The 69,046-nt window shown below is 50.5% G+C and overlaps 5 protein-coding genes across 11 annotated transcripts; 3 read left to right on the top strand and 2 right to left on the bottom strand.

Moving 5' to 3' along the window:
• Nucleotides 1–38,294: 38,294 nt before the first annotated feature.
• On the bottom strand, nt 38,295–40,001 carry LOC109940305 (uncharacterized). Its single transcript, XM_020539744.3, has 2 exons — nt 39,589–40,001; nt 38,295–39,510 (listed from the first exon to the last, which is right to left on the bottom strand). Exons 1-2 carry the CDS (start codon nt 39,834–39,836, stop codon nt 38,880–38,882), a joined length of 879 nt encoding a protein of 292 aa, XP_020395333.1. The 5' UTR covers nt 39,837–40,001; the 3' UTR covers nt 38,295–38,879.
• A 471-nt stretch (nt 40,002–40,472) lies between these two features.
• LOC100281242 (uncharacterized) lies at nt 40,473–43,489 on the top strand. 3 transcript variants are annotated; one of them, XM_020538931.2, is made up of 8 exons: nt 40,473–40,927; nt 41,188–41,283; nt 41,418–41,546; nt 41,641–41,775; nt 42,131–42,277; nt 42,428–42,502; nt 42,876–42,979; nt 43,046–43,431. In XM_020538931.2, exons 1-7 carry the CDS (start codon nt 40,748–40,750, stop codon nt 42,972–42,974), a joined length of 861 nt encoding a protein of 286 aa, XP_020394520.1. In that variant the 5' UTR covers nt 40,473–40,747; the 3' UTR covers nt 42,975–42,979; nt 43,046–43,431. The 3 variants fall into 3 exon arrangements, with proteins under 3 accessions (XP_020394520.1, XP_020394521.1, NP_001354810.1); NM_001367881.1 differs by having other exon boundaries at nt 40,683–40,927; nt 43,058–43,489; XM_020538932.2 differs by having other exon boundaries at nt 42,876–43,431.
• Nucleotides 43,490–43,526: 37 nt separating this feature from the next.
• On the top strand, nt 43,527–49,097 carry LOC103628953 (ubiquitin carboxyl-terminal hydrolase 2). Its single transcript, XM_020539561.1, has 3 exons — nt 43,527–45,950; nt 46,484–46,784; nt 47,761–49,097. Exons 1-3 carry the CDS (start codon nt 44,861–44,863, stop codon nt 48,002–48,004), a joined length of 1,635 nt encoding a protein of 544 aa, XP_020395150.1. The 5' UTR covers nt 43,527–44,860; the 3' UTR covers nt 48,005–49,097.
• Nucleotides 49,098–49,212: 115 nt separating this feature from the next.
• LOC100282392 (uncharacterized) lies at nt 49,213–51,691 on the bottom strand. The gene is made up of 8 exons (NM_001155303.2): nt 51,407–51,691; nt 50,978–51,113; nt 50,802–50,871; nt 50,627–50,720; nt 50,295–50,508; nt 50,020–50,161; nt 49,652–49,822; nt 49,213–49,576 (listed from the first exon to the last, which is right to left on the bottom strand). Exons 1-8 carry the CDS (start codon nt 51,633–51,635, stop codon nt 49,382–49,384), a joined length of 1,251 nt encoding a protein of 416 aa, NP_001148775.2. The 5' UTR covers nt 51,636–51,691; the 3' UTR covers nt 49,213–49,381.
• Nucleotides 51,692–52,710: 1,019 nt separating this feature from the next.
• LOC100280059 (uncharacterized) lies at nt 52,711–57,826 on the top strand. Of its 5 annotated transcripts, none has more exons than XM_020538915.1 (5): nt 52,711–52,799; nt 55,124–55,291; nt 55,661–55,707; nt 55,800–55,827; nt 56,390–57,826. In XM_020538915.1, the coding sequence occupies exons 2-5, from the start codon at nt 55,261–55,263 to the stop codon at nt 57,511–57,513; spliced, it is 1,230 nt and encodes a 409-aa protein (XP_020394504.1). In that variant the 5' UTR covers nt 52,711–52,799; nt 55,124–55,260; the 3' UTR covers nt 57,514–57,826. The 5 variants fall into 5 exon arrangements, with proteins under 5 accessions (XP_020394504.1, XP_008647744.1, XP_020394503.1 ...); XM_008649522.4 differs by lacking the exon at nt 52,711–52,799 and adding an exon at nt 52,814–53,185; XM_020538914.3 differs by lacking the exon at nt 52,711–52,799 and adding an exon at nt 52,822–53,185 and having other exon boundaries at nt 55,124–55,199.
• Nucleotides 57,827–69,046: the final 11,220 nt, after the last annotated feature.

The following is a 69,046-nucleotide window of genomic DNA, read 5'->3' as shown; positions in this document are numbered from 1 at the left end:
TATCCTTTGGAACTGGTGAGTTCTATGGTTCCCTTAGCACAGTGTATATACTGCATTTGCCTTTCTTAACCATGACATACCAAGGATCATATCTATAGTGCTCTCTTCTAACACTATAGGGGTAGCCCATCTGGGTTAGAAACACAGGGTAAGGAAGCAAGGATTGTAGACAAGGCGAGTAATTACGAGGAATGTTACTACGGGGGATTTATTAGCTAAGTAGATTAATGTGTTATCCACTAAAGCTAATACATTACCTTATGGTGGTACATGCTAAGATGCCCGTCTATACTATTTCAATCAATCAAAGAAGCAAATCAGGCATTGATCATCAGAACAATCAAATAACGTTTTTAAATATAGAAAATAGTTTTGATTTTGTCTTAGGCCTCCTATCTCTTAAAAAGATCATAATTGTAGGATTCCAAGGTGTGAAATCCATCTTGTCTTAGAGTAGAAAAGATAAGAGTAATCAGAGTAGAAAAGGTGAGACAGGATCAAGACAAGATCAAGATGAGATGATTATAGACTGAATCAGAGTAAGGTAAGTATAGAATGAATCAGAAGAAGGTAAGTAGGGAAGGGTTTTGTTCATTTCTATCTAGGTTTCGTCCTACAGTCAACATTTCCTCTGATACCACTTCTGTAACACCCGGTTTTAAAGGACAAAGCCGGGTGCATCTCATACATGCGCCAAGAAGACAACATATATAATAACAGAGTGTATAGAGATAAATGTCACAATCATCAGAGTATTTATTACATAGCGGAAGTCTTATTACAAAATAAAAGAGTAAATATAAAACGAACTAAGGATCGTCGGCGCCAATGTCGACTGAGAAACGCCACCTAGATCAGATCGAACTCCTCGCCTTGTGGCTCCTCTTGAACCACCTGTTCTTCTCCTGTGGGGGGTGTGAGACAGCAAGAGTGAGCTCACATACGTTCATCGCTCAACAAGTCGTGGAGAATAATGTGGCATGAACTCACCAAAGGTGGGAGTTCATGAAGTGTAAGGCTGATCAATGGAATAAAGGCTGAGGCTGAGCATTGCTTTTATAAGTTGGTCAAAATTTTATTAGCAATTACTAAGTGTAAGTAAATACCAAACCTTAATAATAATAAAGAAAAGTAATAGTAAAATAATCCCAAATGCGATGCAAATGTCAAATTGAATTTAAGTTCCATAATTAATCATGTGAGGGTCCGAGCCGCTCATGACCGTGAGCACGGCTAGTATACCAGTTTTACACTCTGCAGAGGTTGCGCATCTTTACCCACAAGTCATGTTACCCATCTGCCAAGAGATGGCCAATCCCATACACCTCTACCGAGGAGGCGAGGCAGGGTAACACTACGAGGCCTTTACAAAGTTCCACTAGCTTCAGAAATCCCGCTACAGTTTATAGGAAGCTCCAGTGCAGGGTTCTTGCCTGACCGCCATCGCAGCAAAATCAACCAAGGACCTCCCTACACTGACCACTCCCCTACTGCCCTTGCCCCTTTCGGGTAAGGAAGACCTCCACTAGCTTTCCTAGTTAATCAGCCAAGGGCGTCCCATTATACCCTTGTGGTAGCACTGTTTTCCCGGGTGGTCGCTCCATGTTCCCATTAACATAATGATCTTAACATGAACAATAATAATAAAAGAGAATAAAAGAGTAATTATGAATAAAGTATCTTCATACCCAAATCCACATAAAGCAATAGCAGGTACTACCCAAAAATATTTCAGTGGTAAACAAGGTATAAAGATAGCCAAAACTAGGGTAACCTATTGGGTCCCATCAAAATTAACCTATGCAGATCATTATAATTAATAAGAACATGGCTGGGAAAAAGTAAGTGATCAAGGGCACAACTTGCCTTCAATGAGCTCCTGCTCAGCTATCTCTACCAGTTGAACCTCAGGATCCCCCGGTGCTTGCTCGTCTACTCGCATCAACACAATACATACATAGCATAGCATAAATCAACATCACATCAACATGCAAATGGAATATACAGTAATAAACTAGACATTAAAATATGATCACCGGAACTGGAATCATTAAATTTGGAGTTATATATTTTAAGTTATGAAATTCCAAAGATTTTATGCATTTAATATAGGGTTAAGTGAGAAATAAATTTTAATGTGTATTTCATGTAAAAACAGTGGTACTATTTGATAGAGAATAATATTACGAAATTATAGGAAGTGGAATGGTCCAAATTGGAGTTCATATGAATTTCCTACAATTTAAACAAGTTTCTGCAATTAAATTTGTACTAAAAACCATTTTCTAAACTATTTTCCTGGTTTTATTAATTTTCTGGACTGGGCGTCAATTTCTGGTAAGCGTAGGGGTTTCGGTGTAATTATTTCCAAGACTCAGAGAATCCCACAATGGACGGCGGGTTGAATACTGGAAACCAGGGGGTTTATTTTGTAAATGTCGCGAGGTCGAAGGGGTATCGGCCACCATGATCCGTCCGATCCACATTAGACGGCCCCGATTAGATCACCTTAATATTCGAATCGGTATCCACTGCTGGCGGTCGGATCCGCGATAGACGGCCCAGATCAGAAGGCTATATCACCCGACTGTTATGCGCCCTGATCCACACGATCCTAATCTAACGACCAGGCACCCACCCACTACAGGATTTAATCACATCCGCACAATTTGGATCGGACGGCCCACGACTCATCACACTATCGTCCAATCGGAGCCGTTGATTACAAGATCAACGCCCGGCGCCTTCTCTTCCCCACGCCGCAACCAGGCGGCGGCGTTTGCACAGGGACACGGCAGAGACCATCGCCGGGAGACCACTAATCCCGCACCCCGATGCTTTATCTTCAATCAATCGAGCGCTACGCGTAGAGGAGGAGATGACGAACACAATGGATGGCTCCTTACCGGTTTTCGCGCAGCAGAGCTAGTTGCCCACAGTGGAGAACGGATCCGCGATGGAGGTCTGGCGCGCGGTGAGAAATTGCGACGCGACCGTCCAAGTTACGGGGGGGAAAGGCCATGACACCACTGGGACGCCCCTACGACCCTCCCAAGTCACCAATCGAGGACGGAGCATGACCCAGGACGTAGGTCGGCGACGGCGCTCCTCCGCTTTTCTTTCTCCCCACATTTCCCCTGCACGGCTCCTCTCACACTGGATGGCGTCCTTGAGTCCACAATCGGGCGGACGAGATCGTCTCCACTTCTCTCGCATTTCCTGGTGCTATGGTGATTGTGGTTGAGGCTCAGAGCGGACGAAATCATGGTCTAGAAATCCACCTCCCCATTTATGAACTCGGAGCCCAGGCGGTCAGCTCGTCCGCGCATGCCGCGGACGGTTCCCACCATCCGATTGATGCGGGCGCAAGGGAGAAGAAGGTACCCACCAGTCCTCCATTAGCGCCGGTTAATAGGGAATCCATTGCGTCGCCAGGGAGGATCCTATGCAGCTGGGAGGTGCGTGGCGAGGATCGCGGTCAGTTGGCGAGAAAGACGGTCTGCTCCCAGGCGCTGCGGCGAGTCTGTTGTGGGAAAGAGATAGCGTGGGGTCGAGCGGGTCCCACACGTCAAAGGAAGGGGGCGTGTTGTGCGGCTGACGACGCGGCCCGTGTGCCAGCGACGCGCGTGGTGGCATTGGGCTGGCTTTCCTAGTTGGGCCGAGAAGGGAAGTTTTGGCCCAGGCAGCCTTTTTTTATTCTTTTCTTTTTATCTTTTCTGTTTTCTGTTTTCTTTTCTTTTATTCTTCAATTCCCAATTTGAACTTCAAATATGAGTGTGAAACTAGTACCCAAATTAAAGGTAAACTTTAATCATACCTGAATGGTTGGGTTTCTATTTTTATAGACTTTGTTTTATATTTCATAATATCTCTACCTTTTTTTTCTACTTTCAAATCAATTTTCGATTTAGGGTTTACTTTAAATCCTCATCCCATTATCATTATATTTTATTCACTTTATTATTGCTTTTAATGCACAAACAAAAATTCAAAATGATGCCATGGTTTATTTGTGTCGTAGTGAAGTTTTACTCATTTTTAAACATGACCGGTCGCATGTGATGATAAATGGAGATGCACATATACTCAAAGGAGACAATTCCTCCTTTTATTGTCCCTTACAATTTGAGTATTACAGCGAGGTACTGTCCGAAACCAAGATCCGCTACCCTCAAGTTCAGAAGCTGCTGTATGCAGTGATCCTGACGCGGCGGAAGTTGCGACACTACTTCGAGTCTCATCCGGTAACTGTGGTGTCATCCTTCCCCTGGGGGAGATCATCCAGTGCCGAGAGGCCTCGGGCAGGATTGCAAAGTGGGCAGTGGAAATCATGGGCGAGACAATCTCGTTCGCCCCTCGGAAGGCCATCAAGTCCCAGGTCTTGGCAGACTTCGTAGCCGAATGGGTCGACACCCAGCTACCGACGGCTCCGATCCAACCGGAGCTCTGGACCATGTTTTTCGACGGGTCGCTGATGAAGACGGGAGCCGGCGCGGGCCTACTCTTCATCTCGCCCCTCGGGAAACACCTACGCTATGTGCTACGCCTCCACTTCCCAGCGTCCAACAATGTGGCTGAGTACGAGGCTCTGGTCAACGGGTTGCGGATCGCCATCGAGCTAGGGGTCAGGCGCCTCGACGCTCGCGGTGACTCGCAGCTCGTCATCGACCAAGTCATGAAGAACTCCCACTGCCGTGACCCGAAGATGGAGGCCTACTGCGATGAGGTTCGGCGCCTGGAGGACAAGTTCTACGGGCTCGAGCTTAACCACATCGCTCGACGCTACAACGAGACTGCGGACGAGCTGGAAAAATAGCCTCGGGGTGAACAACGGTTCCCCCGGACGTCTTCTCCCGGGATCTGCATCAACCCTCCGTCAAGATCGACGACGCGCCCGAGCCTGAGGCGCCCTCGGTCCAGCCCGAGGTGCCCTCGGCACAGCCCGAGGCACCCTCAGCTCGACCCGAGGCGGCCTCAGTTCAACCCGAGGTACCCTCGGCCTCCGAGGGTGAGGCACTGCGCATCGAGGAGGAGCGGAGCGGGGCCACGCCTGATCGAAATTGGCAGACCCCGTACCTGCAATATCTCCGCCAAGGAGAGCTACCCCTCGACCGAGCCGAGGCTCGGCGGGTAGCGCGACGCGCCAAGTCGTTCGTCTTGCTGGGCGATGAGAAGGAGTTCTACCACCGCAGCCCCTCGGGCATCCTCCAGCGATGCATCTCCATCGCCGAAGGTCAGGAACTCCTGCAAGAGATACACTCGGGGGCTTGCGGCCATCACGCAGCGCCTCGAGCCCTTGTCGGGAATGCTTTCCGGCAAGGCTTCTACTGGCCAACGGCGGTGGCTGACGCCACTAGAATTGTCCGCACCTGCGAAGGGTGTCAATTCTATGCGAAGCAAACCCACCTGCCCGCTCAGGCTCTGCAGACAATACCCATCACCTGGCCCTTTGCTGTGTGGGGGCTGGACCTCGTCGGCCCCTTGCAGAAGGCGCCCGGGGGCTACACGCACCTGCTGGTCGCCATCGACAAATTCTCCAAGTGGGTCGAGGTCCGACCTCTGAACTGCATCAGGTCCGAGCAGGCGGTGACGTTCTTCACCAACATCATCCATCGCTTCGGGGTCCCGAACTCCATCATCACCGACAACGGTACCCAGTTCACCGGCAGAAAATTCTTGGACTTCTGCGAGGATCACCACATCCGGGTGGACTGGGCCGCTGTAGCTCATCCCATGTCGAATGGGCAAGTAGAGCATGCCAACGGCATGATTCTACAAGGGCTCAAGCCTCGGATTTACAACAACCTCAACAAGTTCGGCAAGCGATGGATGAAGGAACTCCCCTCGGTGGTCTGGAGCCTGAGGACAACGCCGAGCCGAGCCACGGGTTTCACGCCGTTCTTCCTGGTCTACGGGGTCGAGGCCGTCTTGCCCACTGACCTGGAATACGGCTCCCCGAGGACGAGGGCCTACAGCGATCAAAGCAACCAAGCTAGCCAAGAAGACTCGCTGGACCAGCTGGAAGAGGCTCGGGACAAGGCCTTGCTACACTCGGCGCGGTACCAGCAGTCCCTGCGACGCTACCACGCCCGAGGGGTCCGGCCCCGAGACCTCCAGGTGGGCGACCTGGTGCTTCGGCTGCGGCAAGACGCCCGAGGGAGGCACAAGCTCACGCCCCCCTGGGAGGGGCCATTCGTCATCGCCAAAGTTCTAAAGCCCGGAACGTACAAGCTGGCCAACAATCAAGGCGAGGTCTACGGCAACGCTTGGAACATCCAACAGCTACGTCGCTTCTACCCTTAAGATGTTTTCAAGTTGTTCATATACCTCGCACCCGCGCAAAGTTTAGTCATCAAGGAAGGGTCGGCCTCGCCTCGGCAAAGCCCGACCCTCCCTCGGGGGCTAAAAGGGGGGGAACCCCCTCTGCGTTGAAATTTTCCTCGAAAAAAAGATCTCTTCTGCCAGAATATCTTTCGTGCTTTCTGACTACTTCGAAAAGTGGATCCTGAAAACGACGGAGTACACGTAAGCAGCCAAGGCTGACCGAGCCGAGGGACTCCTACGCCTCCAGGATACGAATACCTCACTCATCACCTTCTATGATAAGTAACTCGCGTTCGGATAAAGTGATTCCGCGGACCGAACAAGTCTTCACGTTCGGAAGCTCTTCTGCCGAAGCGATCCTTCGAGCCTTCTCGACTGAGTCGGTGACAGGGCCTCATGGACGGGTGAAAGTGCGCGTAAGCGGCAAGGCCGACCGAGCCGAGGGACTCCCACGCCTCCGGGATACGGATACCTCACTCGTCACCTTCCGCGAGAAGCAACTCTCGCTCGCACAAACATCCCTGTTATCGACAAAAAAGTCCAGATACTCGAAACAAGAGGAAAGGAGACGCAGCTTTACAACACAGCGAGGGTGTGTATTCTGGCCTCGGCGGCCGCAGAAGGCACACGCTACAAGACACTTTGATCCTGCAGGCTCGGGTCTTGATGCTGGAAGGGGGCAGTAACACCCTCGGCATCGACGACACCTTCGGCAAGGTCCGACCTAGCCTCGGATGGCGACGCGGTCCAAGGATCCCCACTCTGGAGGACGACGTCATCGTCACGCCCGGGCAATCGCTGCCAGGGACTTCTCCGGGAATCCGGCCCGAGCAGGCGGCTCGGCCGGTTACCCCTGGGGCCTCGGCCAACCATCTTCCAAGGGCGCCAGCACGACCCAAGGCCTCGGCTCATCGACTCCGGCGTCGGTCCCGCTAACGGACAACCCGGCTAGGCTCCGGCCAACCAGGCTTCATTTTTGAGCCAACTCCGCCTCTGTTCATGCTGATATCGCTACCCCTGGCCTCGGCTCGTCGAAGAGCGGCCAAGGGGTCCCTTTAACTAAGCTAGAGGAGCCTCAGACAACAAGGCCGACCGAGCCGAGGGACTACTACGCCTCCGGGATACGGATACCTCACTCGTCACCTTGACACGGGGCGACTCATGCTTGGTGAAGCGGTTCAGACAACCAACAGGCGAGTCTTAGTGCTCGAAAATGAGGAAAAAACATGGCTCCGTGCCAAAATTACATACATGTTCAGGCCTCGACAGCCGCGATGAACAAAAAACCCTGGCATTCGAAGTGCCATTACAAACGGAACTCCGGTTCCGTCCCCGCGGGTACGAACAACCTCCACACCGGGGAGCCTGCGGAGCGACAAGCTCCGGGCAAATCACCAGCAAACGCGGGTCGCCCCCAAGCGCACCGGCAGGTCCTCGCTGCCGTCCTCGCCGTGAATGCGAGGGAGAGGGCGGAATGTTGCATCCTAGCTGGGCAGCAACAGTTCGCCTTCCCCGGCATGGCTGGAGGACGTCTCCGCCGCAGGGCTGGAAGGCGATTGCCACCACCAGAAGCTGGAAGAAGAGGTGGCCCGCCGACTCGCACAGGAGGTAGAGCCCCGGCTCGCCTCGCTCCCCGCCCCAGCGAGGATGACGAACACCCTCGATGCTGAGGGCTGGATCGGGATCACAGCCCGGTTTGCCTCTCCCCATCCAGGAGCTGGAGGTCACCGTCTTGGGTGACCACCAGCGGAGGGAAGCAACCGGGCTGTGTGATAAAAATCCTTGAAGCCGAACGATGGCTGAAAGGTACCAACTCCCACGGAGTTGCGTTCCTCCAACGATGAGGCGAAAAGACGGCGGGTATCCCCCATCCGGGGGCTTGGAAGGTGGAAAGACGCGATGCATAAGGGAGCGAGAAGACATGGTCGCCTTCCGAAAGGGGTCGCCCTCCTTTTAAAGGCAACTCTCCCTACTTGCGCCCCCAACCGTCACGGGCTGAGTCTTCTCCAACACGCTCCAAGGCCCTCCCCTGCGGCACGGGGGCTGGGTCCCGCATGTCATGCAAACCGACTCAGAGCAGAAGAAGCCAAACCGCCGCGCGCGGTACACACGACCGCCCAGCGGTTACAAGTGACCCTCCACTTTCGCCCAGACCAACGGGCAAAAGAGGCGGGCGGCCATGCAGGCGGCATGCAACTGCGCCAAGTGGACGCGCTTCTCCGACTCCCGACACGCCAGCATGGAGGCCCAGGCCCACGCGTCACGCAACCGGTGCGCCGGATGCTGCATGCAAGCAACTGCACCGCCACCTGCGCCACCACCGCGCCTCCTCGATTGCGGAACCAATACCGCGACTCGAGGCGACCCAGCGCACGACCCAGCAGCGCCAGCCTGACGCGGCGGTCAATGCGGCCAAAAGTGGGCCGGCAGTAATGACGGTGGCAGGCGGGCGGGAGCAGCGGTCACGTCGTCAGCCAAGCTCACGTCCCATCCGGGGGCAGCAAGAGAACCCCCTCTCACGGCGTGAAGACAACGCGCCCGTGATCCGTTCCTCGAACGGCTCGCGCACGCGCAACGGCCGCCCCGCCAACCGCTCGCCCCGTCGCATTAACTCCAGGACAGGCGGCGCTTCTGGCGGGAGCAGTGGGCGACGCTTCGCCTTCGCCGTAATAACTGCGACAAAAAAGGTACGCCGCGTCGTTCGATTTCGTATCCTTTTCCTTTTTTTCCTCTTTCTCTATCTCTTGCAGCAGGGACCGGGAAAGGGGGATACCCCGAAAAGGATCCTTCCCCGTGAAGGAACCAGGCTCCGAGCCTCCTTACTGATCAGAGGTTCGAAGGCTGGCCCCTCGAAGGGTTCAACAGCCGCCTCAGATCGCGTGGGCCCTACACCCACTACTGGCCAGAGGTTCGAAGGCCGGCCCCCCGAAGGGTTCCATGGCCGCCTCAGGCTACTCGGGCTCCGCGCCCATTACTGATCAGGGGTTCGAAGGCTGGCCCCCGAAGGGTTCACAGCCGCCTCAGACGCCGAGCGAGGGATGACCAGGGGTACGTTCGATACATAACTAAGGCTCGGGCTGCGCTCCCGAGGTACCCTAGGACATTTCCGAGACCAGCGGGAGCGATCTTGTAACGGAATCCCATCAGAGGGAGGCATCGAGCCCTCGGACCCCGTCGCCAGGGGACCGGGTCCGGCAGATCACCCGCAGGTACTTTTGGGCGTGCCTCTGGGCCCCTAGCCGACCCCTAACGAACGGGGCACGGACGTCCACTCGGATTACCCGCTTGCAGCTCACCGGAGACACCATGTTCGGCGCCCATCGAGGGTAACATGGCGCTTTCCCCCCCCCCCTCCTCCTTGTGGAAAGGCGACGCAGGGGCGTATGTAAAAAGCCGAGTCTGTCCCTGATCGCCCTCTCGCCCTGTGCAGAGGCTCGGGGGCTGCTCTAGCAAACCCGGCTCCGGCCGAACCGTTGATAGCGTCAACATACCAGCCCGAGAGCTTGAGCCCCGACCGTACACCCGGGCTACGGCCAGTTCGCATGAGGGAACAACTAGACCAGCCGAAGCATTACGCGAGGCATTAAGACCTCGAAGGAGTGAAACCACTCCTCTGAGGCCTCGGGGGCTACACCCGGCGGGTGCGCTCGCGCGCACCCACCGGAACAAAATGCAACCGAGAAAGGCTGGTCCCCTTGCAAAAAAGTGCGACGAAAGCCTCCAAGCGAGTGCTAACACTCCCTTCGAGGCTCGGGGGCTACTGTCGGGGACCATAATTAGGGGTACCCTCAAGACTCCTAATTCTCAGCTAGTAACCCCCATCAGCATAAAGCTGCTAAGGCCTGATGGGTGCGATTAAGTCAGGGATCAGTCCATTCGAGCGACTCGATCACGCCTCGCCCGAGCCTAGCCTCGGACAAGGGCAGCCGACCCCGGAGGATTTCCGTCTCGCCCGAGGCCCCCCTCCAACGGCGGACATATTTCCGGCTCGCCCGAGGCCCTGCCTTCGCTGAGAAGCAACCATGACTAAATCGCCGCACCGACCGACCAAGTCACAGGAGCATTTAATGCAAAGGTAGCCTGACACCTTTATCCTGACGCGCGCCCTCCGGCAGAGCCGAAGTGACCGCCGTCACTTTGCCGCTCCACTGACCGGCCTGACAGAAGGACAGTGCCGCCTGCGCCACTCCGACTGCAGTGCCACTTGATAGAGTGAGACTGACAGGCAGTCAGGCCCTGCCAAAGGCACCATAGGAAGCTCCGCCCGACCCAGGGCTCGGACTCGGGCTAAGTCCCGGAAGACGGCGAACTCCGCTCCGCCCGACCCAGGGCTCGGACTCGGGCTAAGTCCCGGAAGACGACGAACTCCGCTCCGCCTGACCCAGGGCTCGGACTCGGGCTAAGTCCCGGAAGACGGCGAACTCCGCTCCGCCCGACCCAGGGCTCGGACTCGGGCTAAGTCCCGGAAGACGACGAACTCCGCTCTGCCCGACCCCAGGGCTCGGACTCGGGCTCAGCCCCAGAAGACGACGAACTCCGCTTCGCCCGACCCCAGGGCTCGGACTCCGCCCTGGCCTCTACCGAACGACCTCCGCCTCGCCCGACCCAAGGGCTCGGACTCGGCCTCGGCCATGGAAGACAGACTCGACCTCGACTTCGGAGGAGCCTCCACGTCGCCCAACCTAGGGCGCAGGCCAGCCACGTCAACAGGAAGCGCCATCATCACCCTACCCCGAGCTGACTCGGGCCGCAGAGAACAAGACCGGTGTCCCATCTGGCTAGCTCCGCCAGATAGGCAATGATGGCGCCCCGCATGCTCTGTGACAACGGCGGCTCTCAGCTCTCTTACGGAAGCAGGAGGACGTCAGCAAGGACTCAACCGCTCCGACAGCTGTCCTTCCGTCAGGCTCCGTCGCTCCTCCGACGGCCACGACATCACACCAGATGGGTGCCAAAATCTCTCCGGCTGCCACATTGGCATGTACTTAGGGCGCTAGCTCTCCCCCGCTAGACACGTAGCACTCTGCTACACCCCCATTGTACACCTGGATCCTCTCCTTACACCTATAAAAGGAAGGACCAGGGCCCTCGTAGAGAAGGTTGGTCGCGCGGGGACGAGGATGGGACAGGCGCTCTCTTGGGGCCGCTCGCTTCCCTCTCCCGCGTGGACACTTGTAACCCCCTACTGCAAGCGCACCCGACCTGGGCGCGGGACGAACACGAAGGCCGCGGGATTCCCACCTCTCTCACGCCGGTCTCCGGCCGCCTCGCTCCTTTCCCCCCTTCGCGCTCGCCCACGCGCTCGACCCATTTGGGCTGGGGCACGCGGCGACACTCACTCGTCGGCCCGAGGGACCCCCGGTCTCGAAACGCCGACAATTATTCAGTCCACATATTACCCAAAGACATACTCGGACGACATGCCCAACAGCAGAGAGTAGTATGCTGGTAGCCTAGTACTAGTACCACTACAACACTAGACTGCACTACCAGTGTTAGTAAACTAGCAGTCCACAGCCAAAAGCCCAAAAGTATATGGCAAGTCCAAAACTATCCACTATCCAGCAACCAAAATTCACAAGTGACAAGTCCAAAAGTATCCACTATCCAGCAACCAAAATTCACAAGTGACAAGTCCAAAAGTATCCACTATCCAGCAGCCAGCACTAGAACCTAACTCTACATGTCAAAGTAGCTCTGATCATCTGCCTTTAGCCCATCTATATCTCCTTCATCACTGTCTATGACATCATCGTCCTACAACGTATATGAAAGGGAATTAGGCTTACACCTAGTTCCTAAATAATTTTGGTGGTTGAATTGCCCAACACAAATAATTGGACTAACTAGTTTGTTCTAGTGTATAAGTTATACAGGTGCTAAAGGTTCACACTTAGCCAATAAAAAGACCAAGCGTTGGGTTCAACAAAAGAGCAAAGGGGCATCCGAAGGCACCTCTGGTCTGGCACACCGGACTGTCCGGTGTGCCACCGGACAGTGTCCGGTGCACCACCGGACATGTCCGGTGCACCAGAGGACTCAGGTTTCAAACTCGTCACCTTCGGGAATTTCCAGAGGCCACTCCGCTATAATTCACCGGACTGTCCGGTGTGCACCGGACTGTCCGGTGCTCCAAGGAAGGGCGGCCTCAGGAACTCGCCAGCCTCGGATTTTCACTCCAGCCGCTCCGCTATAATTCACCGGACTATCCGGTGTGCACCGGACTGTCCGGTGCATCTGCGGAGCAACGGCTACTTCAGGCGCCAACGGCTACCTGCAGCGCATTAATTGCGCGCCAGCGCGCGCAGAGGTCAGGCACGCCCATGCTGGCGCACCGGACACTCTACAGTACATGTCCGGTGCGCCACCGGACATCAAGGCGGGCCCAGAAGTCAGAACTCCAACGGTCGATTTCCAACGGCACTGGTGACGTGGCGGAGGCACCGGACTGTCCGGTGTGCACCGGACTGTCCAGTGTGCACCGGACTGTCCGGTGCGCCATCGAACAAACAGCCCAGCCAACGGTCAAGTTTGGTGGTTGGGGCTATAAATACCCCAACCACCCCACCATTCATGGCATCCAAGTTCTGTACTTCCCAACTACTACAAGAGCTCTAGCATTCAATTCTAGACACACCAAAGAGATCAAATCCTCTCCATATTCCACACAACGCCCTAGTGACTAGAGAGAGAGATTTGCTTGTGTTCTTTCGAGCTCTTGCGCTTGGATTGCTTCCTTCTTTCTTGATTCTTTCTTGTGATCAAACACTCCTTGTAATTGAGGCAAGAGGCACCAATTGTGTGGTGGCCCTTGCGGGAAGTTTGATTCCCAAGTGATTTGAGAAGAGAAGCTCACTCGGTCCGAGGGACCGATTGAGAGAGGGAAGGGTTGAAAGAGACCCGGCCTTTGTGGCCTCCTCAACAGGGAGTAGGTTTGCAAGAACCGAACCTCGGTAAAACAAATCCGCGTGTCACACTCTTCATTTGCTTGCGATTTGTTTTGCTCCCTTTCTCGCGGACTCGTTTATATTTCTAACGCTAACCCGGCTTGTAGTTGTGATTATTTTTGAGAATTTCAGTTTCGCCCTATTCACCCCCCCTCTAGGCGACTTTCAATTGGTATCAGAGCCCGGTGCTTCATTAGAGCCTAACCGCTCGAAGTGATGTCGGGAGATCACGCCAAGAAGGAGATGGAGACCGGCGAAAAGCCCACTACAAGCCACGGGAGCACTTCATCGGAAGAGTCCCGCACCAAGAGGAAGGAGAAGAAGAAGAGCTCCTCCAACAAAGGGAAGGAGAAGAAATCTTCTTCGCACCACAAAGAGAAGAAGGAGAGATCTTCCTCCCACAAGCCACATCGGAAAGGGGACAAGCACAAAAGGATGAGGAAAGTGGTCTACTACGAGACCGACACTTCATCAACATCGACCTCCGACTCCGATGCGCCCTCCGTAACTTCTAAACGCCAAGAGCGTAAGAAGTTTAGTAAGATCCCCCTACATTACCCTCGCATTTCTAAAAATGCACCTTTACTTTCCGTCCCATTAGGCAAACCACCAACTTTTGATGGTGAAGATTATGCTAGGTGGAGTGATTTAATGCGATTTCATCTAACCTCACTCCACAAAAGTATATGGGATGTTGTTGAGTTTGGTGCACAGGTACCATCCGTAGGGGATAAAGACTATGATGAGGATGAGGTGGCCCAAATCGAGCACTTCAACTCTCAAGCGACAACAATACTCCTCGCCTCTTTAAGTAGAGAGGAGTATAACAAAGTTCAAGGGTTGAAGAGCGCCAAGGAAGTTTGGGATGTGCTCAAAACCGCGCACGAAGGAGATGAGCTCACCAAAATCACCAAGCGGGAAACGATCGAGGGGGAGCTCGGTCGGTTCCGACTTCGCAAAGGGGAAGAGCCACAACACATGTACAACCGGCTCAAGACTTTGGTGAATCAAGTGCGCAACCTCGGGAGCACAAAGTGGGACGACCACGAAATGGTTAAGGTGATTCTAAGATCTCTCATTTTCCTTAACCCCACTCAAGTTCAATTAATTCGTGGTAATCCTAGATATACTAAAATGACCCCCGAGGAAGTTATCGGGAATTTTGTAAGTTTTGAGTGCATGATCGAAGGCTCAAGGAAGATCAACGAGCTTGATGATCCTTCCACATCCGAAGCTCAACCCGTCGCATTCAAGGCGACGAAAGAAAAGAAGGAGGAGACTACACCAAGTCGACAACCTATAGACGCCTCCAAGCTCGACAATGAGGAAATGGCGCTCGTCATCAAGAGCTTCCGCCAAATCCTCAAGCAAAGGAGAGGGAAAGACTACAAGTCCCGCTCCAAGAAGGTTTGCTACAAGTGTGGTAAGCCCGGTCACTTTATTGCTAAATGTCCATTATCAAGTGATAGTGACAGGGGCGACGACAAGAAGGGGAGAAGAAAGGAGAAGAAGAGGTACTACAAGAAGAAGGGCGGCGATGCCCATGTTTGTCGGGAGTGGGACTCCGACGAAAGCTCTAGCGACTCCTCCGACGACGAGGACGCCGCCAACATCGCCGTCACTAAGGGACTCCTCTTCCCCAACGTCGGCCACAAGTGCCTCATGGCAAAAGACGGCAAAAGGAAGAAGGTTAAATCCAACTCCTCCACTAAATATGAATCGTCTAGTGATGATAATGCTAGTGGTGAGGAAGATAATTTGCGTATCCTTTTTGCCAACCTTAACATGGAACAAAAAGAAAAATTAAATGAGCTAATTAGAGCCATCCATGAAAAGGATGATCTCTTGGACTCCCAAGAGGACTTCCTAATCAAGGAAAATAAGAAACATGTTAAGGTTAAAAATGCTTATGCTCTAGAGGTAGAAAAATGTGAAAAATTGTCTAGTGAGCTAAGCACTTGCCATGAGACCATTAACAACCTTAGAAATGAAAATGCTAGATTAATTGCTAAGGTTGATTCTCATGTTTGTATTGATTCAGTTCCCGATCTTAGAAATGATAATGATGATTTGCTTGCTAAGATTAAGGAATTGAATGATTCTCTTGCTAGTCTTAGAGTAGAAAATGATAATTTGATTGCTAAGGCTAAAGATTTTGATGTTTGCAAAGTTACAATTTCCGATCTTAGAGATAAGAATGATATACTACATGCTAAGATTGTTGAACTTAATTCTTGCAAACCCTCTACATCTACCATTGAGCATGTCACTATTTGTACTAGATGTAGAGATATTAATGTTGATGCTATTCATGATCACATGATTTTAATTAAGCAACAAAATGATCATATAGCTAAACTAGATGCTAAAATTGCCGAGCACAACTTAGAAAATGAGAAATTTAAATTTGCTCGTAGCATGCTTTATAATGGGAGACGCCCTAGCATTAAGGATGGCATTGGCTTCCAAAAGGGAAACAATGACAAACTTAATGCCCCTCCTAAGAACTTGTCTAACTTTGTTAAGGGCAAGGCTCCCATGCCTCAGGATAACGAGGGCTACATTTTGTACCCTACCGGCTATCCTGAGAGCAAAATTAGGAAAATTCATTCTAGGAAGTCTCACTCTGGCCCTAATCATGCTTTTATGTATAAGGGTGAGACATCTAGCTCTAGGCAACCAACCCGTGCCAAGTTGCCTAGAAAGAAAGCTCCCAATGCATCAAATGATCATGCCATTTCATTTAAAACTTTTGATGCTTCTTATGTGCTTACTAACAAATCCGGCAAGGTAGTTGCCAAGTTTGTTGGGGGCAAACACAAGGGTTCCAAGACTTGTGTTTGGGTACCCAAAGTTCTTGTGTCTAATGCCAAAGGACCCAAAACCGTTTGGGTACCTAAAGTCAAGAACTAAAATTGTTTTGTAGGTTTATGCATCCGGGGGCTCAAGTTGGATACTCGACAGCGGGTGCACAAACCACATGACAGGGGAGAAAAAGATGTTCTCCTCATATGAGAAAAACCAAGATCCCCAACGAGCTATCACATTCGGGGATGGAAATCAAGGTTTGGTCAAAGGATTGGGTAAAATTGCTATATCACCTGACCATACTATTTTCAATGTTTTTCTTGTTGATTCATTAGATTACAATTTGCTTTCCGTATCTCAATTATGTCAAATGGGCTACAACTGTCTATTCACTGATGTAGGTGTCACTGTCTTTAGAAGAAGTGATGATTCAATAGCATTTAAGGGAGTGTTAGAGGGTCAGCTATACTTAGTAGATTTTGATAGAGCTGAACTCGACACTTGCTTAATTGCTAAGACTAACATGGGTTGGCTCTGGCACCGCCGACTAGCCCATGTTGGAATGAAGAATCTTCATAAGCTTCTAAAGGGAGAACACATTTTAGGATTAACAAATGTTCATTTTGAGAAAGACAGGATTTGTAGCGCATGTCAAGCCGGGAAGCAAGTTGGAACCCAACATCCACACAAGAACATCATGACGATCGACAGGCCGCTTGAGCTACTCCACATGGATCTATTCGGCCCGATTGCTTACATAAGCATCGGCGGGAGTAAGTACTGTCTAGTTATTGTGGATGATTATTCTCGCTTCACTTGGGTATTCTTTTTACAGGAAAAATCTCAAACCCAAGAGACCTTAAAGGGATTCTTGAGACGGGCTCAAAATGAGTTCGGCTTAAGGATCAAGAAAATAAGAAGCGACAACGGGACGGAGTTCAAGAACTCTCAAATTGAAGGCTTTCTTGAGGAGGAGGGCATCAAGAATGAGTTCTCCTCTCCCTACACCCCTCAACAAAATGGTGTAGTGGAGAGGAAGAATCGAACTCTATTGGACATGGCAAGGACCATGCTTGATGAGTACAAGACTTCGGATCGGTTTTGGGCCGAGGCGGTCAACACCGCTTGCTACGCCATCAACCGGTTATATCTTCACCGAATCCTCAAGAAAACATCATATGAACTCCTAACCGGTAAAAAGCCCAATATTTCTTATTTTAGAGTCTTTGGTAGCAAATGTTTTATTCTTGTTAAAAGAGGTAGAAAATCTAAATTTGCTCCTAAGACTGTAGAAGGCTTTTTACTTGGTTATGACTCAAACACAAGGGCATATAGAGTCTTTAACAAGTCCACTGGACTAGTTGAAGTCTCTTGTGACGTTGTGTTTGATGAGACTAACGGCTCTCAAGTAGAGCAAGTTGATCTTGATGAGATAGGTGAAGAACAGGCTCCATGCATAGCGCTAAGGAACATGTCCATTGGGGATGTGTGTCCTAAGGAATCCGAAGAGCCTCCACATGCACAAGATCAACCATCCTCCTCCACGCAAGCATCTCCACCAACACAAGTTGAGGATGAGACTCAAGATGTTGAACAAGAAGACCAAGAAGATGAGCCACCTCAAAATGACGGCAACAATCAAGGGGGAGATGCAAATGATGAAGACAAGGAGGATGGAGAACCAAGGCCGCCACACCCAAGAGTCCACCAAGCAATACAACGAGATCACCCCGTCGACACCATTCTCGGCGACATTCATAAGGGGGTAACCACTCGATCTCGTGTTGCACATTTTTGTGAGCATTACTCTTTTGTTTCCTCTATTGAGCCACACAGGGTAGAGGAAGCACTACAAGATGCGGATTGGGTGATGGCAATGCAAGAGGAGCTCAACAATTTCACAAGGAACGAGGTATGGCGCTTGGTTCCACGTCCTAACCAAAATGTTGTAGGAACCAAATGGGTCTTCCGCAACAAGCAAGACGAGCATGGTGTGGTGACAAGGAACAAAGCACGACTTGTGGCCAAGGGATACTCCCAAGTCGAAGGTTTGGATTTCGGTGAAACCTATGCACCCGTAGCTAGGCTTGAGTCAATTCGCATATTATTAGCCTATGCTACTTACCATGGCTTTAAGCTTTATCAAATGGACGTGAAAAGTGCCTTCCTCAATGGACCAATCAAGGAAGAGGTCTATGTTGAGCAACCTCCCGGCTTTGAAGACAGTGAGTTTCCTAACCATGTCTATAAGCTCTCTAAGGCGCTTTATGGGCTCAAGCAAGCCCCAAGAGCATGGTATGAATGCCTTAGAGATTTTCTTATTGCCAATGGGTTCAAAGTCGGAAAAGCCGATCCTACACTCTTTACTAAAACTCTTGAAAATGACTTGTTTGTATGCCAAATTTATGTTGATGATATTATATTTGGGTCTACTAACGAGTCTACGTGTGAAGAGTTTAGTAGGATTATGACACAGAAATTCGAGATGTCTATGATGGGGGAGTTGAAGTATTTCTTAGGATTCCAAGTAAAGCAACTCCAAGAGGGCACCTTCATTAGCCAAACGAAGTATACTCAAGACATTCTAAGCAAGTTTGGAATGAAGGATGCCAAGCCCATCAAGACTCCCATGGGAACAAATGGGCATCTCGACCTCGACACGGGAGGTAAGTCTGTGGATCAAAAGGTATACCGGTCGATGATTGGTTCATTGCTTTATTTATGTGCATCTCGACCGGACATTATGCTTTCCGTTTGCATGTGTGCAAGATTCCAGTCCGACCCTAAGGAATCCCACCTTACGGCCGTAAAACGAATCTTGAGATATTTGGCTTATACTCCTAAGTTTGGGCTTTGGTACCCTCGGGGATCCACATTTGATTTAATTGGTTATTCGGATGCCGATTGGGCGGGGTGTAAGATTAACCGGAAGAGCACATCAGGGACTTGCCAGTTCTTGGGGAGATCCTTGGTGTCTTGGGCTTCAAAGAAGCAAAATTCGGTCGCTCTTTCAACCGCTGAAGCCGAGTACATTGCCGCAGGTCATTGTTGCGCGCAATTACTTTGGATGAGGCAAACCCTGCGGGACTATGGTTACAAATTAACCAAAGTTCCTTTGCTATGTGATAATGAGAGTGCAATCAAAATGGCCGACAATCCCGTCGAGCATAGCCGCACTAAGCACATAGCCATTCGGTATCATTTTCTTAGGGATCACCAACAAAAGGGGGATATCGAGATTTCTTACATCAACACTAAAGATCAATTAGCCGATATCTTTACCAAGCCTCTTGATGAACAAACTTTTACCAAACTTAGGCATGAGCTCAATATTCTTGATTCACGCAACTTCTTTTGCTAGATTGCACACATAGCTCATTTATATACTTTTGATCATATCTCTTTTATATGCTATGACTAATGTGTTTTCAAGTCTATCTCAAACCAAGTCATAGGTATATTGAAAGGGAATTGGAGTCTTCGGCAAAGACAAAGGCTTCCACTCCGTATCTCATCCTTCACCGTCGCTCCAAGCCACTCTTCACCTTTGGGGGAGAAAGCAAAAGACTTCGTCTTTGGTATAATCTTAACTCATTTATTTATGACCAAAGGGGAAGATAGCACTTCGAGGGCTCTAATAATTCCGTTTTTGGCGATTCATGCCAAAGGGGGAGAGAGTCTGAGCCCAAAGCAAAAGGACCGCACCACCACCAATTTCAAAAACTTAGTGTTTTCCAAAAGTATTTATCAATTGGTATCCTATTGTGTTCAAAAGGGAGAAGGTAGTATTTCAAAAATGATATATCAAAACCCTCTTGAACACTAAGAGGAGGATCTCCTTTAGGGGGAGTTTTGTTTAGTCAAAGAAAAAAACATTTGAAACAGGGGGAGAAAATTTCAAATCTCGAAAATGCTTTGCAAAATCCTATTCATTTACCTTTGACCATTTGCAAAAGAACTTTGAAAAAGATTTACAAAAGAGTTTGCAAAAACAAAACATGTGGTGCAAGCGTGGTCCAAAATGTTAAATAAGAAAGAAACAATCCATGCATATCTTGTAAGTAGTTATATTGGCTCAATTCCAAGCAACCTTTACACTTACATTAAGCAAACTAGTTCAATTATGCACTTCTATATTTGCTTTGGTTTGTGTTGGCATCAATCACCAAAAAGGGGGAGATTGAAAGGGAATTAGGCTTACACCTAGTTCCTAAATAATTTTGGTGGTTGAATTGCCCAACACAAATAATTGGACTAACTAGTTTGTTCTAGTGTATAAGTTATACAGGTGCTAAAGGTTCACACTTAGCCAATAAAAAGACCAAGCGTTGGGTTCAACAAAAGAGCAAAGGGGCATCCGAAGGCACCTCTGGTCTGGCACACCGGACTGTCCGGTGTGCCACCGGACAGTGTCCGGTGCACCACCGGACATGTCCGGTGCACCAGAGGACTCAGGTTTCAAACTCGTCACCTTCGGGAATTTCCAGAGGCCACTCCGCTATAATTCACCGGACTGTCCAGTGTGCACCGGACTGTCCGGTGCTCCAAGGAAGGGCGGCCTCAGGAACTCGCCAGCCTCGGATTTTCACTCCAACCGCTCCGCTATAATTCACCGGACTGTCCGGTGTGCACCGGACTGTCCGGTGCATCTGTGGAGCAACGGCTACTTCAGGCGCCAACGGCTACCTGCAGCGCATTAATTGCGCGCCAGCGCGCGCAGAGGTCAGGCACGCCCATGCTGGCGCACCGGACACTCTACAGTACATGTCCGGTGCGCCACCGGACATCAAGGCGGGCCCAGAAGTCAGAACTCCAACGGTCGATTTCCAACGGCACTGGTGACGTGGCGGAGGCACCGGACTGTCCGGTGCGCCATCGAACAGACAGCCCAGCCAACGGTCAAGTTTGGTGGTTGGGGCTATAAATACCCCAACCACCCCACCATTCATGGCATCCAAGTTCTCTACTTCCCAACTACTACAAGAGCTCTAGCATTCAATTCTAGACACACCAAAGAGATCAAATCCTCTCCATATTCCACACAACGCCCTAGTGACTAGAGAGAGAGATTTGCTTGTGTTCTTTCGAGCTCTTGCGCTTGGATTGCTTCCTTCTTTCTTGATTCTTTCTTGTGATCAAACACTCCTTGTAATTGAGGCAAGAGGCACCAATTGTGTGGTGGCCCTTGCGGGAAGTTTGATTCCCAAGTGATTTGAGAAGAGAAGCTCACTCGGTCCGAGGGACCGATTGAGAGAGGGAAGGGTTGAAAGAGACCCGGCCTTTGTGGCCTCCTCAACGGGGAGTAGGTTTGCAAGAACCGAACCTCGGTAAAACAAATCCGCGTGTCACACTCTTCATTTGCTTGCGATTTGTTTTGCTCCCTTTCTCGCGGACTCGTTTATATTTCTAACGCTAACCCGGCTTGTAGTTGTGATTATTTTTGAGAATTTCAGTTTCGCCCTATTCACCCCCCCTCTAGGCGACTTTCAGTATAGAAGGCAACATATATTCATATATGGCAGCAACATAAATTTGTATATAATAGAAATCAAATAAAGAAGCAAAATACGACATATATGTGAGAGGAAGCAGTAACAATACCTCAATCTTCAGGTTTGAAACAATAGCCTCAATAACTTCAAGATCACCAACAATTGAACCAACCTTCTTATCTGAAATTCAAAGGTCAAACACATTATACATATATGATATATTGAATAACTAAAAGAGATGCTTTATAACCTCTTCTTCCTGCAGCAATCCAATCTTTCATGCATATCAAAGCTTCAACCATAAGTTCAGTAAATGTCTCAGACAACTTTGTGCCAGTATGGTGACCCTTCACATGCACGAAGTTCACAATCCTTTTCTGCATTATATACTGAACACACACAACTACTAGTGCAGCAGAGCAGTGCTTTACCTGATGTTGGATTTGCTGTAGTAAGTGTGGTGCTATGCACCACCACCGGCAATGGTGGATCCAGGATGAAGCGCTTGGCCTTGGATGCCGATGATGACGAGCCCACAGCAGAGCCATCGGCAGCAGCACCCCCAGTCGGTGGCATGTTCTAGTCCTGTTTTCAGACGCGAAGAGGTCAGAGCAAGATGAGTGGAGAATGTAGAGTGCAGCCGCCGATCGATACCTGTCTCGCCGGCGAGCGATGGAGTAGGGCTCGACCACCGCTGGCCTGCTGCTGGTGCGTCCGTGCGTGGAGCAGGCCGCCGCTGTCCCCTTCCGCTACTTTGCTCAGCCACCAGCCGGTAGCCCGTAGCCCGCAGACGCAGCAGCAGACCAGCAGCACGCAGAGCGGGGAGCGGGGAGCGGGCGAGCGGCAGAGGACAAAGAGCGGCTGAGCGGGCGGTGGGCGGCAGCACTGCAGCAGGCACAACGTCGACAGCGGCACAGCGGCTTGCGGCTGAGCGGCAGCACGCACGCACCACGCCACGCAGCACACACAGGCACATCCCGCACATAAGCTAGGGTTACATTTGGCCATTTGGGGCTTTGGGCCAAGTACGCATTTGGGCCAAGCTGAAGCACGCATTTGGGCCAAGTGTAAACGGGAACACATACAGGATTATTCCGGATACAATACGGGAACCGTTAATCCGGTCGGGAAACAACTCTTCCTGATTCCGTTCCTGTTACCGTCCGTATTTCCCGTATTTTTTCTTGTTTCCTGTTTTTCCCGAAAATCCGATATACGATCGGTTAACGCGGTATACGACGCCGGTCGGTACGGGATTTTTCCGTCCCGGTTTCATCCCTAACCACTACAACACTAGACTGCACTACCAGTGTTAGTAAACTAGCAGTCCACAGCCAAAAGCCCAAAAGTATATGGCAAGTCCAAAACTATCCACTATCCAGCAACCAAAATTCACAAGTGACAAGTCCAAAAGTATCCACTATCCAGCAACCAAAATTCACAAGTGACAAGTCCAAAAGTATCCACTATCCAGCAGCCAGCACCAGAACCTAACTCTACATGTCAAAGTAGCTCTGATCATCTGCATTTAGCCCATCTATATCTCCTTCATCACTATCTATGACATCATCGTCCTACAACGTATAGAAGGCAACATATATTCATATATGGCAGCAACATAAATTTGTATATAATAGAAATCAAATAAAGAAGCAAAATACGACATATATGTGAGAGGAAGCAGTAACAATACCTCAATCTTCAGGTTTGAAACAATAGCCTCAATAACTTCAAGATCACCAACAATTGAACCAACCTTCTTATCTGAAATTCAAAGGTCAAACACATTATACATATATGATATATTGAATAACTAAAAGAGATGCGTTATAACCTCTTCTTCCTGCAGCAATCCAATCTTTCATGCATATCAAAGCTTCAACCATAAGTTCAGTAAATGTCTCAGACAACTTTGTGCCAGTATGGTGACCCTTCACATGCACGAAGTTCACAATCCTTTTCTGCATTATATACTGAACACACACAACTACTAGTGCAACAGAGCAGTGCTTTACCTGATGTTGGATTTGCTGTAGTAAGTGTGGTGCTATGCACCACCACCGGCAATGGTGGATCCAGGATGAAGCGCTTGGCCTTGGATGCCGATGATGACGAGCCCACAGTAGAGCCATCGGCAGCAGCACCCCCAGTCGGTGGCATGTTCTAGTCCTGTTTTCAGACGCGGAGAGGTCAGAGCAAGATGAGTGGAGAATGTAGAGTGCAGCCGCCGATCGGTACCTGTCTCGCCGGCGAGCGATGGAGTAGGGCTCGACCGCCGCTGGCCTGCTGCTGGTGCGTCCGTGCGTGGAGCAGGCCGCCGCTGTCCCCTTCCGCTACTTTGCTCAGCCACCAGCCGGTAGCCCGCAGACGCAGCAGCAGACCAGCAGCACGCAGAGCGGGGAGCGGGGAGCGGGCGAGCGGCAGAGGACAAAGAGCGGCTGAGCGGGCGGTGGGCGGCAGCACTGCAGCAGGCACAGCGCCGACAGCGGCACAGCGGCTTGCGGCTGAGCGGCAGCACGCACGCACCACGCCACGCAGCACACACAGGCACATCCCGCACATAAGCTAGGGTTACATTTGGCCATTTGGGGCTTTGGGCCAAGTACGCATTTGGGCCAAGCTGAAGCACGCATTTGGGCCAAGTGTAAACGGGAACACATACAGGATTATTCCGGATACAATACGGGAACCGTTAATCCGGTCGGGAAACAACTCTTCCTGATTCCGTTCCTGTTACCGTCCGTATTTCCCGTATTTTTTCCTGTTTTCTGTTTTTCCCAAAAAATCCGATATACGATCGGTTAACGCGGTATACGACGCCGGTCGGTACGGGATTTTTCCGTCCCGGTTTCATCCCTACTGATAATCCCTGATGATATGGTTGGTTGGTACCTCATGTATTATTGTTGGTGTGCAGTGCAGAGGCTCTTGTCTTGTCGCCGGTGTTCATCCTGATTGGCACAGTTATGGCACGAGAATCCCTGTCGTTTTTTTTAAAATAAAAAGCAAAACCAAAGAAACTGTTATGCGACGGCATTTCCAAAGCTGCCGTTTCATGCCTGCTCTGGATGAAAGGATGCAGTTCGGCAGTTGTGAATCAGGTCTTGCATGCATCCTACCAAGAACACAAGAACACAAGAATGCAGATGCCCCTTTTCTTTTCTTGGTCAGCAGGCAGTCAGGATAAGCACGTGCTGGACGGACAGGGAGCGGAGGGAACATGTGCTTCTTGCGTCTTGACCGAAGAACGGGAGGCACGGCGAAACCAAGCCATACGAGCTGGGAATTGCGATCCACCTCCAAATGTTATTATTATTATCTCTATGTAAGATAGATTGCAGTCTTCTTCTGCAAAGGCTGACCCACACTGCCCAGACCAAGACCACGAATGGTAAGACTGTCTCCAACAACACCCTGTAAAGGGTTCTGTCCGCTAAATTTAGAGGATTGTTAGGTCCCTACGGCTCCAGCAAGGGACTCTAAAGTGTCCTCTAAATTTTAGAGGATGTGGCAGGCACTCTAAATGTGGAGGCCTCCGAGAGTGCGCTATCCGCGCAACTCCTCCACCAGCCGCCGCGAGAAAACTTCCGCCTCCTCCTACCCCGCGCTGGCGACTGCATCTCCTGGGGCCGAGCCCTCGATCCGGCGTGCTTCGCCGCTGTCGGCGTTCCGAGACCGGGGGGTCCCTTGGGCCGACGAGTGAGTGTCGCCGCGTGCCCCAGCACAGATGGGTCGAGCGCGAGGGCGAGCGCGAAGGGGGAGGAGCGAGGCGGCCGGAGACCGGCGTGAGAGAGGTGGGAATCCTGCGGCCTTCGTGTTCGTCCCGCGCCCAGGTCGGGTGCGCTTGCAGTAGGGGGTTACAAGCGTCCACGCGGGAGAGGGAAGCGAGCGGCCCCAAGAGAGCGCCTGTCTCGTCCTCGTCCCCGCGCGGCCAACCCTCTCTAAGAGGGCCCTGGTTCTTCCTTTTATAGGCGTAAGGAGAGGATCCAGGCGTACAATGGGGGTGTAGCAGAGTGCTACGTGTCTAGCGGGAGAGAGCTAGCGCCCTAAGTACATGCCGTCGTGGCAGCCGGAGAGATTTTGGCACCCAGCTGGTGTGATGTCGTGGCCGTCGGAGGAGCGATGGAGCCTGGCGGAGGGACAGCTGTCGGAGCGGTTGGGCCCTTGCTGACGTCCTCTTGCTTTCGTAAGGGGGCTGAGAGCCGCCGTCGTCACAGAGCATGCGGGACGCCATCATTGCCTATCTGGCGGAGCTAGCCAGATGGGACGCCGGTCTTGTTTCCTGCGGCCCGAGTCAGCTCGGGGTAGGGCGATGATGGTGCCTCCCGTTGACGTGACTGGTCTGCGCCCTAGGTTGGGCGAGGTGGAAGCTCCTCCGAAGTCGAGGTCGAGTCTGTCTTCCGTGGCCGAGGCCGAGTCCGAGCCCCTGGTCGGGCGAGGCGGAGGTCGTCGGCTGAGGCCAGGGCGGAGTCCGAGCCCTGGGGTCGGGCGAAGCGGAGTTCGTCGTCCTCTGGGGCTGAGCCCGAGTCCGAGCCCTGGGTCGGGCGGAGCGGAGTTCGCCGTCTTCCGGGACTTAGCCCGAGTCCGAGCCCTGGGTCGGGCGGAGCGGAGTTCGCCGTCTTCCGGGGCTGAGCCCGAGTCCGAGCCCTGGGTCGGGCGGAGCGGAGTTCGCCGTCTTCCGGGACTTAGCGCGAGTCCGAGCCCTGGGTCGGGCGGAGCGGAGTTCGCCGTCTTCCGGGACTTGGCCCGAGTCCGAGCCCTGGGTCGGGCGGAGCGGAGTTTCCTGTGGTGCCTTCTGCAGGACCTGACTGCCTGTCAGTCTCACTCTGTCAAGTGGTACTGCAGTCGGCGCGGCGCAGGCGGCGCTGTCCTTCTGTCAGGCCGGTCAGTGGAGCGGCGAAGTGACGGCGGTCACTTCGGCTCTGCCGGGGGGCGCATGTCAGGATAAGGGTGTCAGGCCACCTTTGCATTAAATGCTCCTGCGATTTGGTCGGTCGGTGCGGCGATTTAGTCAGGGTTGCTTCTTAGCGAAGGCAGGGCCTCGGGCAAGCCGGAAATATGTTCGCCGTCGGAGGGGTCCTCGGGCGAGACGGAAATCCTCCGGGGTCGGCTGCCCTTGTCCGAGGCTAGGCTCGGACGAGGCGTGATCGAGTCGCTCGAACGGACTGATCCCTGACTTAATCGCACCCATCAGGCCTTAGCAGCTTTATGCTGATGGGGGTTACCAGCTGAGAATTAGGAGTCTTGAGGGTACCCCTAATTATGGTCCCCGACAGTAGCCCCCGAGCCTCGAAGGGAGTGTTAGCACTCGCTTGGAGGCTTTCGTCGCACTTTTTTGCAAGGGGACCAGCCTTTCCCGGTTGCATTTTGTTCCGGTGGGTGCGCGCGAGCGCACCCGCCGGGTGTAGCCCCCGAGGCCTCGGAGGAGTGGTTTCACTCCTTCGAGGTCTTAATGCCTCGCGTAATGCTTCGGCTGGTCTGGTCGTTCCGTCATGCGAGCTGGCCGTAGCCCGGGTGTACGGTCGGGTCCCAAGTTCTCGGGCTGGTATGTTGACGCTGTCAACGGTTCGGCCGGAGCCGGGTTTGCGAGAGCAGCCCCCGAGCGTCTGCTCAGGGCGAGAGGGCGATCAGGGACAGACTCGGCTTTTTTACATACGCCCCTGCGTCGCCTTTTCGCAAGGAGGAGGGGGGGAAAGCGCCATGTTGCCCTCGATGGGCGCCGAACATGGTGTCTCCGGTGAGCTGCAAGCGGGTAATCCGAGTGGACGTCCGTGCCCCGTTCGTTAGGGGTCGGCTAGGGGCCCAGAGGCACGCCCAAAAGTACCTGCGGGTGATCTGCCGGACCCGGTCCCCTGGCGACGGGGTCCGAGGGCTCGATGCCTCCCTTCGATGGGATTCCGTTACAAGATCGCTCCCGCTGGTCTCGAAAATGTCTTAGGGTACCTCGGGAGTGCAGCCCGAGCCTTGGTTATGTATCGAACGTATCCCTGGTCATCCCTCGCTCGGCGTCTGAGGTGGCTGTGAACCCTTCGGGGGCCAGCCTTCGAACCCCTGATCAGTAATGGGCGCGGAGCCCGAGTAGCCTGAGGCGGCCGTGGAACCCTTCGGGGGGCCGGCCTTCGAACCTCTGACCAGTAGTGGGTGTAGGGCCCACGCGATCTGAGGCGGCTGTCGAACCCTTCGGGGGGCCAGCCTTCGAACCTCTGATCAGTAGGGAGGCTCGGAGCCTGGTTCCTTCACGGGGAAGGATCCTTTTCGGGGTATCCCCCTTTCCCGGTCCCTGTTGCAAGAGAGAGAGAAAGAGGAAAAAGGGAAAAGGATGCGAAATCGAACGACGCGGCGTACCTTTTTTGGCGCGGTTATTACAGCGAAGGCGAAGCGTCGCCCGTTTCTCCTGCCAGAAACGCCACCTGTCCCGCCGCGGAGTTAATGCGACGGGGCGAGTGGTTGGCGGGGCAGCCGTTGCGCGTGCGCGAGCCGTTCGAGGAACGGGTCACGGGCGCGTTGTCTTCACGCCGTGAGAGGGGGTTCTCTTGTTGCCCCTGGATGGGACGTGAGCTTGGCTGACGACGTGACCGCTGCTCCCGCCCGCCTGCCATCGTCATTACTGCCGGCCCATTTTTGACCGCATTGACCGCCGTCGGCCAGTAGAATCCTTGTCGGAAAGCATTCCCGACAAGGGCTCGAGGTGCTGCGTGATGGCCGCAAGCCCCCCGAGTGTATCTCCCGCAGGAGTTCCTGACCTTCGGCGACGGAGATGCATCGCTGGAGGATGCCTGAGGGGCTGCGGCGGTAGAGCTCCTTCTCATCGCCCAGCAAGACGAACGACTTAGCGCGCCGTGCCACCCGGCGAGCCTCGGCTCGGTCGAGGGGTAGCTCTCCTTGTTGGAGATATTGCAGGTACGGGGTCTGCCAGTTTCGATCAGGCGTGGCCCCGCTTCGCTCCTCCTCGATGCGCAGTGCCTCACCCTCGGAGGCCGAGGGTACTTCGGGCTGAACTGAAGGCGCCTTGGGCCGAGCTGAGGGTGCCTCGGGCTGTGCCGAGGGTACCTCGGGCTGGACCGAGGGTACCTCGGACTGGGTCGAGGGCGCCTCAGGCGCGGGCGGGTCGTCGATCTTGACGGAGGGTTGATGCAAATCCCGGGAGAAGACATCCGGGGGAACCGTTGTTCGCCCCGAGGCTATTTTAGCTAGCTCGTCCGCAGTCTCGTTGTAGCGCCGAGCGATGTGGTTAAGCTCGAGCCCGTAGAACTTGTCTTCCAGGCGCCGAACCTCATCGCAGTAGGCCTCCATCTTCGGGTCGCAGCAGTGGGAGTTCTTCATGACTTGGTCGATGACGAGCTGCGAGTCACCGCGGGCGTCGAGGCGCCGGACCCCTAGCTCGATCGCGATCCGCAACCCGTTGACCAGAGCCTCATACTCAGCCACATTGTTGGACGTCGGGAAATGGAGGCGTAGCTCATAGCGTAGGTGTTTCCCGAGGGGCGAGATGAAGAGTAGGCCTGCGCCGGCTCCCGTCTTCATCAGCGACCCGTCGAAAAACATGGTCCAGAGCTCTAGTTGGATGGAGCCGTCGGTAGCTGGGTATCGACCCACTCGGCTACGAAGTCCGCCAAGACCTGGGACTTGATGGCCTTCCAAGGGGCAAACGAGATTGTCTCGCCCATGATTTCCACCGCCCACTTTGCAATCCTGCCCGAGGCCTCTCGGCACTGGATGATCTCCCCTAGGGGGAAGGATGACACCACAGTTACCGAATGAGACTCGAAGTAGTGTCGCAACTTCCGCCGCGTCAGGATCACCGCATACAGCAGCTTCTGAACCTGTGGGTAGCGGATCTTAGTTTCGGACAGTACCTAGCTGACGAAGTAAACTGGCCTCTGAACGGGCAATGCATGCCCCTCTTCTTGCCTCTCGACCACAATCGCGGCGCTGACCACCTGAGTGGTCGCGGCGATGTAGACCAAGAGGGCTTCTCCGGCAGCTGGAGGCACCAAGATAGGCGCCTTTGTGAGGAGCGCCTTCAAGTTCCCGAGAGCTTCCTCGGCCTCAGGGGTCCAAGTGAAGCACTCGGCCTTCCTTAAGAGGCGGTACAGAGGCAGGCCTCTTTCACCGAGGCGTGAGATGAAGCGGCTCAGAGCCGCGAGGCATCCCATGACCCTCTGTACACCTTTCAAGTCCTTGATGGGCCCCATGCTGGTGATGGCTGCGATCTTCTCCGGGTTGGCTTCGATGCCCCGCTCGGAGACGATGAATCCCAAGAGCATGCCTCGGGGCACCCCGAAGACACACTTCTCGGGATTGAGCTTGGCGCCTTTCGCCTTGAGACACCGGAATGTCACTTCAAGGTCGGAAAGGAGGTCGGAAGCTTTCCTCGTCTTGACTACGATGTCATCGACGTAGGCCTCGACCGTGCGGCCAACGTGTTCGCCGAACACATGGTTCATGCACCGCTGGTACGTCGCGCCCGCATTCCTCAAGCCGAACGGCATGGTGACATAGCAGTACATGCCGAAGGGCGTGATGAAAGAGGTCGCGAGCTGGTCGGACTCTTTCATCCTGATTTGATGATACCCTGAGTAGGCATCGAGGAAAGACAGAGTCTCGCACCCAGCAGTGGAATCCACGATCTGATCGATGCGAGGCAGAGGGTAGGGAACCTTCGGACATGCTTTGTTGAGACCAGTGTAGTCTACACACATCCGCCATTTCCCCCCTTTCTTTCTCACAAGCACAGGGTTGGCAAGCCAGTCGGGATGTAATACCTCTTTGATGAACCCTGCTGCCATTAGCTTGTGGATCTCCTTGCCTATCGCTCTACGCTTCTCCTCGTCGAATCGGCGCAGAGGCTGCTTGACGGGTCGGGCTCCGGCTCAAATGTCCAGCGAGTGCTCGACGACATCCCTCGATATGCCGGGCATGTCCGAGGGACTCCACGCGAAGACGTCGGCGTTTGCGCGGAGAAAGTCGACGAGCACTGCTTCCTATTTGGGGTCGAGCCCGGAGCCGATCCGGATCTGCTTGGATGTGTCGCCACTGGGGTCGAGGGGGACGACCTTAACCGTCTCCACTGGCTCGAAGTTGTCGGCGTGACGCTTCACGTCTAGCACCTCCTTAGAGAGGCTTTCCAGGTCGGCGATGAGGGCCTCGGATTCGGCGAGGGCCTCGGCGTACTCCACGCACTCCACGTCGCATTCGAACGCGTGCTTGTACATGGGTCCGACGGTGATGACCCCGTTGGGGCCCAGCATCTTGAGCTTCAGGTAGGTGTAGTTGGGGACGGCCATGAACTTCGCGTAGCATGGCCTTCCCAGTACCGCGTGGTAGGTTCCTCGGAACCCGACCACCTCAAATGTCAGAGTCTCCCTTCGGAAGTTGGAGGGCGTTCCGAAGCAGACGGGAAGGTCGAGTCGTCCGAGGGGCTGGACGCGCTTCCCGGGAATAATTCTATGGAAGGGCGCAGCGCCTGCTCGGACGGAGGACAGATCAACACGCAGGAGCCCGAGGGTCTCGGCGTAGATGATGTTGAGGCTGCTGCCTCCGTCCATAAGGACCTTGGTGAGCCTGACGTCGCCGATGATAGGGTCGACGACGAGCGGGTATTTCCCCGGGCTCGGCACGTGGTCGGGGTGGTCGGCTTGGTCGAAGGTGATGGGCTTGTCGGACCAGTCTAGGTAGACTAGCGCCGCCACCTTCACCGAGCAGACCTCTCGGCGCTCTTGCTTGCGATGTCGAGCCGAGGGATTCGCCGCATGCCCACCGTAGATCATGAAGCAGTCGCGGACCTCGGGGGAACTCTCCTGCTTGGTGATCTTCCTTCTTGTCGTCGTCGCGGGCCCTGCCACCCTCCGCGGGTGGCCCGGCCCTATGGAAGTGGCGCCGAAGCATGACACACTCCTCAAGGGTGTGCTTGACGGGCCCCTGATGATAGGGGCACGACTCCTTGAGCATCTTGTCGAAGAGGTTGGCACCTCCGGGGGGCTTCCGAGGGTTCTTGTACTCGGCGGCAGCGACAAGGTCCGCGTCGGCGGCGTCGCGTTTCGCTTGCGACTTCTTCCTGCCTTTCTTCTTGGCGCCGCGCTGAGTAGACGCCTCGGGAGCATCTTCCGATGGGCGGCCCTGGGGCTGCTTGTCCTTTCGGAAGATAGCCTCGACCGCCTCCTGGCCAGAGGCGAACTTGGTGGCGATGTCCATCAGCTCGCTCGTCCTGGTGGGGGTCTTGCGACCCAACTTGCTCACCAGGTCACGACAGGTGGTGCCGGCGAGGAACGCGCCGATGACATCCGAGTCGGTGATGTTGGGCAGCTCGGTGCGCTGCTTCGAGAATCGCCGGATGTAGTCCCGGATGGACTCTCCCGGCTGCTGCCCGCAGCTTCGGAGGTCCCAGGAATTTTCGGGGCGCACGTACGTGCCCTGGAAATTGCCGGTGAAAGCTTGGACTAGGTCGTCCCAGTTGGAGATCTGCCCCGGAGGCAGGTGCTCCAACCAGGCGTGAGCGGTGTCGGAGAGGAACAGGGGGAGGTTGCGGATGATGGGGTTGTCGTCGTCCGTTCCACCCAGTTGGCAGGCCAGACGGTAGTCCGCGAGCCACAGTTCCGGTCTCGTCTCCCCCGAGTACTTTGCGATAGTAGTCGGGGGTCGGAACCGGGTCGGGAACGGTGCCCGTCGGATGGCCCGGCTGAAGGCCTGCGGACCAGGTGGCTCGGGCGAGGGACTCCGATCCTCCCCGCTGTCGTAGCGTCCCCCACACCTGGGGTGGTAGCCTCGGCGCACCCTCTCGTCGAGGTGGGCCCGACGGTCACGATGATGGTGCTCGTTGCCGAGGCGGCCCGGGGCCGCAGGCGCGGTGTTGCGCGTGCGCCCGGTGTAGACCGAGGCTTCCCGCATGAATCGGGAAGTCGCGGCATGAGGTTCCGAGGGGTATCCCTGCCTTCGGGAGGCAGAGCTCTCGGCCCATTGGACTACGGCGCCTTCCAGGAGATTCTTGAGCTCCCCCTGGATTCGCCGACCCTCAGTGGTGGATGGCTCCGGCATCGTGCGGAGGAGCATCGCTGCTGTAGCCAGGTTCTGGCCGACTCCACTAGATGCGGGTGGCGGCCTGACCCTGGCGTCGTCGGCGACGCGGTGCTGGAAACCCTGGGGCAGATGACGTATTTCTCCGGCCGGGGGTTGGTTCGCCCATGCCTGCCCGACGTCCCGGCGGATCGGCTCAAGCGCTCCTGCTCCCTCGTCGAGCCTGGCCTGCACCCCGCGGATTTGCTCGAGCTGTGGGTCGTGACCCCCCACCGGAACGGGGACCACAGCTAGCTCCCGTGGGATGTCAACGCGGGGCACCGGCCTAGGGAGATCACCGTCCTCCGGCATGCCGAGAAGATTGCCTTCGGAGGGACCCCCTAGATCGACGTGGAAACATTCGCGACTTGGGCCGCAGTCCTCGTCGTCGAGGCTGCGGCTACCGTCGGAACAGCCGGAGAGGCAGTAGTCACATGCGGTCATAAAGTCCCGCATGGCACTAGGGTTGCCAAGTCCAGAGAAATCCCAACAGATGCTGGGCTCGTCGTCTTCCTCGGACCCAGAGGGCCCGTAGGTCGAGACGTCCGTCAGCCGGTCCCAAGGAGACCGCATGCGAAACCCCAGAGGGTTTGGACTCGCCCCTACGAGAGCGTCCGCCAAAGCGAGGTCGCTAGGCGGGTTGAGGCTGAATCCAAATGACGTAGGATGGGAATCGGTCGGTACCTTTTGGTCGACGAGCGGCGATGAAGTCACGTCGGGGACTGACTGCACTGTCGTCTCAGGTACGAGGGTGACGTCCAGCAAGCTCTCCGCGAGCGCGCTGGTGTCGTCCGCTTGCTCGGGATTGGCGTGTCGCGGGGAGACGGCGCTCGTCTTCGTCTCAAACGCGAGGTCGATGTCCGGTGCGCCCCCCGTTGGGGTGCCGACGCCGTCGACTCGCTCGACAGCCAACGAGACGCTGCCTCCTGCTTGGCCTTGGTTGCCCCGCCTCCTCCTCCGTCGACGGGGGAGAGGACGGGGTGAGCTTGAATGTTGTTCTTCCACCACGCGGGGAAGACGTCGTTGATTCCGCCGACGGCGGGCGGGTTGTCGGCCGCCATTGTCATCGTCGCGCGGCGGTGGAAGGAGTATCATGTCGTAGCTGCCGTCGAAGGACATGAACTCAAGACTCCCGAAACGGAGCACCGTCCCGGGTTGGAGAGATCGCTGGAGACTGCCCATCTGGAGCTTGACGGGAAGCTGTTCGTCAACACGCAGCAGGCCCCTACCTGGCACGCCAACTGTCGGCGTTCCGAGACCGGGGGGTCCCTTTGGTCGACGAGTGAGTGTCGCCGCGTGCCCCAGCCCAGATGGGTCGAGCGCGAGGGCGAGCGCGAAGGGGGGAGGAGCGAGGCGGCCGAAGACCGGCGTGAGAGAGGTGGGAATCCCGCGACCTTCGTGTTCGTCCCGCGCCCAGGTCGGGTGCGCTTGTAGTAGGGGGTTACAAGCGTCCACGCGGGAGAGGGAAGCGAGCGGCCCCAAGAGAGCGCCTGTCTCGTCCTCGTCCCCGCGCGGCCAACCCTCTCTAAGAGGGCCCTGGTCCTTCCTTTTATAGGCGTAAGGAGAGGATCCAGGTGTACAATGGGGGTGTAGCAGAGTGCTACGTGTCTAGCGGGAGAGAGCTAGCGCCCTAAGTACATGCCGTCGTGGCAGCCGGAGAGATTTTGGCACCCAGCTGGTGTGATGTCGTGGCCGTCGGAGGAGCGATGGAGCCTGGCGGAGGGACAACTGTCGGAGCGGTTGGGCCCTTGCTGACGTCCTCTTGCTTTCGTAAGGGGGCTGAGAGCCACCGTCGTCACAGAGCATGCGGGACGCCATCATTGCCTATCTGGCGGAGCTAGCCAGATGGGACGCCGGTCTTGTTTCCTGCGGCCCGAGTCAGCTCGGGGTAGGGCGATGATGGCGCCTCCCGTTGACGTGGCTGGTCTGCGCCCTAGGTTGGGCGAGGTGGAAGCTCCTCCGAAGCCGAGGTCGAGTCTGTCTTCCGTGGCCGAGGCCGAGTCCGAGCCCCTGGTCGGGCGAGGCGGAGGTCGTCGGCTGAGGCCAGGGCGGAGTCCGAGCCCTAGGGTTGGGCGAAGCGGAGTTCGTCGTCCTCTGGGGCTGAGCCCGAGTCCGAGCCCTGGGTCGGGCGGAGCGGAGTTCGCCGTCTTCCGGGACTTAGCCCGAGTCCGAGCCCTGGGTCGGGCGGAGCGGAGTTCGCCGTCTTCCGGGGCTGAGCCCGAGTCCGAGTCCTGGGTCGGGCGGAGCGGAGTTCACCGTCTTCCGGGACTTAGCCCGAGTCCGAGCCCTGGGTCGGGCGGAGCGGAGTTCGCCGTCTTCCGGGACTTGGCCCGAGTCCGAGCCCTGGGTCGGGCGGAGCGGAGTTTCCTGTGGTGCCTTCTGCAGGACCTGACTGCCTGTCAGTCTCACTCTGTCAAGTGGTACTGCAGTCGGCGCGGCGCAGGCGGCGTTGTCCTTCTGTTAGGCCGGTCAGTGGAGCGGCGAAGTGACGGCGGTCACTTCGGCTCTGCCGGGGGGCACATGTCAGGATAAGGGTGTCAGGCCACCTTTGCATTAAATGCTCCTGCGATTTGGTCGGTCGGTGCGGCGATTTAGTCAGGGTTGCTTCTTAGCGAAGGCAGGGCCTCGGGCAAGCCGGAAATATGTTCGCCGTCGGAGGGGGGCCTCGGGCGAGACGGAAATCCTCCGGGGTCGGCTGCCCTTGTCCGAGGCTAGGCTCGGGCGAGGCGTGATCGAGTCGCTCGAACGGACTGATCCCTGACTTAATCGCACCCATCAGGCCTTAGCAGCTTTATGCTGATGGGGGTTACCAGCTGAGAATTAGGAGTCTTGAGGGTACCCCTAATTATGGTCCCCGATAGCCACCAGCATCGAGGCAGCTGGGCGAGACGGGTCTGGCGTCGTAGAGCTCGCACCACTTCGAAGAGGACGCGCGACCCACCACAACCGAAGATCCAAGCCAGTTTCCCCCAGCTCGTCGCCGGAGAGTCGCCATCGGCAAACGGCTTCGTCGTCCGCCGACTTCGTCGAAGGCTGCCGGCAAAAGGAAGAGAAGCTCGTCGCCGCCGTCGTCTTCCTCTTCGATTCGGTCCACCGAGGCAAATCCGCGAAGATCGAGGTACGATCTACACAAATCCATTGCGCATAGTACTGATTCATTACGTATTGTATTGTTTGTATTTGGGGGCATGGAAGTTAGGGTTTGTGGGATGTTTTCTCCCAGATCTGGAGCATTCAAAATAATGCGCTTCAAATTCAAGCATGAATGTCTTATTGTTGTGTCCGGATTCTTGAATTTAGACCGGTTTTGGGGCTACCCATTTCGGGTTTGGGGGGTTGTTCCTCCCAGATCATGAGGTTGTGTCCGGATTCAAATTAATCAACATGAAATCTTCAATGGAGTCTTGTTTTGTCCCTCGTTGTTTTGTCGGGTCTCAACCTCATGATGCCTTTTTTATGCGAGCATGGTAAACTAATCTGCAAATTTATAACAGGTTCACATTTAAGAGAATAGTTTCCAGAAAATAACATAGATGGAATGTACATTGATTAAGGGTTCATTTGAACTGTGTAGTCATAGTTTGGAATCCCTTATATGCAGTAGTTTGTATAAGATACCTAATTTGTAGTCGGTGTTAACTAATAGAACACTGTGTTTGATGTAGCCATGGAATCGGAGAACGAAAAGCTCCGTAAAGAACTGGCTACTCTGCTCAGAGTTGTTCAAAAGCGTAGTTGTGACATCGTTGATGTCGTCAAATCAGCCTTCCAACCTTTCAACTCACCTTTGGTGGACGAATTGAACCGAGCACTAGTTGAGATTGACGACCTCGCCAAGGATCTCGAAGACGTAGCAGTGCAAACTCAGTGGGAGGTAGAAAATATGGCTAACTGTCAAGTAAACGAACATCCACGACAAGAGGAAGCAGTAGAGGAGCTTCTGATAGAAGATGGTTCAGAAGACGACCTACTGATAGACGAAGAGTCACCAATTAACTATGAAGACCTTGTGGGCTACGACGATGGTCGTGACTACTCAACCGACGACACATATCCCTACTAGTGTCTAGGTTTAACTTAAGTAGAAGTATTGTATCATGTTCAGGTCTATGAAAGACCTTGTGGGTTGGTATGATCATGCTTTTGGGGGATTTAAATGTTCTGGTCTATGTAAACTGAAACCATTTCAGCTACTACACTTATTATTCTGTTATGTTGGACTATGTTTGTGTTACTGTATATCATGTTACATGTTCAGTACATGCTCATTTATATCATGTTTGATCTACCTCTGTTGCATAGAATGGGGAGTGATTGGAACCAGGTGATGTCTCAATATGGAAGCTTCCTTAGCCAGATTGACGAGCAGCCTTTCGCAACACAACATTTTGAATTTCCAGTTGATGGGCAACCCGAGGGCTCAAGAACACCAGCTGTTCCTAAAAAGCCAACTCAAAGAACAAAGCTAGCAAACTTCACTGCTGATGAGGACACTAGGGTATGCCATGCTTGGCTTGCCGTTAGTTGCGATCCCATCATTAACACAGGGCAGAAACAGCAAGGATTTTGGAGTAGAATTATTGAAGCATACAACTCAAGACGAGGAGCATTGCCCGAAAGGTCCACAAAATCTTTGATGAGTAGATGGGATACTATCAAAACACAGTGTTCCACTTTTGCTGGTTACATGATGGCAGTCCTCCGACAGAATCCTAGTGGACTCAGTGACGCAGATAAGGTACATCTTTAATGTAACATTTTGACATAACTATTGTAGGTATGTAAGTATGTTCCTGCTGTAACCAGTTGTTTTATGTCGCAGACATCACTGGCAGCTTCTAGGTTTGCAGCAATTGAGAAGAAGCCTTTCCACTTTTTACATTGTTGGGACATTTTTAAGGACCAACCAAAATGGATGGACAACCACATGGGCCAACAAAATCAGCAAGGCAACGCTAATCCCACCCATTCTAACACTGTCGCTGTCGATGCAGACGAATCTGTACCATCTAGCTTCACATCGAAGAGGCCACTGGGTCGAGATTCTTCTAAGGAAAAGGCAAAGAGGACTAAATCTGTGGACACATCTTCATCAGATTCTGAGTTCATGACACGCATGGGAGATCTTTCTTTGGAGCGCCTGTCAGTGTACAAAACAACTGTTACAACTGAGGAAAAGAAGTTGGATTCAATGAACAAAAATGAGAGGCAGAAATTGCTCCTAGAAAAGAAGTTGAACCTAGAGAAATTAAGGCTTGAAAGGCAGAAACTAAAAGAGGACAAGAAAGAGGAGATAATGTTCTCAAGCATGGATTTGAGCAAATGTAACCCTCTACTCCGCAAGTACTATGAAGCCAAGCAACAAGAGATACTGGCAAGGGTTACTGGGTCAACTTCATCTGGCCTGTGATGGTTGCTTACTTAATATGTTTGTTTATCATTTATGAATGAGGCATAGTCGGACTTGTTTGTGTGAGCTTGCTGTCGTCAGACCCTAATCTGGTTTGTACCAGATTTTTTATTACTTGTTTGAACTATTTCTTTTTCAAGTATTTGTTTTGAACTATTTGTCATGGTTTGTACCTGAATGTTTTACTATATGTTTTTGAACTATTTGGTTTCATTAACTGTGAGCTTGCTGTACTTTTTGTTTAGCATTTGTACACACATGTGGTTGCATGACAGTAGTACTTCTTGTTATTGAATTCAAAGAGCAGCATGAGACACTACGACAGACAATACACACACTTCGACACTACAACAGGGTAAACTAAGAAACATGTCTAGAAAATAACAGTTGCACACTAGATAAGAACAGACATGACATAACTTGTTTCATTGCTTCCTATGCAACTCCAGATCCATGTCGCGCCCAGTGATGGTGTATCAGATCAACCTGAAGCTGAGTATATTTGTTGCGGTCTTTGAGTTGGTTGTACCTTTGATTGACGAAGTCATTGCGCTCTTCCATTGAACCTTGACTTGTGTCTGCCAGCACTCCGATGTTTTCAAAGGTTGTGTTCAAAGACAATGGACCTTCGTCTTCTACTATCATGTTGTGCAATATTATGCATGTTTTCATGATGTCCCCAATGTGTTCAGGACTCCAACCGTAAGCAGGGACACGGACCACACCCCATCTCTTCTGGAGTACACCGAAAGCTCGTTCAATATCTTTTCGAGCAGACTCTTGAATTGTTGCAAAGTGTTGGGTTCTAACGTCGTAGGGATTACGGATTGTCTTCACAAATGCGGGTCAGTCAAGGTAAATCCTGTCGACTAGGTAATATCCCATATTGTACGTGTGACCATTCACAGTGAATGAAACTGGAGGTGTGTCACCGCTCAGATGCCTTTCGAAAAGGTTTGAACGGTGCAGAACGTTTATGTCGTTGCAACTACCTGGCAGACCAAAATATGCATGCCATGTCCACAGGTCATACGACGCAACAGCTTCCAAGATCATGGTAGGATGTTTACCACGCCCTATAAACATGCCCTTCCATGAACTTGGGCAGCTACGCCACTCCCAATGCATGCAATCAACACTACCAAGCATACCAGGAAACTCACGTGACTCGCCAACTTGGAGAAGGCGTGCGATATCTTCTACATTTGGTGCACGGAGATAATACGGAGCAAACACGGTTTGGACGGCCGTGCAAAAGTGTTTCAATGACTCATGAGCAGTGGATTCACCAATGCGTACATATTCGTCAACGGCATCAGCCGGAATACCGTAAGCAAGGATTCTAACAGCAGCAACAACTTTCTGTAGAGCAGAAAGACCAATCTCACCCGCACAGTTTGGACGCTGAATAAAGTATGGATCCACTTGTTGCACAACATCAACAAGGCGCTCAAACACATGGCGACGCATGCGGAACCTACCATAGAATTCATGTGTCATAATAGGGGTCATGAAGTTATGTACATGGTAGAATGAATGTGGTAATTTAAAATACCTCCTACGAAATTGAGCATCCGTGTACACCGGGTGTGCTCCAAAGTAGTCTGCTCGGATTCTTGCATCGCCGCTCATGTGATCACGATGAATCCTAACACGCCCTGGAATCGAACCACCATGACGACGCTCATTGCGTGCACGTCGCCTCCTATTGACCATGTGCCTCGCCAACTGCAACTCTTCTTCTTCCTCTTCCATTTCTTCCATCAACCGCACAAGAAAATTGTTTTCTAAGTATGGATTCATGGTTGTGGAGTTTGTAAAGGCAAGGTTGAGTGAAGTATGCAAGGCTCACTCGGTATTTATAGAGGAAGTACGCTTCGGAGACAAGCCATGCGGTTGCCGTGCAAGGGAAGCTAGTCTATGGCTTCTCGAAGAAGAGTTCTGGCTTACGGTGCAAGCTTGTCCATTTGAAAATATATTTTGGCACCGATATTATACTATGTGGCGCGTTATCGACAACAATTACACAACAACAAAACAAGCAATGTAATTAATATTGACAATTCGAATTTATTAATTTAAAAATTAATAAATACAATTTTTTACGTATCATTTCTGTAGCGTGAAATGGGAAGAAAACAAAGAAAAATAAAAAAGAAATGGAAAAAGTGAATCTGTTAACACTGTAGCTTTAGGGAACGGAATTTAGAGGACGCTGCTGGAGACGAAGAATATATAAAGGACAGAATCTTTTAGAGTGTTCTGTAAAAGACAGAGAATATTCCTTTAGGAGACGGAATTTAGAGGACGCTGCTGGAGACAGTCTAAGACACAAATGGGCTGGGCTCGGCCCATGTTTCAGGCCCATACATGGTGGTGTTCGATTGAGGAAATCTCCTGAATTTAACGATAGAATTCAAATTCTTCATAGAGCATATCAAAGTCGAGCTTTTGGAGTAGAGCATTTCTTGCAGCTAAGCTGTATTCTTCTTCTTGTGGTCGATAGAAATCTTATCGACGTTGGTTGGTGTCCACCGGAAAACGTTGGGGTGTTATCGGCAATAGCAAGTTTGAGGCCTCAGAAAAAAACGGGGGAGACAGACTAGGACTGATTTTATTTATATGTGTTCGAAAAGTAGCAACTTTTCTGTCCAAAACTGTCTCTTCCACGTCCTTCCGGGTCCTATCGCTCCTCTCCGTCGCCGGTGGAGCTCATGGCATCCTCCATGGCCGCCGCCGCCACCGCCCTCCCGCTGCCGTCCGGGACGACGCAGAGGCCGTCTGCCCAGGGCCGCCTCCTCTTCACCGCCGCACCCGCCCGCTCCCGCTGCCGCTCCCTCCGCCTCCGCCCCGCCGGCCGCCGGTCGGCCCGCTCCTCGCCTCGGGCCACCAAGGTAGCCCCCCTACCCCTCGCCTCCGCGTAATCCGATTCGGCTGGATTAGCAGCTGGCTTAGCGTAAGGGGATGGGGGTGCGTTTATTTTTGCTCCCTTGCTGAGCTTCGCAGGATTCTTCGGACATGTATAGGGGAGGTCAGGACCGTAGCATAGATCTCGTGAATCCTATCTTCCCTCTCTGGGGGTTTACTTGATAATCACACCAGCTTTTTCATGACATAATCGTTACCTTTTTTCTGATTCTACATTTCATTTCAGGCTGTGGTGGCAGCGTTGGCTGATCCTCTCAAGGTCATGATATCAGGAGCTCCGGCGTCCGGCAAGGGCACACAGTGCGAGCTCATCAAGACCAAAGTAAGCTATTCGTGCATGGATTGCACTGTCTGTCTGTCTGTCTGTTAGTATATCATGTCCTACATGCAATCCTCCTTCGCAGCAACTGCAGCGCTTAGCAGCAGCTTAGTAATCGTTTTTCTGATAATTTGCAGTATCAACTGGCGCACATCTCCGCTGGAGATTTGTTGCGGGCGGAAATCGCTGCTGGCTCTGAGAATGGGAAGCGGGCCAAGGAATTCATGGAGAAGGGCCAGCTCGTGCCTGATGAGATTGTCGTTAATGTGAGTCATGTTTTCTGTTGGGTTTTCCGTCAATACATGCATTCCAATTCGCTGTTGGTGGTCATAAAGATGAATGGTCCTGGATTTCTGCCAGATGGTGAAGGAACGCCTTCGGCAACCAGACGCTCAAGAAAATGGTTGGCTTTTGGACGGGTACCCAAGAAGCTATTCACAGGCCATGGCCTTGGAAACTCTTGAAATCCGGCCTGATACTTTCATTCTGTTAGATGTAAGTGTACAACTACATTCGTCCTTTAGGCTCTATGTCGCCATTAATCTCACTAGTAGTACAAATTAGATTTCTTCAACACTGCTATTGGCTATACTTAGCCCAATGAGTACCTTGTGCAAGGAAAAACAAAACAAAAGAACATTAGCGTCTGATTTAGCAACATTGTTGGATCAGGCGTTGACTTAGCTATTTCGATTTTCTGGAGTAAGTTACATAACAAAAGGAAGAAAAATGTACTCATTGACTATATCTTTCATGCATCCTCTGTTGAAATGAAATTAACTGTAGCAGTCCAGTGATTAGATTTTATGAATGCAGAATCTGTACCTTAACCCATTCTTTGCTGTTATAGGTTCCAGATGAACTCCTTGTTGAAAGGGTGGTTGGAAGGCGGCTTGATCCTGTAACAGGGAAAATATATCATTTGAAGTATTCTCCGCCAGAGAATGAAGAAATCGCTTCAAGGCTTACACAAAGATTTGACGATACAGAAGAAAAGGTGTGTACTTTTACTGGTTATTGGTAAGAGTAATGTCAAATGCAATTGCCAGGTCTATCATTGAACAGGAAATAATTGCTTATCTTGGTATTACATTGTTACGCAAATGAGATTCCACTTCTGACACATCTTGCTTTTGTTGTTTTACAGGTTAAGTTGAGGCTGGAGACTTATTACCAAAATATCGAGTCCTTGCTATCAACATATGAGAACATTATTGTCAAAGTAGGTGCCATCTCTTTTAACTGAAAACCATCTGCTCCATCAGTTCTCTCAAGGCTGACGTGCATTTCTGCTAGATGTTTTCAATAAATTTAGCACATTTCATGAAATCACCCTAGCATGGATTAATATGACATCACCACTGCGCCACATGGATATTACCTATTTCTTAGTCGCTTATTGTTCTCTCTCTTTGTTTTTTTTGGATATACTAGTGTTAGTTATTATTCAGTAGTGTCTAATTATATAGGCATGATGACATACAACTTGTTGAATAGTATCTGCCTGTGATGCTAGAAATCACCTACCTGCCTTGGATGCATGTTCGTGTACTAACTTCCAAACCTTTCTTTTGTTACTGGTTTCTGTAATTTAGGTGCAAGGAGATGCCACAGTGGATGCTGTCTTTGCTAAGATCGACGAGCTGCTGGGTTCTATCCTGGAGAAGAAAAATGAAATGGTTTCCAGCACATGAGCAAGGTAAAAATGATTGGGTGCAGTGCAGATCCGACAAGTTCATGTAATGCAAGTCACCTCTCATGATAGGAACTTCTCCAGGGGAATATATCTGAAGCACAGGACGACACGTACAAGTAATGTAAGCCAGTCTCACGTAATGGAAATTTCTCCATGTGGATGTGGTCAAAGCATAGGAATTTTTTTCCTCCAATTATTAACTGTACGCGAATGGAAGCGACAGATCATTCGTAGGTTGTGAGGGCTTCAGAGATCATCTGCTGCTGTACATGTTTTGTTGCTGTCTTGTGAACATACATGTCTTGTTGTTTCTCAACTGGAGGAATGCTGTTAACCTGCTGTATCATTTCCTTGAATGGCTTATGTGAGAGGGAGGAGGACCTGAGCAGCAGCTCTTGCAATCTTTGTCTAAATTCCTTCGGATGGTGAAGCCCATTTCGTCTGTTCTCCGAAAAGTATATTGATTGCATTTTCCGAAGAATTGATCCTCTGTACTGGATTGTTTTTCTCCTTAAACATTCTCATCAAGAGTATTAGTTATGCAAGATCTAAGAGTCGGTAAGATCTCACATACATATAAAACATACTAGATACAAACCATAATCCTATTATGGTTCCTTTTTTTTCTAGGCTAGAGTTTGTATGTTTTACAACACTCTCTTGAACGATTATCACGATATGCACATGTCTCATTAAAAACTCCATCCAAAAATTCTGTGACAAAAAACGGTGCTCAAAGAAAAGTGCACACCACATTCGCTAATTGTATTGTAAATGTTGTCTCACTAAATATCTTGTGTGAGAATCTTTCGAGTAAAAAGTAAAGTCACAGAGGGAAAAAGAGTGCAAACTTTAACCTTTTATTCTTCATGAACAGATATTGATTTTATAATGTATATATGAACTGCAATATTTTTATGATCTATGCAAGCATGGACAGATCTTACATATCTGCGTTAGAGTCACTATCGAGTGTGTGGATTTTGAACTAGGAGAGGATATACAAGGTTTACCAGCTCTTCAGGTGAACCTTGTCGCTAGCTAGGACAATGTACGAGTAGGGGCATCCCCCACATGGCGAAGAAAATATTGAGTTACCACTTACCAAATATGCCTTATTCTAAGTGGAAAACTCTCAACTTCTCACTCCCGATTCTTATGATTGAATGAAGTTTGTCGGGCCGGGAGCAGCCTATTACTCGGCCTTTTTTTCTTATGGGCCCTATTTCGGTTGGTCCAAAGTCCAGTTCTGCGTGGACTCGAACAGGGCCAGCCAGCTCATCGACCACCGTCCCAACGCTACCAAGGCCTAGCCGCGACCGCGAACGCCATTCCCGCCGCTCCCCCGTGCCCCGCCCGAACCGAGGTAGATGTCCTCCCGCATTCCACATGGCCTTTTTTTCTTACCGTCCGATTCCGCTGCTCTTGCTCTTGTTCTGACTGCTCCTCGCCAGAACATGCGGCTTCTTGGTCGGTTGGTTTCCCCTGCTGCTGCTTCGTCTTCCTTCCTCACCACTGCGTTGGAATTCGAATACTTCTCTGTTGTCGACGTACGTCGTAGTCGGTGCAGCTGCAGCTGCTGCGCGCGGTGTTCTTCTTGGTCCCTGCTAGAGCGTGCGTGCGTGCGGTTCTTGTCTTGGTGGGTTTCCCGGCCTGCCGCGTCCCGGCTTCTTTGACGTTTCCTTGTACGGCGGGCGGGCCTCGCCAAAACGACTTCTCGGGCTGGGCAGTGCTTTTCATTTTTATTTGCACTTATTGATTCTCTATGGGCGCGCGGTGCGTGATCCTCTCCAGGATGCGTGGTTTTCTTGTCTGGCATTTCTTGGTCCTACCCCTACCCATGACATCTTCTTCTGATGGCTTTTTCTCTTCTTCCTGCATTTCATGGCTTATTGGCTTTTGACGCGATTCCTTTCTTCCATCTTTCATCCGATTCCAGTCTACGCGATGGGGAAGGAGGAGAAGGGAGCGAGGGCGGCGAAGAAGGGCACGAGCTCAGGCAAAGCCCCGCTCCTGCAGCCCAGGTATTCTGTGCGCGGCGACGCGGCAGCATCCCAGAAAACCGATGTCGTCACTGACTACGCCGGCAGCAAAGAGTGCGAGGATTTCCACTATGATACAATGGAGATGCACCAGTTCTTAGAAACTATCGAGGGCTTGAAGGGCCACCCACAGTGCGTGGACTGCCGGCGTGAGGCCGTTGCTGGGAATCCGGCTCTCCTAAACCCTCGCTTCGTGATGTGCTCGGGCTGCAGCCAGTGTTTCTGCGCCGGACTGGCGAGCAATGAGGATGGACCAATCGGGCATGCGCAGCTCCATGCCAAATCAGCTTGCCATCCAGTTGCGCTGTGGATAGACCAACCCGATGCTGCTTACTGCTTCCAGTGTGCCCACAGCTTGAGCCTCAAGGTGATCGCCTTAGCAGCGCGTTCCCATAACCATGGCTATGCTGTCAGAGGGATGCCGAACTTCAGAGCCAAATGCTACGTCAATGCACTGGTGCAGTGCCTCCTTGCGCTTGACGATCTGTGGATGTCGATGCTAGGACCTCGTGCTCCAGCAGGGCCCCTCGGTGTTGCGCTGAAGGAGCTCTTTTTGGAGACGAGGTCTGGGAATGATGCAGGAGCATTTCTGAACACACGGAGACTCATGGAAAGTATATGCCTATTGGATGCGGGGTACAGGACCACTGATCACCAAGACTGCCAAGAACTTCTGGTCCATGTGCGCAATGGGTTGATCGATGAGGAACGGAAGAAGAAGCTTCCTGATGTGAGAAAGGATGATGTTCCCACAGTTGTCGATTCCATTTTCAAGGGCGAGGTGTCTGTTATGTGGACCTGCAGTCGCTGCCTGAACACTGCAGGCAAGGACGAAGAATTCTATGAGCTCTCACTGCCATTGCCACCTAGTAAGAAGCATCCAAGCAGAAGTGTCCCAGCTATAAAACAATGCCGACGAATTCAGAAGGAGGGTAAGCTTACATGCTCCTGTACCTAATCAACTTGTCTGCCAAAAATTGGTTAACAGATCTGCATATATGGGGTGGCACCCCAGAGCATAAGTCTATTTAGGAACGAATGGTATAAACGGCTGTGTCATATGGATGGTAACTGCTTTTGCTCAATATAAGGAAACATTTCATTTCTCAGAGACGAGTTTTGACTCTTGACCACTACCTAGTACCTAAATTTTGGGAGTTGTTAAAGCACTACTTCTATGCATGTGTTGGAGAAATGACAGTTCAGTATGACCACATAAAACAGTTGGGGATGTTTGAGCAGTCTGAACTGGAGAAGCTGTTCTATCGTAGTGTGGTAATTTGGATTGCCATTCGAACATAGCTTACCGGTGTTGAATTCTTGTCTTTATTTCACTCAACCTGGTCTGTTAGGTCAGCAGTTTCTCAGGCATTCTCGGAGAAGTTACTTCTAATGTGGAGGATTGAGGTTCTGAAAAACTCGTAGATGTTAACTTTTTTTCTGGATGAAAATTGTTGTTTTGCAGAAGAAAAGAAGGCAGCTGTCTCTCTCACATCAGTTAAGCAGTGCATTAAATATTATTTTAGAAAAGTGAAGGTACAAAACCGCTGCGAAATCTGTGAGAAGCCTAGCACCAGCCGAAGCAAAGATGGTGGGCAGATAGTGGCAAACATCAATTCGGGTGGACATGCATATGTAACACTTTGTCTTAGCAAGCTGCCACCAGTATTAACTATTCATGTGCTCAGATTCAATATCAATGATAAGAGAGTGGGGCATGTGAAGTTCGAGGAAAATATTGATGTAGGAGAATATCTGGACCCCAGGTACCAACAGATCGATTTTAACAGCAATAATTAATAGTTGAATACTTCTGTCATTCTGTGCAGTCGAACTTTCGATTTTCAATAGCTATCTTTTTTATTTCATAGTTTGTTTAGCATCTTTAGGGAAGTTCGAAGAAGATATGTTATTTAGTTCAAAGAGTTGTTTAGACTGCATGTTTCAATTTTGCTGATTTGGGAGGTACTTTTATGTCACTAAAAGAATTTCCTGTTGTCATTCATGTCCTGGAGTAGTGCTAGAAGTAAAATTGTTTGAGTTCTTAATAATTTTTCACCTTATCTCGTGCTACTTGGGTTTTCTTTTGTTTTCTGTGTTGTTTCTGCTGGGGTTTTGTCACTCCTGGTGACCCAAGTGTGGTCTCTGTATTATATGCACAAAAAGATCAGCAGTGGTGAAAAGGTTTGAATTATTTTTGAATGGCACAGAACAAAGATTTCTATAATAGTATAGTCACATGCTTTTTTTAGTATCTGGCTGCACTGTGAAAATGGGGCAATATGCAACTATCATCTGGTACTTCCATTGCATGCTGATTGGAAGTCTAATTGAATTGTGTTGACTGCCTGACTGGTGTTGGGTCTCACACAGATGCCATATGCGACATCTTCAGCAGCTTACCCATCCCCATATCCATGTTTAAACTTCACTCTGCGAACAGTGCAGAACAATGCAAAGAAAGTGTTTTGGGTAAATTATGGTTAAACTGCTGGACACGGTGTAAGGATTTATTTTTCCCTTTTTGTGCACATCAAAAATGAATTGAATTCACTATTAATACAACTGTACTGTGTTACACTAATTCTGTTTTTGTGTGTCGGGATCAGAGCAGTACTGTTTAGTCACTTGGTATATGTCAAAACTGTTAATCCGATAGTGTTTTCTTGTTAGTGATGTTGATAGCTAATCTAACATTTCATTCGCTTGACCTTTTGAAATTCTTATTTTGCAAATTTTCAGGTCTACAGACAAAGATGATGCCAGATATCGTCTAGTTGGTGTCATTGAGCATCTCGGGAGGACCGTAACGCCGGGGCACTTTGTCGCTTATGTGAGAGGAAGCAGGATTGTCAGTGAGAAGGAGCTGAGCAGCAGCTCTTCCTCTTGGTTTCAAGCAAATGATATAAGAATCAGAAATATCTCTCTAGATGATGTTCTCAAGCACGAGGCTTTCCTTCTTTTCTATGAGAAGATAAAAGCTTGAGACATCTGTCGTATTATGCCAAAGTAATCAGACGAGCAATCACCTGGCATTGGCAAGCATGATTTGGTTCGCTGAGGCATTGCAGGGGCACCTGGTTGACGGCAGCTTCTAACCAGTTGGGGAAACTGTTGGCTGATCTGCTGACTATTTCTTTTTGCTCTTTTTAGGAACGAATTAGGTCATGCGGTATTGTCCTAACAGAGTAGGAAACTGATTGTACATTCATGCCATGGCCTGGTTTTGTTGGATGATAATTGATCTTACATGCTAGTGATTCACATTTTGCAACCACATACAGATGTTTCTTCATTTTGAGACCTAGGTGTCGATGATTTTGGTTGGTTATGGAAGTGGTTCCTTGTTTTGTGAATGGTGGTTGACAATGTTTTTTTGGTTGTGAGATATGTGAGAAGCCTAGTACCAGCCTAAGCAAAGATGGTGGGCAGATGGTGTGGTGTCGAGTATTCAACAAAAGCACATCAGTTGACAGGGGCCAAACTGAATGTGACAATAGCGGAAAAGTGGATGAAAAGAGTGATCTGTTGACTGCCCATGTTACCCAAAATGCCAGAACACTGAATCAGGACAGGATGAAGCAAGTAGAGCTGGAAAAAACTGCAAACCAAGTGGGAGAAGGCCAAAATAAGCAGACAGATATGGGCGTATCTGCACATAAAGCATGTTTTCTTAGCAAGCACCCAAGGATCCAGTCAAGTGCGCCCATACTATCGTAGAGGCTCTAGTTCATGTCCATGTATGTTCCATGTTTTAGGGAATTTTTTGGCTGGTGTTTTCAATCAGATGATATGTGATCAAAGTACACAGGCCTTGGTAAAGTTTTGTAGCTGATGCTTTTGGCTATGTTGTAGTGTAAACAGGGTTGGCATTCCTTTGTCCCTTCACCCTTGTCCCAGAATTGTTCAGGATGTTTTTTCCCCTTATGGTTTTCATTTATTGCTTCCAGAGTTGACGGTTAGTTTGTGGAATCATTTTGTTGCGTTGTTTTCCGAATGATGATGGGTAAGGTGGCCTAACAGTTCCTAACCGCAGTTGTTTATCGGAGTAGGCTCAGGAACTGGTTGTGTTAGACAACTTGTGCCTTCTTTGTACACACCCAAGGGCTGGTGTCTATAGGAGTCCAATCCTGTTAGGACCTAACAGGATTGGACTCCTATAGACACCAGCCCTTGGGCGTGTACAGACATAATTTAAGGGCAAATGTTAATTCCAACAACACACTGTCACACACACACACACACACACACACAATGCAGTTTGGTCATCTACAGATTTTGACAATGCTGTGAAAGAGCACGCAAAACTTTATTGTTGTGTGACCCAGACTTGGAACCACAGGATTGATTACCTTGTCCGTCATCACTCCATGATCTCAACCACAGCTCGTCCTACGATCTTGCCCTGATTGAGATCCTCATAGGCGCCATTCGCCTCCTCAAATTTGCATTTCCTTGATATGGTGTTTTGGAGATTGAAGGCACCACTCTCCGCGAGCTTCACTATCTGAGGAAGGTCTTGCCTAGCCCTTGCGCCATATGAGCCAATGATTTTCACCTGGTTCCAAATAAACATGAGCGGATGGACAAGGAACCACAATACAGAAGGATGAACAAGGAATCAATTGCATACCTGTCGTCGGACAAGACGGGTTATATCAACCTCTCCCATTACGTTCGTTGCAGCAAGCCCGATCATAACAGCTTTGCCTCCATCACGCACGCTCTTGGCGCACTGGGAAAATGTTAACGCCTTACCAAGTGCCTCTATAGCCACATCTACACCCCTACCATCAGTAATTTCCTGTGAACAGCAAGGCATTCACATCTGAATAGTATCAATACATAGCTGGAAAGTTCCATATGCACATTTTGACACAGCCCACTTGAAGAAAAAGAAAAACAAGATAAGCAATGACAGGACTTGTAATGAAGTAGATATATAGAATTACTTTCTGAACTTCATTGATAGATTACAAACTTTGACAGTTTGAGACATACCTTTATCCTTTCAACTGCATCATCTTTTGCTGCATTTACAGTGTGGGTTGCTCCAAGTGTTGTAGCGTTCTGAAGCTTCTCATCAAGGACATCCACTGCAATGACTTGGGAAGCTCCAAAGGCTTTTGCTATCTGTAAACAGCTGCAAAATAAAAGAACTGCTTTTTTAAGATAAAAGAGGGAAGAAGAAGGGTCATGTTTGTTTGTGCATTCATAGTCCCAAAAAAATAAGTGGAGAAAAGAAAGATCCTCAAATTTATCAGACATCAGCTGACCTTGACCCAACCCCTCCAACTCCGATCACAGCTACTGAATCACCAGGCCGCATTTCAGCAGCATGCCTCAGGGCACCATACGCGGTAAACACTGCACATCCTAAAATTGCTGATTCTGTGTATGGCAGTGAGTCAGGGAGAACTGCTAGCGCATTGGCTGGGACAACACAATACTCTGCAAGCCCTCCCATACTATACATGTACACCGGTTTCCCTGCAGATGGAGAATTTTCAGGTTACTTGAAGCAATTATACTGTGGTGTTCTCGGTAAAAAAAATACTGTGGTGTTACTGATGATGATGCATGATGTGGATCTGTTTCCTCAGGTTACCATTGCCCCTTAGAAACAGCCGTGTCTCGCCATCATAGAGTGTCCCCTTGGCACGATTATACGCGAAGAAAGACTCACACAGATCTTCTTGGCCCTGTATTAAATCAATGGGCATGAGCGTAACAAGCAAGAAAAGCACAGAAACATATGCCGTAATTCAACAAAGCTGCTCTACCTTAACGCAGTAGAAGCAGTTCCCACATGGCATTATGAAGGCGCCGACGACGTGACTTCCGACTGGGAACCTGAAACGTTTCCAGTTTCAGTCTTTCAGAGAAGTAACCCAAAACGGCACCTGATGCCTAACAGAAGCGAATTGACAGCCCAACAGATCTGTCACGTCGGCCATACCTGTTGATGATCTCAACAGGAGTGTGCGTGCCATGGTCAACCACCTCTCCAGTGATCTCATGGCCCACGACACAGGGCGTGGAGAAAGGGAGCTCGCCTTTGAGGACATGGAGATCGGAGTGACAGACCCCGCAGGCTGCACCAAGTTGGTGAACACCACCACGTTAATGTCAGACACAGATGCTAGGAATCAGATCAGTTCATCGAAACGAATCCCCCAAGACTGCAATCTGCCGCGCCGCACTCGCATGGTTGGGACTCTAGCGAACCATCAGCGGCGCGCAACCACCAAATCGAGCAGCTTTTGCATTTGGTTATCCAACAAAGCAACCTCTATCACTAGCAATCGCTGGAGTCGAGTGGCAATTCAGAATTGGAAGCGTAGCGTAGCAGCAATGTAGTGCGAGAAGAAGGGGGGAAAGGCGGGACCTTTGGTCTTGATGAGGAGCTCGCCGGCCTTGGGCCGCGGCATGCGGAACTCCTCGAGCGTGAGCGGGCGGCCGGGCTCCCAGAAGACGGCGCCGCGCATGTAGCTGGGCCCGCCCGCGACGTGGTACCCTGCGGAGGCGGCGGATGAGGAGGAGAAGGAGCGGCGGAGGAGCGCGCCGCCGATCCGGCGGAGGAGGGCGCGCGAGGAGGAGGAAGCGGACATGGCCATGGCCTAGACCAACTGAACTGAACTGAACTGTAGGGGGTGGGTGGATGGAGCAGTCAACCAACCAAAGCTTCCCTTCATTGGAGTGTGCGACTCGGCCGCTTTGTCATCAATGGATTTGGACTGACGGAGTGACGGGGATGTGGATGCGACAATGGTTTCTGCCGATTTTTTACTTGGAAGGAAAAGTTCATGTAACTTAAAAAAAGAGAAGTCCTTCGTGTACCACTCATCCATACGAATGGAGTATGAGTGTACGAACAACGTTAATCTACCGTTGTTGTTGTTGTCCTTATTTTAAACTAATAAATCATAGACTACTAGACGGCCTTACTTGTATTTGAGTCTATCAATAAAGTCATGTATAGCAACGCTCTACAAAAAGTATGCATACAAATATCCACAAAAGTCTATTTGACTACCTCGTGTAGATTTATGGAAACTCTCTAGTAAATCACGGTCATGTCTACAAATTAGATCATGATCTAACAAACTAAGGATTGTTTAATTTACTGTCTAACTTGCCACGATTTGTCACATCTAAATTTAGCCAAATTTGATCAAATTGGTCATGTGTTTGGTTTGAAACCATAGTTGTAGCAACATTTTTTTCCTGCTACATAGATCTTACTCGTCAATGACTGGTAAAAGTATGGCAAGATTCTTTTAGACATGGCAAATTGTGGCGTAGAATTTGAACGCCTAACCTTAGTCACATTAGTCAAGTGTGGCGTAAAATTGCGTGGCAAGTTTTGGCACCATAGATATAGAACCAAACAACCCTTAACTATGTGTTTGGCTGCATGTATTTGCTGGTGCTTACATGATGGGATGTAATGAGCTGGTGTTTGGTTGTTGTTAACCAGGCTCTACGCGTGCGAGGTGTATGTTTGGTTACCTACGTATAGAGTGAAACCAGACTCGCACGGTACTTAAAGCACTCTAGACCAGGCTCTATAGACGCGAGCAAATTGGTCGTATCCCTGGAGCCAGATTCCCGCAGTCCTGGCTCATGCAGCCAGACTACAGAGAGAAGCAAACAGGCTATAAGAGACTCGCTTGCACATTTACACATAAGATCTCGCCGTCCTGGCTCATGCAGCCAGACTACAAGGAGAAGCAAACGGCTATAAGCATATTTACACATAAGATCTGATTGAATATTAGGTATTGCCTAGTTGCACTCAAAATGAGCAATATCCCATCATTCACGAACATATCCTCTTGCTGTTTTTTTTTTTTTTTTTTTTGCATCGTTGGAAGTTGACTGGTGGACGAACTCCGCGCCGCCGCCGTCCTGGATGACGCCGCACGCACGAGGTGCAAGTGCAAACGACCGCGTCCGAGTCCGGATCCGCCACCACCGCGCCCTCGCCGCACTACAGGCACGTGGAGCCCATCGGCGGTGAGCCGGAGGCTGGAGCACGCGCGGCGGTGGCGGCAGCGGCTGCGCTTGCGGCGGAAGGAACGGGGTGGGGATTCGAATCGAAGGAGCAGCGGCGATCTACTGTTCCCTTGTATTATGCCCGCAACTTTACTTCTCAAAGCCAAAGGTGTGCTGCCCACCCTGGCCTCCCCTTCTCCCCCGTCCCGTCCCCCCTCACCTCTCCTCTTTCTGCTAAAAAAAAATACTCTCCTATACTATACTAGTGCCAAATTGCTTCTGCATTCTCTTCCCTTCCTGCATTTCCTCCTCTGTCTCATCGGGGACCCCTGTCCCTCGTGGCGACGGCCGGTCGACCGCCGCTGCCGAGGACTTCGCCGGCGACGACCACCCCCACGCCCACTACATGTACGCTTGCCCGCCCCACCCCGTCTCTTCCCTTTCACTCCCTGCCGTGCGTTAGCGGAACCGGCCACCTAAACCCTAGCTGGATCTGATCTAATCAAGAGCCTGTACGCTCGTGTATTATGCCTACTGATTTGCTTTATATATTTTTTTTCTTTTGTTGTTGATGCAAAAATTACCGGGGTATGCACTACCGTGTCCGCTGCGTGCCCCTGATTCGGCGGATCAGTCAGTTGAGGCTGATCGCGCGATTAACCGCGCCGATCGTCGCTCCTGGAGCTAGCGCTCGCCATATGTTTTCAAGGCCTTGTTGTTCTAATCAGTAATCGTACAGCCTCGGCATGGCAAAGTGACCACCGGCTGTGCTATTTTTATGTATATATGTACGTTATCGTTACCAAATTCGATTTAAGTGGGAGAAATGCTCACTGTTAGTTTCACTCGTGATGCACGTTATGCTCCCCCTACCGCTCTCAGTAATTTGCCACTTAAAATCTACTACAGTATGTTATTTGTTCATGGACACAACAGTAGGTGCACCTGTTGCCTCTGAACCTCACATCATCTGTCCAATGTTTCTTTGCTGCACATCATCTGTCCCCACTTGTGTAGCATATATAAATTAAGTAATGAATGAATTCATGTTTTTGAGGTTGAACATTAGTTTCAAAAATAAAATACAGGTCGTTGGGAGACAGAACCATTGTGTCTCACTCTGAACTACATATACGACCTTACAATGCAGAGCTACCTGTTTATTGCGTTGCATATTCTGCAGACCGTTCAGCCAGAAAATCATGAAGAAGCCGGCGCCTTTTTTCTTGATTAAGCACCACACACGACTAGCCATCCTTTGAAATATAAAAAATATCAGTCAGATACTTTGCAGCTCCTTTCCTTCATACCAGTAGCCATATAAGTATAATTGTCTTTTGACTTGAGTGATTCGAGTAGCTGTATTCTGGCTAAAACATTTTGCTTGATTGTTTTATGCCACCTATGTTCCTCTCGCCCCAAGGGCAAGAGGGAGCACCTAGTCAGCGCTCGTAACGTATTTCTTGTGGTTTTGCTGGTTGCCTGGCCCTTTATCCTTTGATCAAATATGTGAGATGGTTCATTGTTCGATTAGGGACTACAAATTGGAACTTCACCATTAGTTTATATCTCTGAGACATTACACCATTAGGTCATACATCTGCATTAGTTCTTTTTACATTTTCCTCTATTCTGTCCTACTATTTTGTCAGGTTGAATTTTATCATCTGGCTAAAGTAACCAATGCCACTTACTGAGTGTGCCTGTACATGCTGTCAAGTTTATCGTTGTTAGCTAATTGGATTGACTTACGTTACTTTTCCACATTTGAGGAGCGATTTTTTTGCGTTATTCAGTACTTTTTGTTCTTCATTGTCACTTTACTCATAATATTTGGTGATAGCTACAGTTATTCTAAATACTGATAGCGAAGGGAAACCATGGGAGAATGTTGCTTATGACCTCTTGCCTCTGTTTTTTTCTTCTTCCATGTTTTATGTCCTGTTTCACTTGTTGTACTAATTGAGTCTATGGAAGATGTTTTTAAAAGTGTGAACTTATGTTTACTGTATTTAATAACCAAATAGTTTATTACAATATGGTTTGTTTGGTCTATTATACCTATTTGCTGCTGAAAACCTGAAACTACTGTTAATCTCTCATGCAGTATATGTTGAAGAATGGCTTGGAGCTAACAGTACTGACACCAACTTTTGGTTATGATCAGAAGCGACTGGAGTGCAGTAATGAATCTCTAATTGTTTGCAATATAAGAACCAGATACCTCATTCAAATGGTTTTTCCATGTTACAGATTGGTAGCCAAGAACAAAGAGGTTAGCTAGTGGTGATATGCGATAAAGTTTTCATATATACAACAATAAAGCTGAGAATTGTGGTCTGCAAATAATACAGTTTTCCTTCTCCATATGTATTGTACTTAGAGCAACCAATCTTAGTGATTAACATGGCCAGTTTAACCCGATTCTCAAACACCCAAATTGTGCTATTTCACAAATTACTTGATCATCAAACTATCCTTTTGTCTGTTTAAACATATCCATTTACCCTCCATTCGGGTCTATGTTTGGGTTTGGGAGCCTTATTTGGATCCTGGCATTCTCCATAACCGGTCATATATCTACTGCTGCTGATATTATATCTCTGTTTCATTATTTCATAGTTTTATATTTGAACTTCTGCAGAAAAACACACAACAGTAATGGGTCACGACCATATGTCTCGTATAAAGGTATATTAGTCTGTGCTTTAAGTAACATGTTTAGGTATATTATCAATCACACCATCCTAAAAGTTTATTGTGTTCTTTTTCTTTGAATTCAGATGCATATGGCAGAAGGTTCTTTTGGTGGTATGTCTTCTCCATGCCTCAACGTCTCCATAGCTTGTGATTTTGCAAGGGTGCATCTTTATTTTGGAATTTCAAGAAGACATTATGTTACATATTTTATGTTCCAATGAATTAATGCAATCCACAAACTAGTCATGACTCAAGAAGCTAATTTTCATATTGGATCAGCCAGGTCGACCGTGTGGTTTGGTCGTGTTATTCATGTTGTAATCAGTGACCCACTAGTGTTTGTTTGGCTTAGGGTGTGTGGGTGTGGGTCTGTTTGTTTTTGTTTGTTCTTGGGGGTTCTTTACCTCTTTATCTTCTTTCTTATTATAATGATGTGCAGCTCTCCTGCGTATTCGAGAGAAAAAAATGAAGCTAATTTTCTGACACATTCCATGTGCTAGTGTGGGTTAGTAGATATCTTTTGTCATGAATTCTGGAGCTAATATATGATATGTTGATTTTTAGTTTTTGCTGTTTTTCTATCAACTTTTCTTTATTTGCTATTTTGTTTCCTATTTATATCAATTGTATTGTATTTTATACATTTCTAATATATTGATTTCCTGTAAAACAGACAGGATCCGGTGCCAGCAACCTGGGTGCAATGAGGTTGTCGATAGAAGGGTAGTGTACTGCAAAATTCACAGTGGAGAGTTGTCATGCCAACAGTTCAGTTACCTCCAGAGCGGACTGGAGAGCTCAGGTTTATCTGTGCGCCCTGTTAACGACAGCCAATTTAAGGGATCTGTTTCCATTGCAGCAGTGCCATGCACTGAGCAAGAGTTACATGTCAAGCATGAAGGTGGTGATCGAGGTAAACTAAAGGATAGTTCTGGGTACACTTTGGGTCAGGCTGCACAATTTATCTTCTCTGGGGCAAGCATGCTTTGCAAGAACGATAACTGCAGCAAGCAAGCACACGAGAACTCAATCCACTGTAAGTTGCATAGCGGCGGCGTTAACAAGGGCTGCATGGCACGGGGCTGTACAAGAGGTGCGCATGGAGGCACGCCTTTGTGCATTGGGCACGGAGGTGGGAGGCGGTGTGTGGTCCCTGGATGCCCAAATGCAGCATGTGGCCAAGGCCGTAGCGACCGCTGCGTGAGGCACGGTGGCGGCAAGAGATGTAAATTCGAAGGGTGCGCGAAGGGCGCGCAAGGGAACACCGATCACTGCATAAGGCACGGTGGGGGAAGGCGGTGCAGGTTCCAAGGATGTACAAAGAGTGCGCAGGGACGCACAGATTTCTGCATCAAGCATGGTGGGGGCAGCCGGTGCAGGTTCCAAGGGTGTGGCGCGAGCGCAAAATGGGGAACGGATTTGTGCTCTGTGCACAGGAAGAGCCTGTTGGGCGGTGACAATGCCATCCCTGAAGCTTTGGCCGCCCCTTCAGAAAAACGACGCCGGGCCAAGACGCCCCAAAGGGAAGCGAAGCCGTCCGAGGTCTTCCAAGAGAATGTCACAACAGCAGCTACTGCTGGTAACAGCACACAGCACACGGGCTTCCTTCTCGTAGCTGCCCCTGTTGCTAACCGTGACATACTGACCAATGGTATGGCAGTGACGGGGCAAGCTGCAATAGCCCCCCAACGGATAGTGGCACCGATGTTCATGAGATCACCAACGCCATCTGGATCAGTGGCTGCCTCGGCACAGAGGTGGGAGGCGGGAGCAAGCAGGGGTATGCTGGGTCTGTAGAAAGGTGGTATAATTTGGGAAGGCTTGGAGACACCTTGCCCAAGATAGTTCTCTGATTATTGGCTTTCAGACTGAGAAACCTCTGAAACTTGACAGCCTTGTGCCGTCAACGGACTCTAGTGATGTCCTGTGCAGCTGTGCTCTCTCATTTGTATTGTAAATTGTAATGCAAATCTCTAGTTGTTCTTGTGTATGTTCTCTTGTCGCCTTGTAGTAGCGTGGAAACCGGTCGGGGGACCATCTGGAACTTTGGATGATAAGCAATAATATTGTGGCATGGCCTAGCTTTGCAGGTCCAGTTGGACTTTTTTAAGTAGTGGACATTTTACACATTATTTTTTCGTACCCCACATACATATATGTAAGTAGAGGGACTCTAACTCTCATCAAAAGGATGACACTATAAGTTGAGACAATTTATTTTCTGTTTATTTTATCAAACACTACACAATGTCATACCCATCTAAGGGTTGGAGACACATATTTATAGCCCTAGAGGCTGCACTACCACATCTTCTCACACACACTACATAGCAGGATTGTCCTCTAGATACTAAAGAGACTACAAAGGACAGTCAAAAAGCGACTGCTATCCTCTAGATGCTAAAGAGACTACAGAGGACAGTCAAAAAGCGATTGATGTCATCTAGATGCTAAAGAGACTACAGAGGACAGTCAAAAAGCGATTGTTGTTCTCTAGATGCTAAAGAGACTATAGAAGACAGTCAAAAAGCGAATGTTGTCCTCTAGATGCCCAAGACTTATTCCATCATTCTCCCCCTAAGTCTTGGGCGTTGTCTTGTGGGAAAGTTGGGTCATCCCGGACCTGGAGCAAAGCTCAAGAAACTTGATCTTCCCAAGGGGCTTGGTGAGCAGGTCTGCAAGCTGATCCTTGGTGCTGATGTAGCGCGCCTTGATGCTCCCTTCTGCCAAGCAGTCTCGGATGAAGTGGTATCTCATCCGGATGTGCTTGCTCCGTTCATGGAACACGGGGTTCTTGACCAATGCCAGAGCGGACTGGTTGTCCACCTTGAGTTCCACCGCTCCAGTGTCTCTCCTGAGGAGATCATCGAGCAGTCGAGCCAGCCAGAGCCCCTGAGTCGAAGCAGTGGACGTCGCTATATACTCGGCCTCGCAACTGGACATGGCCACCACCTGCTGCTTGACCGACTGCCAGCTAATGAGGCACTTGCCGAGGAAGAAGAGGATCCCGCTTGTGCTCTTGCTAGTGTCGATGTCACCGGTGTGGTCGCTGTCACTGTACCCGATAAGGTGTGCCTCCCTAGGGCACCTCGGGTAGTAGAGACCGTGGTCGAGAGTCCCCGCAACATAGCAGATGATCCTCTTCACAGCCTGCTCATGCTCCGTCGTCGGTCGCTACAGGACCCGACTAACGTAGCCGACGGAGTATGCCAAGTCAGGCCGTGTGTGGACAAGGTAGCGAAGGCTCCCCACAAGACGCCGGTACTATGTAGCATCCACCTCCTCCGTCGTGCTGTCACGACTCAGCTTCAGCCTCTCCTCCATCGGAGTGAGAGCTAGGTTGCAGTCAGTGAGCCCAGCCAGCTCAACAATGCGCTTGGCGTAGGCGGTCTAGCGAAGTGTGATCCCGGAGTCTCCCTGGTGCACCTCAATCCCCAGGTAGAAGGAGAGATGTCCCAGGTCACTCATTTGGAAGGTGGCCTTCATCTCTTCCTTGAATGCTGCCACCTCTGCATCCTTGGTGTCGGTGATCACCAAGTCGTCGACGTAGACACCCACTAGCAGGGCACTTCCTCCATTGCCCCGTCGATAGATGGCCGCCTCGTGTGGGCTTGGCGTGAAGCCCATTCCTTTGAGTGTGGAATCCAGCTTGGCATTCCACGCCCTCGGTGCCTGTCGCAGCCATAGAGAGCCTTGCGCAGGCGCAACACCTTGTCCTCCTTGCCAGGGATCGCAAAACCTAGCGGCTGGTGTACGTAGACCTCCTCCTTTAAGTCGCCGTTAAGAAACGCCGACTTGACATCCATGTGATGAACATGCTAGCTCTCCTGGGCTGCCAGCGCGAGGAGTCGCACGGATTCCATCCGTGCCACAGGGGCGAAGGCATCGTCGAAGTCGATCCCCTCCTACGGCAAGAAACCGCGTGCCACCAAGCGAGCCTTATGCTTGATGATGGCGCCAGCTTCATCCCTCTTCAATTTGAACACCCACTTAAGGGTGATCGCGCGATGACCATGAGGGAGATCAGCGAGCTCCCAAGTGCGGTTCGTCTCAACTGCGTCCATCTCCAACTGCATCACGACATGCCAAGCCGCATGTTTCTCAGCCTCCGTGAAAGACCGAGGCTCACCATCGTCACATGCAAGATGCAACTCTCCTGCCAGAATGCGAGACACCGGGCCCGACACCGATGGGTCAATGAGAAGGCCCTCCACCCTTCGATACCGCAACGACTCGTCGTCGTAGCACGCGTCGACGCGCTCCTCGTCGTGGGAGAGTGGGGTCACAAGCTCCACTGGGTCGTGCTCGACACGAGCTGGTATCGGAGAGGACGTTCCCGGAGAGGGTACCGTCGGTGCTAGAGTACGTGGTGGCGAAGAGCTCACTGTAGCCGAAGTCGTGGCTGGAGTGCGTGGTGATGAAGAGCTTGTTGTAGCCGGAGCTGAAGAGCGTGGCGCTGGAGTCTGTGGAGACCTGGGGGCTAGGGTAGACCTGCTCCGAGAGGAGTTGCCTACTCCCCCAGATCCCTCAAAGTGGACGTACTCGATGGTGAAGTCGACGTACATCGGAGTCGTGCCGTCGTCCACCGCCTTGTCCCACGCCCATCCTTGCCCTTCGTCGAACACTATGTCGCGCACCGTGCGCACACACTGTGTTCCTGGGTCAAGGATGCGGTAGGCCTTCGAGCCCTCCGTGTAGCCAATGAACACCCCCAGAGTGCTCCTATCGTCGAGCTTGCTAATGTGGCCAAGCTCCTTGGTGAACGTGAGGCAGCCGAAGACCCGTAGGTTAGAGACCGCCGGCTTGCGCCCATGCCAAGCCTCGTATGGTGTCATCCCGTTGAGAGCCTTGGTGGGCGAGCGGTTGAGGATGTAAAGTTGTAAATCGCTGTCACCACCGCCTCTCCCCAGAAGACAGTTGGTATTCCCCTCTGTTTGAGGAGAGCCCGAGCCATCCCCACAACCGTCTGGTTGCGCCGCTCGACGACGACGTTCTGCTGCGGGCTGTACGACGTGGAGTAGTGGCGCTGAACGCCCTCATCCGCGCAGTACGACGCGAACTCAACCGCCGTGAATTCGCCACCGTTGTCGGTGCGCAGCACGCACAGCTTGCGGTCGCACTCCGCCTCCTCAGTGACCTGCACACGCCTGATGGCGTTCGCAGCCTCTCCCTTGCTACCAAGGATCATCACCCACATGTAGCGGGAGAGATCGTCGACGAGCAGCAAGAAGTAGCGTCGTCCTCCTGGTGTGGCTAGTGTCACCGGGCCACACAAGTCCCCATGCACGAGCTCGAGCCTCTCCTTGGCTCGGAAGCTCGATTGCTGGGGAAAGGGGAGCCGTCTCTGCTTTGTCAACACGCAGACATCGCAGAATTGCTCCACATGGTTAAGGCACGGCAGGCCTCGTACCATCTCCTTGGCACTGAGCCGCTTCAGGGCCTCGAAGTTAAGGTGCCTGAAGCGCTCGTGCCACTGCCATGCCCCGTCGTCTCGACGAGCAGCAAGGCAGCAAGGTTGTGCCACCTTCACATTGAGGATGTATAGCCGATTTGGACTCCTACGTACCTTGGCAAGAAGGCGACGAGAGGGGTCCCAGATCCTCATGACTTCGTGCTCGACCTCCACGCGCGAACCGTTCTCATCTAGCTATCTCAAGCTGATGATAGAGTTCCTCAACGCGGGGATGTAGTAGACTCCGGTGAGCAGCCTGTGCTCACCAGACGCGGCGGTGAAGACGACTGAGCTAGCACCCTTGATTTCTACGCCGAAGGCGTCCCCAAACTTGACGGAGCCTCGGACGTTAGAGTCAAGCTCGGTGAAGAACTCTCGTCGGCCGGTCATGTGATGAGTGGCGCCAGTGTCGAGGCACCATCCTTCGATCATGTCTTTGCTAGAGCCGTCGCCGAGGAAAGCGCGTGTGAGAGCACCTAGAGGGGGGGGGTGAATAGGTGATCCTGTAAAACTTCAAAACTTAAGCCACAAAAACTTGTTAAGGGTTAGCACAAGTATGGCCAAGTGGCTAGAGAGGAGTCAAAACACAATAACCACAAGAAAGCAATCACAGAGTTGACACGGTGGTTATCCCGTGGTTCGGCCAAGTACAAAACGTGCCTACTCCACGTTGTGACGTCCCAACGGACGAGAGTTGCACTCAACTCCTCTCAAGTGATCCAATGATCAACTTGAATACCACGGTGTTTTTCTTTCCTTTGATCTTTTCCCGTTTGCGAGGAATCTCCACAACTTGGAGTCTCTCGCCCTTACAATTGAGTTCACAAAGAAATACGGAGTAAGGTGGGAATGAGCAACGCACACAAGACTCGAAAATCAGAGCAACAACACGCACATAAGTCGCAACAAGAGCTCGCAACGCAACACAAAGAGTTCACAACTCCACAAGAGCTCTATATGCTATCACAATGAAACGAATGCGTGAGATTGATGTCTTGGTGCTTAGAAGAGTTGTCGGAATGCTTGGTATTCTCCTCCATGCGCCTAGGGGTCCCTTTTATAGCCCCAAGGCAGCTAGGAGCCGTTGAGAGCACATCTGGAAGGCTATCCTCGCCTTCTGTCGTCGGGCGCACCGGACAGTCCGGTGCCCGATTTATTTCCATAAACATCGCAGCCGACCGTTGCCGACCGTTGCAGATCTGGCGCACCGGACAGTCCGGTGCACACCGGACAGTCCGGTGCTTCCTTCCGACCGTTGGCCCGGCCACGTGTCGCGCGCCGATCGCGCGGCCGACCGTTGGCCCGGCCGACCGTTGGCTCACCGGACAGTCCGGTGCACACCGGACAGTCCGGTGAATTTTAGCCGAAGTCGCCGGAGAAAAACCCGAGAGCGGCCTCTTCGGCTGGAGCAGCCTGGCGCGCCGGACACTGTCCGGTGCACCACCGGACAGTCCGGTGCCCCAGACCGAAACAGCCTCCTGGCTGTACACAGCCAAGTCTTCTCTTCTCTTCTTCTTTCTGTTTCTAACACTTAGACAAGAATATTAGTACACAAAACCAATGTACTAAGGCTTAGAAACATACCTTAACTTGTGATTTGCACTTTGTTCATCCATGGACATATTTTCACATTTAAGCACTTGTGTTTGCACTCAATCACCAAAATACTTAGAAATGGCCCAAGGGCACATTTCCCTTTCAATCTCCCCCTTTTTGGTGATTTATGCCAACACAACATAAAGTAAATAGAACAAGTGCAATATCACTTCAAATAAAAACTCAAATTGGTTTTGATTCAATTTTGACATATATGGATCATCTTTTGCCACCACTTGGTTTGTTTTTGCAAATCAAACTCAAATCTCTATCTCTAAGTCAAACACACATATTGAAGCATAAAGAGAGTCATTCCAAAAGAGATTGATCAAGGATTTCAAAAACTCCCCCTATTTCCCATAATCAACACTTCTCCCCACAAGAAGCCAACTTTTGACAATAGAGACAATAAGAGACAATAAAAGCTTTTGACAAAACCAAAACTCTATTCTACTATTTTCAAAATCTCTCAAGTGGTAGCTGATCCATTTATCACTTTGGCCTTTATTTTCTCCCCCTTTGGCATCAAGCACCAAAACGGGATTAATCTTGGCCTCTTTTTAACCCCATTGCCTCACCAAAGTCTTCAATTAAGAGCAAATGGCAATAAGATTTCATGAGATGAACGTGGAATTAGTTACCCTCTCATCGGAGTGCAGTGGAAGTCGTTCATGGTCCAAGTCCACCTTTTCCCTTTCAATCCTCCGTCGAGACTAAATTATCAAACTCAAGCACATGGTTAGTCTCAAAGGGTCAAGTTGTAACACATCTCCCCCTAAACATGTGCATCACTTTGCAACGGACTTGTGAGGTCCAGGGAGTGTTTGTACAACTTGAGCACCATAATAAGCAACAAAATGCAAAAAGAAACATGATCAAAAGCATAAGTACATGTATGCTACAATTCAATCCAAGTTCCGCGAATCTAAGACATTTAGCTCACTACGCAACCTGCAAAAGGTCTTCTCATCTAGAGGCTTGGTGAAGATATCGGCTAGCTGGTTCTCGGTGCTAACATGAAACACTTCGATATCCCCCTTTTGCTGGTGGTCTCTCAAAAAGTGATGCCGGATGTCTATGTGCTTTGTGCGGCTGTGTTCAACAGGATTTTCCGCCATGCGGATAGCACTCTCATTATCACATAGGAGTGGGACTTTGCTCAGATTGTAGCCAAAGTCCCGGAGGGTTTGCCTCATCCAAAGTAGTTGCGCGCAACACTGACCTGCGGCAACGTACTCGGCCTCAGCGGTGGATAGGGCAACGGAGGTTTGTTTCTTAGAATTCCATGACACGAGGGACCTTCCTAAGAATTGGCACGTCCCCGATGTACTCTTCCTATCGACCTTACATCCAGCATAGTCGGAGTCTGAGTATCCAACTAAGTCAAAGGTAGACCCCTTTGGATACCAGAGCCCGAAGCAAGGCGTGGCAACCAAATATCTAAGAATTCGCTTCACTGCCACTAAGTGACACTCCTTAGGATCGGATTGAAATCTAGCACACATGCATACGCTAAGCATAATATCCGGTCTACTAGCACATAAGTAAAGCAAGGAACCTATCATTGACCGGTATGCTTTTTGATCAACGGACTTACCTCCTTTGTTGAGGTCGGTGTGTCCGTCGGTCCCCATCGGAGTCTTTGCGGGCTTGGCGTCCTTCATCCCAAACCGCTTTAGCAGATCTTGCGTGTACTTCGTTTGGGAGATGAAGGTGCCGTCCTTGAGTTGCTTCACTTGGAACCCAAGGAAGTAGTTCAACTCGCCCATCATCGACATCTCGAATTTCTGCGTCATCACCCTGCTAAACTCTTCACAAGACTTTTGGTTAGTAGAACCAAATATTATGTCATCGACATAAATTTGGCACACAAACAAATCACCATCACATGTCTTTGTAAAAAGAGTTGGATCGGCCTTCCCAACCTTGAAAGCATTAGCAAGTAAAAAGTCTCTAAGGCATTCATACCATGCTCTTGGGGCTTGCTTAAGTCCATAGAGCGCCTTAGAGAGCTTACACACATGGTCGGGGTACCGTTCATCCTCGAAGCCAGGGGGTTGCTCCACGTACACCTCCTCCTTGATTGGCCCGTTGAGGAAAGCGCTCTTCACATCCATTTGGTACAACCTGAAAGAATGGTGAGCGGCATATGCTAGCAAGATTCGAATTGATTCTAGCCTAGCCACAGGAGCAAAGGTCTCCTCGAAATCCAAACCTGCGACTTGGGCATAACCTTTTGCCACAAGTCGAGCCTTGTTCCTCGTCACCACTCCGTGCTCGTCCTGTTTGTTGCAAAACACCCACTTGGTTCCCACAACATTTTGCTTCGGACGAGGCACCAGTGTCCAAACTTCATTGCGCTTGAAGTTGTTTAACTCCTCTTGCATGGCCAACACCCAGTCCGGATCTAGCAAGGCCTCTTCTACCCTGAAAGGCTCAATAGAAGAGACAAAAGAGTAATGCTCACAAAAATTAACTAGTCGAGATCGAGTAGTTACTCCCTTGCTAATGTCACCCAGAATTTGGTCGACGGGATGATCCCTTTGAATCATCGCTCGAACTTGGGTTGGAGGTGCCGGTTGCACTTCTTCCTCCATCACATGATTATCTTGTGCTCCCCCTTGATCACATGCCTCCTGTTGATGAACCTGTTCATCGTCTTGAGTTGGGAGTAGCACCATGGTCGAGGAAGAAGGTTGATCTCGTTTATCTTGTTCCTGTGGCCGTACTTCTCCAATCGCCATGGTTCGTATAGCGGCTGTCGGAACATCTTCTTCATCTACATCATCACAATCAACAACTTGCTCTCTTGGAGAGCCATTAGTCTCATCAAATACAACGTCGCTAGAGACTTCAACCAAACCCGATGATTTGTTGAAGACTCTATACGCCTTTGTATTTGAGTCATAACCTAACAAAAACCCTTCTACAGCTTTGGGAGCAAACTTAGAATTTCTACCCTTCTTTACTAGAATGTAGCATTTACTCCCAAATACACGAAAGTACGATACATTGGGTTTGTTACCGGTTAGTAGCTCATACGACGTCTTCTTGAGGAGGCGATGAAGGTAGACCCTGTTGATGGCGTGGCAAGCAGTGTTCACGGCTTCCGTCCAAAAGCACTCGGGGGTCTTGAACTCTCCTAGCATCGTCCTCGCCATGTCGATGAGCGTCCTGTTCTTCCTCTCTACCACACCATTTTGCTGTGGTGTGTAGGGAGCGGAGAACTCGTGCTTGATCCCTTCTTCTTCAAGGAACTCCTCCACTTGAAGGTTCTTGAACTCGGACCCGTTGTCGCTCCTTATCTTTTTCACTTTGAGCTCAAACTCATTTTGAGCCCTCCTGAGGAAGCGCTTGAGGGTCCCTTGGGTTTCAGACTTATCCTGCAAAAAGAACACCCAAGTGAAGCGGGAAAAGTCATCAACAATAACTAGACCATACTTACTTCCCCCTATGCTTAGATAGGCGACGGGTCCGAAGAGGTCCATATGCAGCAGCTCCAGGGGTCTTGAAGTGGTCATCACATTCTTGCTGTGATGCGCTCCTCCCACCTGTTTCCCTGCTTGACAAGCTGCACAAGGTCTATCTTTTTCGAAATGAACATTGGTTAGACCTATCACATGTTCTCCCTTTAGAAGCTTGTGAAGGTTCTTCATCCCCACATGTGCTAAGCGGCGATGCCACAGCCAGCCCATGCAAGTCTTAGCCATTAAGCATGCATCTAGACCGGCCTCTTCTTTTGCAAAATCAACTAAATAAAGTTTGCCGTCTAATACACCCTTAAAAGCTAGTGAACCATCACTTCTTCTAAAGACAGACACATCTAAATTTGTAAACAGACAGTTATATCCCATATGGCACAATTGACTAACAGATAGTAAATTATATCCTAGTGACTCTACTAAAAACACATTAGAGATAGAGTGCTCATTAGAAATTGCAATTTTACCTAACCCTTTTACCTTGCCTTGATTCCCATCACCGAATATGATTGAATCTTGGGAATCCTTATTCTTGACGTAGGAGGTGAACATCTTCTTCTCCCCCGTCATATGGTTTGTGCATCCGCTATCAATAATCCAGCTTGAACCCCCGGATGCATAAACCTGCAAGGCATATTTAGGCTTGGGTCTTAGGTACCCAACTCATGTTGGGTCCTACAAGGTTAGTGCAAATATCCTTAGGGACCCAAATGCAAGTTTTGTCTCCCTTGCATTTTGCCCCTAATTTCCTAGCAACAATTTTCTTATCCTTTCTACAAATAGCAAAGGAAGCATTTAAAGCATAATAAATTGTGGAAGGTTCATTCACTACTTTCCTAGGAGTATGAATAGCATTCTTTCTAGACATATTTCTACCATGCATATAGGAAGAACTAGAAGCAGACATGGCATGAGAGTCAAAATCATCAAAAGCATTATAACTCCTATAAGCATTTCTAGTTTGTCTCCTGTCATAATACATAAAAGCATGGTTCTTTTGCACATTACTAGCCATAGGGGCCTTCCCTTTCTCCTTGGCGGGAATGGGAGCCTTATGGCTTGTTAAGTTCTTAGCTTCTCTCTTGAAGCCAAGTCCATCCTTAATTGAGGGATGTCTACCAATTGTGTAGGCATCCCTTGCAAATTTTAGCTTATCGAAATCATTCTTGCTAGTCTTAAGTTGAGCATTAAGACTAGCCAGTTCATCATTAAGCTTGGAAATTGAAACTAGGTGTTCACTACAAGCATTAATGTCAAAATCTTTACACCTAGTACAAATTTCAACATGTTCTACACAAGAATTGGATTTATTTGCTACTTCTAATTTAGCATTTAAATCATTGTTGACACCTTTCAAAGTAGAAATGGTTTCATGACAAGTAGATAGTTCAAAAGAAAGCATTTCATTTCTCTTAACTTCTAAAGCATAGGATTTTTGTGCCTCAACAAATTTATCATGCTCTTCATACAACAAATCCTCTTGCTTTTCTAAAAGTATATTCTTTTCATTCAAGGCATCAATTAATTCATTAATTTTGTCTATCTTAGATCTATCTAAGCCCTTGAACAAACATGAATAATCTACTTCATCCTCATCACTAGATTCGTCCTCACTTGAAGAAGCATAGGTAGAGTTGCGAGTACATACCTTCTTCTCCCTTGCCATAAGGCATGTGTGACGCTCGTTGGGGAAGAGGGTTGATTTGTTGAAGGCGGTGGCGGCGAGTCCTTCATTGTCGGAGTCGGACGAGGAGCAATCCGAGTCCCACTCCTTGCCTAGATGCGCCTCGCCCTTTGCCTTCTTGTAATGCTTCTTCTTTTCCCTCTTGTTTCCCTTTTCCTGGTCACTATCATTATCGGGACAGTTAGCAATAAAATGATCAAGCTTACCGCATTTGAAGCATGATCGCTTCCCCTTGGTCTTAGTCTTGCTCGGCTGTCCATTGCGACCCTTTAGCACCGTCTTGAATCTCTTGATAATGAGGGCCATTTCTTCTTCATTAAGACCGGCCGCCTCAATTTGCGCCACCTTGCTGGGTAGCGCCTCCTTGTTCCCTGTGGCTTTGAGAGCAAAAGGTTGTGGCTCGTTGATCGGTCCATTCAAGGCGTCGTCCACATACCTTGCCTCCTTGATCATCATTCGCCCGCTGACGAATTTTCCTAGGACTTCTTCGGGCGACATTTTGGTGTACCTGGGATTCTCACGAATATTATTCACCAAATGAGGATCAAGAACGGTAAAGGACCTGAGCATTAGTCGGACGACGTCGTGGTCCGTCCATCGCGTGCTTCCGTAGCTCCTTATTTTGTTGATAAGGGTCTTGAGCCGGTTGTATGTCTGAGTTGGCTCCTCGCCCCTTATCATCGCGAACCGTCCAAGCTCGCCCTCCACCAACTCCATTTTGGTGAGCAAGGTAGCGTCATTTCCCTCATGAGAGATCTTGAGGGTATCCCAGATTTGCTTGGCGTTATCCAAGCCACTCACTTTATTATATTCATCCCTGCACAATGAGGCTAGAAGAACAGTAGTAGCTTGTGCATTCTTATGGATTTGCTCATTAATGAATATAGGACTATCCGAACTATTAAAGTGCATTCCACTATCTACAATCTCCCATATGCTAGGATGGAGAGAGAATAGGTGACTACGCATTTTGTGGCTCCAAAATCCGTAGTCCTCCCCATCAAAGTGTGGGGGCTTGCCGAGTGGAATGGAAAGCAAATATGAATTTGAACTTTGCGGAATACGAGAGTAGTCAAAAGAAAAGTTAGAATTAACCGGTTTCCTTTGTTTGTCGTG

The sequence above is a fragment of the Zea mays genome, chromosome 6, assembly GCF_902167145.1.
Source record: "Zea mays cultivar B73 chromosome 6, Zm-B73-REFERENCE-NAM-5.0, whole genome shotgun sequence".
Classification (NCBI taxonomy): domain Eukaryota; kingdom Viridiplantae; phylum Streptophyta; class Magnoliopsida; order Poales; family Poaceae; genus Zea; species Zea mays.
Note: the sequence above shows the minus strand (reverse complement) of the source record. Positions and strands in the feature narration are given on the sequence as shown.

What these genes read in the sequence shown, in the direction of transcription:
- LOC109940305 (XM_020539744.3), bottom strand. Translation starts at nt 39,836, where the DNA reads ATGAATCCATACTTAGAAAACAATTTTCTTGTGCGGTTGATGGAAGAA. An exon ending in GATGCTCAATTTCGTAGGAG is followed by an intron (nt 39,511 to 39,588) that starts GTATTTTAAATT and finishes ATTCTATGGTAG; the next exon opens with GTTCCGCATGCGTCGCCATG.
- LOC100281242 (NM_001367881.1), top strand. Translation starts at nt 40,748, where the DNA reads ATGGCATCCTCCATGGCCGCCGCCGCCACCGCCCTCCCGCTGCCGTCC. An exon ending in ATACTTTCATTCTGTTAGAT is followed by an intron (nt 41,776 to 42,130) that starts GTAAGTGTACAA and finishes TTGCTGTTATAG; the next exon opens with GTTCCAGATGAACTCCTTGT. An exon ending in ATGAGAACATTATTGTCAAA is followed by an intron (nt 42,503 to 42,875) that starts GTAGGTGCCATC and finishes TCTGTAATTTAG; the next exon opens with GTGCAAGGAGATGCCACAGT.
- LOC103628953 (XM_020539561.1), top strand. Translation starts at nt 44,861, where the DNA reads ATGGCTTATTGGCTTTTGACGCGATTCCTTTCTTCCATCTTTCATCCG. An exon ending in CCGACGAATTCAGAAGGAGG is followed by an intron (nt 45,951 to 46,483) that starts GTAAGCTTACAT and finishes GTTGTTTTGCAG; the next exon opens with AAGAAAAGAAGGCAGCTGTC. An exon ending in GGAGAATATCTGGACCCCAG is followed by an intron (nt 46,785 to 47,760) that starts GTACCAACAGAT and finishes GCAAATTTTCAG; the next exon opens with GTCTACAGACAAAGATGATG.
- LOC100282392 (NM_001155303.2), bottom strand. Translation starts at nt 51,635, where the DNA reads ATGGCCATGTCCGCTTCCTCCTCCTCGCGCGCCCTCCTCCGCCGGATC. An exon ending in GCTGTTTCTAAGGGGCAATG is followed by an intron (nt 50,509 to 50,626) that starts GTAACCTGAGGA and finishes CTCCATCTGCAG; the next exon opens with GGAAACCGGTGTACATGTAT. An exon ending in ATGCAGTTGAAAGGATAAAG is followed by an intron (nt 49,823 to 50,019) that starts GTATGTCTCAAA and finishes TGCTGTTCACAG; the next exon opens with GAAATTACTGATGGTAGGGG.
- LOC100280059 (XM_020538914.3), top strand. Translation starts at nt 55,127, where the DNA reads ATGTTGAAGAATGGCTTGGAGCTAACAGTACTGACACCAACTTTTGGT. An exon ending in ACCATATGTCTCGTATAAAG is followed by an intron (nt 55,708 to 55,799) that starts GTATATTAGTCT and finishes CTTTGAATTCAG; the next exon opens with ATGCATATGGCAGAAGGTTC. An exon ending in GGCAGAAGGTTCTTTTGGTG is followed by an intron (nt 55,828 to 56,389) that starts GTATGTCTTCTC and finishes CCTGTAAAACAG; the next exon opens with ACAGGATCCGGTGCCAGCAA.